Below are 68,367 nucleotides of genomic sequence, written 5' to 3' on the forward strand. Positions count from 1 at the left end.
GATAAAAAATGAATAAATATTTTTTATAAAAAATAAGTTTTCTGGGGATCTTGCCACAATAAATAACGGAAACGCATTCCAATACACAGTACCTCATGGGTGATGTGTAAATTTATGTATTCACTGACTGTCACTATATTTTCCTATTTAAAATTTGGAAAATTTACAATAAATATCAAATCGAAATTAAACAATTCGTTAATAAAGGAAGTACAAATTCACATCCAAATGGTTAAGGTGCCTAGCGAAGCGGGCGGGAATCAGTTAGTTATTTATTATTATGTTATTAAACATTGAAAGACATTTTTCATAAAAACACCCACCATTTTTAACAAGATTTTTTTTATATTTTAAATGATATTCCACATGGAAATAAAAATGAAATGCAATAATTTTAAATGAAAGAAAATAAGGATTAGAATAATTGATATAACTTTTAAATAAAAAATGTAACCAAATCCCACTGTGCGTTCATTCTACGTACGTATAAAATAACGAAAGTGTATAATACACCATAAGTAGTATTGCACCCTAGTCAATGTTGATGAAAACGTTCTAAGTATGTCACATACACTTAAGGATGTATGTTCTTTTAATGTGGCTTTTTTGAATACATATTTGAGGCACACTGAAAATATTAACGATGTTCCAGCATGGTATTTGCAGTTTCTATGTTAAAGCAATGGTACAATTTTTTTTTTCGACAGAATTTAACGAAAAATTAAATTTAAGAATTTAATAATGCTTACTATTAATTCCCAAAGTTTCAGAAATTTTGACCGTTTAAAATGGGAAATAATTATGCCAACGTCCCAATTTCGATCAATTTACGTCAAAATTAATATCTCGAAAGTGAAAATTAATTTCTAAATTTTTTTTTTAGAATTGTATTGTATAAACATTTTTTTCTACTTTTTCTTCAATATATAATAATATCATAAAAAATAGTTGGAGAGACCAGACATTTTACATGCTTTAAATGGGACATGACCCTCAAAATCGCGAACTTTGTCTTTAAATATCTCGCGATCTAAACGGTCAAAAATTATGAAATTTTAGGAATTCATAAATAAAGCTATTATAAACCCGAGAAAAAAAATTTGGCCAAATCTGTCGAAAAGTGATTTCATGCTGGTACTACCTTAAGCTAAAAACCGCTCTACCATAATCTCTCGACCAAGAGGAAAGTTTTTACGGGAGGTATCGTTTTCGCAGAAATGTGATATTTTTCAAAAATCTAAAAAATATTTATGAACCCGCCTAACTTAAAGAAACTAAAAGCAAATTTATAAACGACTATTTTCGCTCATTTTTTCAAGTTTTGTCGGTACCTACTTATTCAAATCGGACTTACCAGACGTCAATCTATAGGTTTTTTTGAAATCTAGAACTTTTATATTTATTTTGTTGGTATTTGTCGTCATCTATTTTTTAATCGCAAGAAAACTGATTTTTTTTTTTTTTGACTATTTCTTCGGTTAACTTGAGCCTCCGCAGATTAATTGGATTATCATCACTATTTGTAATTCCCACAACTAACGACAAAAATAATTTCATTTCATAGTACCATCGGAAAATACCATCAAATGTGAAAAAGTGGTGGAACAGCTCCGATTTCAAGAGTTTTTTGTGTACTTAGACCTTCAGGAACATTCAGCCGCACTATTCGCGGCATTACAAAGAAAACTGAGAAAATTAGGGCAGTTTTCCCATCCCAAAAGCACTCCAAATAGTAACAGTGAAAACAAATCAAAATTTCACATCGAAAATCGTCTTCGGAGGGTTTTCGAGGTCGCTGATAATGAATTCAAGGTTAAAAAGCATTACTTAATACGATTGCAACCCTATTAAAACTACACCTGGAAGTGACAGAGATAAAAAATTTATTAAATTCCAAATTTTACCTCAGAAATCGTCTCTTGAGGAGTTTTAAGGTTTACTGTTCACGAATCCAAAGTCAAAAAGCAACTGAGGATGGTTGCCACCCCATTAAAACTACCCCTAAAAGTGTCAATGATAAAAACAATTTAGAAAATTCTGAATTTCAACCGTATTCAGTTGCTTTTTAACCTTGAATTCATGATCAGCGACCTCGAGAACCCTCGGGAGACCATTTTCGAGGTGGAATTTTGATTTGTTTTACTATTTGGGGTGCCTTAGGGATGGGAAAACTGCCCTAATTTTCTAAGTTTTTTTGTAATTCCGAGGTTAGCCGCTTCTTTGTAATGTCGCGGCTGAATATTCTTTAAGGTCTAAGGAACAAGTACACAAAAAATTTTTGAAATCGGAAATGTACTATCAAGTACACACATTCAATAAAATTGTGATACAGGTACTTTTAGTCGTGTCATTTTAGCATTTCATAGAGAATTTTGTTGTACCTCAACCATCGAGTCAGTTTTTTTTTAAATGATCAGGAAGGTCCATATATCGGAATCTACATCTAACTTTTTGCCGCTAGAAAGTTTTGGTTTTTGCTATGGGTCCAATAGGCTTATCATTAGAATCCATTTATGAGGTGATTTTTGAAAATTTTAAAACCTTGAAAATATGGGCCAGAAACGTATAATCGGAGGTTTTCGGGGTCTCTGATCATTATTCCGAAATCAGAATTTCGATATAACCTCCCCCTCTTGGGGTAATTTACCTCGCTGGTCCAAAATTGCAATATTCTGTAAATATTCAACAAAATGGATCAAAAAAGTATACTCAGAGGTTTCTGGGGAGACTGAGTAAGATTTCGAAGTTACAATGAAGATGTACTTCTCTCTTCTGGGGTTATTCGATCCCGCTGGTCCAAAACAGCAGGATTCAGTAAATATTCGACAAAATAGGTCCAAAAAGTTTTTCGGGAGTTTTTTTCGGGAACATTTAAAAAAAAACTGACCCGATAGGTTGAGGTACATCAAAATTCTTCATTTTAACCTTTTTTTATCTAAAATGATTCGTCTATTTCTAAGTAAAAAAAAAAATGTACGCAAATTTTTCTTATATTAAATTTAGTATTAAAATATTTATGAAAATGGGCTGTAGTAAATGTACAATGTTTTTAAAATCCATTACGTAATATAATAGTAGGTACACAGGTTCTATATATTATATAACATAGTTCATAGCAATTTGAAAATCAAAAAAGGGTTTGATATTTATTTGATTTAAGGGTCGAAGTATGAAACATCTTGTTCATAACAACATATCATAATGTCTTGTTTTCTTGTTGTTGTTGTTGTTCTTGTTGTTGTTTAATTTTCATTATTAATGATTACTTGACATATACATAAATTTACCATTTTGAAAACCACCTAAATATGTGATTAAATTTTCATGTACTTTGTGTTGTTAAGACTTCATAATTCTATCGACTCATAAAATATACATACTTTGTGTTCAAAAAGTTCGAGACTCCTCCTAAATTTTATAAAATAATGACTGGAAAAGAAACTTGACCAAGGCTAAGTCGATTTTTTTAATTGATGGTCTTTAACGATGTATGATCACGGTAGTGGGGACACAAATTTCAAAAATATATTTTTTCAATTTTGATGGTGAATTATGTTATAACTTGACGATATAAGACGAAAAGTAAGAATACAATTTTTCGATATCTGATGAATTTTTCAAAATATCGAAAAATGCAAATTTTGTTTGACCATTCCGCCTCCAATAATTCGAAAACCAAGGCCGATATCCAAAAATTTTATTCTTCTTTTTCATCCACATTCGAAGTTGAAAATAGGACAAAAATAATTTCAGCCCTAAATCTATCCCGCTCTTACATCCCTTATATGGATGGAGAAACTTGGTTTTTTACTTTTCTGTGTCATTAAAAAAAGTTTTTTTTTAATTTGTCATTCCAAGTGAAAATCAAAAACTTTCAAAATATGTTGTTTTTTGAGATTTCTCCATAAGAGCCAATGTATTTTATATCGATTTTCAATGATATTTTTCTTAAAAATTTGCATGGTTACCTATGCTAAAATTTTAACCACATATGCTTTGAGAAAAAGTCTACCTATAAAAAAAAATTTTTTTAGCTATTAAATCAAACATTGTTGTCATACTCATACATCCTTAATGATTTAATGAAATAAATTCAATATAAAAGTTTAAAAAAAAAATTGCTTAATTGTGGGTTTTAGATTTTTTTAGGAGAACTATTGATTTTCGCTGGTAACATTAAATAGAAAAGATGCCACATATCTAAGCACAGCTCTCTGGAACTTCAATACAACTTTCATTATTTGGCTCCATCTTAAAACGAGCACTTTCTTTGATTTGGAACCTTTCACATTTGATTTAGAACCTTCAAATGAGGAGTCCATTAATTTTTAAAACTTATTTAATTATTGGTTTTGTATTCATATTTCTATTTATTTTGAAAGATCGTATGTTCCTATGCTAGTCACAAAACTCAGAACACGGTTTAACTTCATTAAATTTAACAAGCCACAAAAGTCATTCTTTCTGGAGACAAATGTGACCAGAAAAAAAAATCATGCTCATGTGCACTGACGCCACTGACACTACAATTTGACAGATACTTTGAACAGTATAAATAGTAGGTACGCGAAAACATCAATGTGCAGTCCGCCACCAAATTAGCAACGAATAACATACACAATAAGAGTAATTACGATAGAGCTAATTCATATTAATGATGACTACTTAATAGTCGAAATACATATTTATAAAATACAAAAAACTTATCTAGGAAATTGGGGCAACAATCGAAATTTACTACTGTTATGGTAGGTTCACACGATACCAATTTCACACAAACTTCTATAGAATGTTGTCTGCGCAACAAATCAGTGCAAACAAAAGTCGGTATGACGGTAAAGTCTTATATGAACATTTTTACTCAGACTTTCAGTCTGTTCAAGCAATAGTTTGTATCGTGTGGACCCACCATTAGTGTATTCCACTTCTCAAAGAGGTGTATCAATTGCAAGTTATGGATATTGCTCAAAGATGAAAACGTTCCAAGATACATGACTTACTCCTAATTGATATCGTGTATTGTAATTTGATCCTGTTGAATTTATTTGATTATAAAATAAATATTAATATACAAAAAAATAGTTTTAACTTCTGATAAACAAGTATGCAAATAATTAAACATTCAAACATTCTGATTTTTCAATTACTTTTATACATTCTGTTTTAGAAATGTTTTTAAAATACCATAAATTGTAATATTTATTGTATAACGACCAACATCTGAATTTTGTTGTACGAAATTTTATCTATAATGCATTGTGAATATGATATTAAATACAATGAATAATGAAGAATTAATGTGGAGAAAGCATATTTGGAACACCATTTCAATTCTAAGGAATAACTATAAATGGATACCGGCCAGGCTATGTTAATAAAAAATATATGAAATTACAGTAGAACGCCGATTATCCGAATTCATTGAGACCGGGATCGATTCGGATAATCAGACATAGACTGGCAATAAAGAAAAACGAACTGTCACGCATAGAATAAACTCTATTAAGTTTAACAAACACAGTTCTACAAAACATGTAGGGTCTTGCCTCTAGCTTTCAACCATAACAATTGAAATATATCTGGACTTCAACGAGTTCCAACTTGTTACAACAAAACAAAACAAAAATTACATACATATTTGGTTTCAATTTTTTAAATTACGGTAATTCGGATAATTGACGATTCGGTTAATCGGCGTTCGGACCATCGGTGTTCTACTATATTGGATAATTATCTAACTTTAATAATCTATACAATTAAATTGTTTGTTTCCCTATAGTATTGTAAACAAGTTTTGGTTTATTGCACGGTACATACATATAAACCAAATACATGCTTTTTAGTCAAATAATATGTTATTTTTAGTTTTACAATACCACGCAACTACAAAAATATATAATATATTGTGTGCAAGTGCTGCCTATAAATTTGGATATCTCTCTTCAATCACCAATACTCTAACTATAGTCGTCTCTGTTCATCGAATGATGGATCTTCGATGAACTCATAATTAAATTAAAATTTTGTTTTTATATCATCGACAACCTTATATTTTTATGGTATAATTATATACTACAAAATTGTCTAAATATTTTAGATAGTTTTCTATCACACTCTCTAGATTTTGTTCTATAGAAATATCCAATTGAAAAGGATAACCTATATGATTCATCATTTTTTCAGCCAACTTTGAACGGTAAAATAATAATAAAAAGCCCGATGACCTAGGAATTTTTTAAGATTTTTGGAAACTTTGTTAATCACAAAATGTATTTATCAAGTTTTATTGAAAACCCTAGTATTATTCAATCCTTGAATACTCCTTAAGTAATGCTATTTGCCTTTTTATACCATGTGTATATGAAATATCCGCCTATCCATCTATCTATCTGCCAACACGGTAAATCAAAAACGAAAAGAGATATCAAGCTGAAATTTTGTATAGCGTGCCAAAAAGAAATTAAGGTTCAGTTCGTAAACGAACAACATAGGTGAATAGGATCTTGGGTCCACAAGACCCATTTTGTAAACCGTTAGAGATAGAACAAAAGTTTAAATGTAAAAAATGTCCCTTACAAAGAAATAAGCAACTCTTGTTTGAAACATTTTTTCTTAGACCAAAAATATTGCTTAGTATTAAAAGTTTCAGAAATTTTGACCGCTTAAAACACGAGATAACTAATACCTTAACTCCCAATTTTGACAATTTACGTCAAAAAAACAAAGTGATGCTATTTTTTATTTTTTTAATTCTAAAAAAATTGCTTTCAGCTGCTTTTTTAAATTCTGTCCAGAGAATTTTTTAATAACGTAAAAAATATCTGGCTGGACAATGAGTTTTACATGCTTCGACCCTCGAAATCGTAAACTTTTCAGCTGATTATCTCCCGCCAAAAAATTATGCAACTTCGAGATCTCACAGCTAATCTTTTTCTGAAAAGTCTGAGAAAAAAATAGACCAAATCTGTCAACAAGTGCTTTTATGCTGAAAATACCTTAATGAGCTTGTATGCTGCAAATACCTTTATTTTTTTTTTATAAATGATATAAATTATATATTTATAATTTATATAAAAAAAAGCACAACTCCACTGGATATTTTAAAATATATTCATTCCCATAATTTAATGTCCATGTTTTCAGGTGTTTCTGTGATATTTCAACATCCTTACGCAAATAACACTTTCTGTGACAGAAACAGAAGATGAAAGGTCTTCTATAAATTTGAAAATAATAAAAACCTATTTACGATCAACCATGATCCAAAATTAGACGATATCATTAAAAAGTTTTCCAACTTAAAAGCAACAAAAATTGAATATTTTAGAGTAAATATTAAATTAAAAAAATGAAACATAGAAATTTAATTTAGTTTTTATTGACTAGGAGGCGTAAATTGATTTTCGGATCCTCGAAACTCAAAACGGTTAAGATGTCCCTGTCGGTAAATTACTACACACTTTAAATATTACTACGACATAGTAGGAACTTTGTAAGGATTCTGTATAAATTAGAAAAATATAAAAACTAATATTTTCAAAATAAATAATAAAATTTTCCAAGGAACTTTCATAGATTCAATTTTTGTTGGCTTCGAGTTGAGATTGAGTTATTCAAATAATAAAGTTTATATCATAATTCAAAATAATATTACATATACAAAATTTTTACTAACACGAGATAGATATAATAGTCCATTCATCTTGAGTTTTCATGCCTCATTTTTTACAAACAAGGGAAAAAAATTAAATTATTTGAAATAAAATTAAGATGTTTTGATACCAAAACGAAATTGTTACCAAAAAACTGAAATTTTCTATGTCAATTTAATGCGCCTATTGTATACATTTAAATTTTGGTTGACCAAAGTAAATGAACGCAATCACAGGGTCAACCAAAAAGCGAAAAAAACCGCTTTTGGCTACTGGTTATCGAATGATAATCAGTGAATGAATAAATGTATCATTTTTTGCCATACCCGTATCTCCCAAATTAGACCTTAGATCCAAATTTGGAAAGGAGTTTTCTTGTTGCTCTTGATGACCTTATTTTCGGAAGCTAGGTTTCTGCAGTCAATAACAGAACACGTTGTATACATATACAAAAAGTATAAATTGTGAGCAATGCCTTGTAAATAAATAATGATGTCATATTGCGATCATAATTTTCTACAGCAACTTTCAGGCATTTTTTACTTATTTTTGAAGAGCATTAAGCCATACATGAAGCGAAAATAAAATCTACACGAGATGATCAACAGCATTTCTATAGCAGCGTGTTGTAAACAACATTTATTTTTGTATAGAGTTGTATTAACCGAGTTCTTATGGTATGTAACCGTAAACAACATTCATTTTTGTATGGAGTTGTTTTGACACCAAGTCGTTTTTGTACCGAGTCGTTTTGGCCGGCGTTGTTTATGTACCGAGTTGTTTTACCCGGAATTGTTTTTACCGGAATTATTAAATACCAAGTTATTCATGGTTTGTTTTGCAAGATTTGTTATGACCGAGTTTTTTGATCAGAGTTATTAAATACCGAGTTATTCATGACTGTTCCCGGGTAAACTGTGTTCGTATTGGATAAGTTAGTAGTTTTAAGACATACCTTATCTCATGTAAGTAGTGCATTATTGAACTTTTCTTAACTCAAAAATATACCAAAGACTATTTCGTATATAAACTTCACTAAATCATGAGTTGTAAGGATAATTTAGCAACTAACATAGCAATCCTTTAGCTCACAATCATAATAATAACGGAAAATTGCAATTTCATTGACAAAGAAAATGTAATTAGTATGATAGTGAACTAGAGTATTGAATTTGCATAGGTATCACTCGCTCTATTGCATTATAAATATGTAATATAGCATATGCTATATGTAATAGAATATTTCTTGTGGACCTCTCACTAGAAGTATGCTGAAGATGTTCCAATAAGTACCAGTGTTTTATCTAATTAGCTACATGAATACTTGAGCTCACATAAAACGCCATACAATACACGTTCAAATGATTTGAACATAATTTTTGGAAGAGCCCTCCCGTTATCAGTTGTGCCCAGGCTGATAACATTTTGGAGGGCTCAGTAATTTAATAAAAAAATAATATTTATTAAATGTTTACAAAAATGATTTATACTTGTTTCAATAAAACAAGTACAAATCATCATAACAAAAATAAGTAAGACTCTTACTTAGCGTTAGCATTCGTCACATAATTATCGTACACATCACATAATTTAACACTTCGTACGATCAAACATAGAGGTGTCGTTATGTGACAAAATTGTACGATAATCCAACGTATGCAACATAATTTTGCGATAATTTTTTTCTGTTCAAATGTTCCCACCAAAATTGAAATTTCACTATGCTGTCCTCTCGTATTAACTTTCTGAGTTTCTAATCATCTACTTTCACTTGATATTTTGATACATGATAATAATAAAAGGTCAATGGATTTTGTGTATACTTTATACAAAGTACAGTTCCAATCTGACTAAAAATTATAATATTTTAGATACTCTTTAATGCTCAGTTCATGGTTATTGTCACTATTGTTAGAAAATTGAAGATTTTATTTCTTATTAATAATTAATATTAGTGACGATTGAAAGTAAATTATTATTGTTCTATAAAAAATTTCTTATCCATGGATCCATTGATGCATCAATCATTGTATTTATAAAAGTCCTATTTATATTATTTACAAATGACCAAAAATTACCTCGTCATATTAGATATAGGCTTTAAAAAAAATTTTCTGTTTATACGATAAATTGAAAAAAAAAAAAACGATAATTTTACGGCCCTAAACACATAATCCTGTCGGCCAACTATGCCAACACTGAGTAAGAGACATCAAAAATAGCCTCTATGCATAAATCATTTTGCCGCCGGTTAATTAAAATTCAAATAAATATTTTTTAATTGAATAATTTATTACCAAATCATTCGTCACGTTTTTAAAAACTAGAGTAACTATGGTTTCTTTTTATACCATATTTATGAAATATACCAAGGTATACTAAGTTTAGCCCCAAGTTTATAACGCTTAACAATATTGATGCAATGAACAAAATTTTGCTATACGTGTTCATAAAATCACCTAATTAGTCCATTTCCGGTTGTCTGTCTGTCTGTCATCACGATTGCTCAAAAACGAAAAGAGATATCAAGCTGAAATTTTTATAGAATGCTGAGATCGTAAAAAGTGAGGTCGAGTTCGTAAATGAGTAACATAGGTCAATTGGGCCTTGAGTCTGTAGAACCACCTTGTAAACCGTTAGATATAGAACAAAAGTTTAAATCTAAAAAATGTTTCTTATAAAAAAATAAACAACTTTTGTTTGAAACATTTTTTTGTAAACGTCACTGTTTACCCGTGAGAGCGCAAATTGTATCATGTGTGTTATATGGGAATATCAGTTTGTATGTGTGACATGTATGTATGTGTAATGTGACAGTATAATCAACTCTGTCTATACATGGTATTTCATCAATTAACTCAGTCAATTATTTGTTTTCACTTGTTTTTTTTTTTTTAATATTATGTTTAATAAAACAGAATAATGGACACAAAAACTCTTTATATTTATAATTTATATACTTTAAAAAAACTCAAGTACATGATAATTTTTTATCCTTTTATGCATAATAATACGGAAGTATTCATTTTATGTATCTCATATTTTTAATTGCGTGTAGTATACGTAACCAAAATAAACACTTATAAACGTATTTTGAGTATGTTTATCATTCTCGTATTATTGAAACATTTGTATGTGATGCCGGCTTTAGAGGTGTATGTACACGAGAATCATGTTAGATACATTGAAATCCATTATAAAAATAATGTTTTCGATAAACATCAGAAAAATACTTGTTAAAACGAGTACTTAGTTGTGTACGCCTGTTGCGTATATATATAGGATGCCTTAAAAAAAGATATAGAACATACAATGTATATTTTGAGTTTAACAAGTGAAAAAAAACAATTGACAGAGTTAATTGTTGAAATACTCTGTATAGAAAGTGTTGAATATCAGTGCTTGCATTATTTTTTATAAATTAGAGGAGTTTAAAAAACCCAACACAATTAAGGCCATTTATTTTGTTTTCGAAAATTTTCGAAAGTATTTTCTACAATTTTTATCTTTTTGCGAAAATGTTTGAAAATATCACTAGTTGAAGCTACTTGCAAATTTTCAACTCTCTATCTTTTATAGTTTTCGAGAAAATGGACACCAAAGTCTTGATCTAATTTGCGCTCTCGCGGGTAAACAGCGATGTTTACAAGAAATTATTTCAAACAAAAGTTAATTATTTTCTTATAAGGAACATTTTTTACTTTTATTCTATCTCTAACGGTTTTCAAGATGGGGCCTACGGACTCGGACGGATCCAATTGACCTATATTGCTTATTTACGAAGTTAACCTCACTTTTGTGTACGCAATAAAAATTTCAGCTTGATACCTCTTTTCATTTTTTAGTTATCGTGTTGACAGACACGTACAGATGGACAAACGGACAGACAACTAGAAATGGAATAATTAGGTAATTTTATAAACACCTATACCCAAAATTTGTTCATAGCATCAATATTTTTAAGCGTTACAAACTTCGGTATAAAAATTACGTCAAAAAGATGAAAATTTATTTGTATTTAGTTTATAGAATGTAAAATAATAATTTAGATGACCTTGTATCCAGACTCGGCGAGATAAGAGAAAAAGGGCTCAATTTTTTACTATAAAAAATCAGTGCTTTGACAAATTTTTCTCGTCTTCGTTGACTCAATTATTGCGGAAATTTCTAATCGATTTGATGCCATGAAGGGCTTAATTGGAACTTTCTGTTTTTTGCTGTCAAAAAACACAAATCAAGGGTTTCTGCAGATTTCAAAGGTGAAATTATCAATCTAAAACATATCTAAGAAGCCAATTTCGAAGAAGAACCTTCAACATATACTTAACTGCGATTATTTAATAGCAAAGATAATTATTTTAGCTTTGAATACGTACTTCTTAATTTTTTTTTTAATAATTTTTCCTAATATTTTTTTTTTTATAAATTAGATGCAACCTTCCCATGAATTAATTCGGATCTTATCCCCGTTAATCCCCCCCCCATTCGATGATATTCCTCAAAGAGAGTAAACAAAAATCATTTTTTATTTTTGAAATTAGCAACCATTTGCATTATTTCAATGGCGCAACCATTTGCTTGAAACTTCACTACATATTTTGAAAGTGCGTACAGAGCCCTTTAAATACGCCCCCGGGCCATTTTCAAAACTGATCAAAAAACTTGAATAAAACTTTTAACCTCTCAAAAACAAAAAATTGTCTATCAATTATTTGCGTAGCCAGGAAGTTTTCCTAGAGTGAAATTTCCTTCTGTAACTCCCAACCCATAGCTTCCTGGATAATATTATTTTACAAAAATGCTCAAAGGCAACTTTTAGAAATACTAAAGAAAAAACTATCAAAACCTTCATTTTATATTTTTGGCCTTTCTTTACATGGGCGAAGAATCACTGCAAGAAGGCAATAACTTAATTCATAGTAGAAATCATTAATAATTTATTTATTTCAACGAATATTTATATATAGTACAATCTAGAATGATATAATTTTATTCTTTTTAAATATTCATAATAGTTCGACTAAGTATAAAGATTGTGTATTTTTTTAAGAAAAAATATTTCAAAAGAACGTTGTTATGTGTCTGTAAAGGAAATAAAATTTGTATTTAACAATTCCAGATAAAGTGCACAATGTTCCAAAAAAAGACAACCCACAATAAGTATTTAACTTTACGATTGTGCGAATAATAGTTAAACAGATCTGTAGATGAATTTCTTCGATTTGGTAAACCTTTCAAATATTTTATTTTATGTAGCACAGAATAATTATATGATTCGATAAATAGCTTAATAATTCATTGAATAAAACCCATGAAATGACTAAATATATTTTCATGGAAGTTTCATCAAAATCTATTAAATTTATTTTAACTTAAATTCAGTTAGAGTTTTATATATTATAATAGTAGAATAAATAAAGCTCTGAGGCTAGTACTTACCATTTCATCAATATGCATTTACACCATTTCTAAATAGAATTTATTAGAACCAGTTTTCGAGGGGAAATTATGTGGTTATTAGCTTCCGGTAATACGCTGCAGATATGCTAGATGGCATTACAAACTTATTTGGTTAATTGTCCGGTAATTTACCAGCAGTTTATGGGTATATTAATTAAAATATATATTTTACTAGTAAAATCGCATTCCTGATTAGGGCCAAAATTATTTTTTCTTAATGAAATGCCGTGTAAATTAATATTAATATTACCAATTTCGAGTAAACCACGAAAGTAATCGAATCTTACTGAAACTTCATTTTTTTTACTTAAGTCATATCATGCATGATAATTTTGAGTTGGCTAAAAAGTACATCAAAATTTGAAACAAATGTACGTTTGGTTTCATCAATTTAAAAAACCTACTGTTTTTTTTCAGAAAGATATTGATGTGGTCCTGAAATGGTAAATCCACTACTGATTATTTTTATTTTTATTATCATGGATTGCAAAATTGTTAAATTTTTGATTTTCTTTTGAATATTTTTCAAACAGAATATTTAAGATACAGTTGTAGCTAATACTTTAAAATCTACCCATATAATATATATATATATATATATATATATATAGTAGTGGATTTACCATTTCAGGACCACATCAATATCTTTCTGAAAAAAAACAGTAGGTTTTTTAAATTTATGAAACCAAACGTACATTTGTTTCAAATTTTGATTTACTTTTTAACCAACTAGGTAGTCGAAAGACGTATTTATAAAGTCATCATGCCATACTGATGATGACTACTGGGTAATCGAAATATGTATTTATAAAATACAAAAAACTGATCTAGGAAACTGGGGCAAAAATCGAAATTTTTTTATTTTTGCAATCTTGTAAGCAGTCTATCTTACAAATATCGAGCATCCCACGATTTTTAACATAAAATTTGAAATTACAACAAAAATTGCATTTATGACTTACATTGAAAATTTAATATTATTGTCTCACAAATTTAAATAAATAATTATGATAATTTACATTTGAAAAATAATATTTGTGCAATTTGATTTCTTATTTTCACAATTTTTAATGCATTAAGTTTACTTAATTCGTGTTTTTCAGTAATTTTAATTTGACATTATCTATAACATTAGCATGTAAAGAACTGCAAATTAGTCATAACAGCCTCCTTTATCGCCAAAATTTTTCACTGGAAGCGCTAGCATCGATTTTATTGTCCCTACCATGACTACACACACATCGATACAGTTTTAATCACGTTTTTCGGTGCGAATACAATAACTTTCTATCCGGAAGTGAACTTGTACATACAGTGTTTCCCAAACAATTTACTCAAAAAAAGTTTAATGATTATTTGTATCCATTAAAATGATTAAGGTAAAACATAAAAATTTTTTAATAAATAAATTATTTATATATTTAAACAAAATGTGAACTTTTTAATTAAAAGTATAAATTATTTTCTTAAAGATTTTATTTTTTGGGTTAAAGTTCTCAAAAATTTTTCGTAAATGATCATCAAAGTAAGATTAAAATATTTTCTTTTCTTGATTATATTTCTTTTAAAAAAAATACAAAAAAATAAGTTTTAAACTGAAATATTTGTTTTTGTATCAAAAAATTATATATAAATGTACCTATATAAAAGATGTCGTTTCGATTACCTAATATTTGTTTATTAAATGGCATTTCCTTTTTAGTTGCTATAACAGAAATTAATCTTTTTAATAAAGGGATACCTCAGGTAAATGTAAAAGAATTATACTTACACTCAAAGCTAAAGGGATGTTTATATAACAAAAAAAAAGTTTTTTGTCCAATTTCTTTCATGGAATCAGTGTTACCAGAATATGTTTCTGGAGAGCACTAGTGTCCTCTATAAAGAGTGTTGCCAACTCAGCGGTTTTACCACTAAAACTTAATGTTTTAAAATAATTTAATGTTTTAAGGTAGTACCAGCATGAAATCACTTTTCGACAGATTTGGCCGAATTTTTTTTCTCGGGTTTATAATAGCTTTATTTATGAATTCCTAAAATTTCATAATTTTTGACCGTTTAGATCGCGAGATATTTAAAGACAAAGTTCGCGATTTTGAGGGTCATGTCCCATTTAAAGCATGTAAAATGTCCGGTCTCTCCAACTATTTTTTATGATATTATTATATATTGAAGAAAAAGTAGAAAAAAATGTTTATACAATACAATTCAAAAAAAAAATTTAGAAATTAATTTTCACTTTCGAGATATTAATTTTGACGTAAATTGATCGAAATTGGGACGTTGGCATAATTATTTCCCATTTTAAACGGTCAAAATTTCTGAAACTTTGGGAATTAATAGTAAGCATTATTAAATTCTTAAATTTAATTTTTCGTTAAATTCTGTCGAAAAAAAAATTGTACCATTGCTTTAACATAGAAACTGCAAATACCATGCTGGAACATCGTTAATATCATTTCTGCTAATTATTGAAAGTTTCGACCTATGGGGGTGTATACTTCAGATAGTTTCAAACACATTTTTTTTCTTCAAACGCTTATATATCGAAAACGATGAGATAAGGTACCAAATATCAAGTCAAAAAGTATTTAGAATTGTTCATAACAAAAAGTCATATTTTCCACATCAAATTTTTAACCAGAACCACAAAATAATCTTTATTTTCGTCAATAACGAAATTTCGACAAAAATGTGTACTTTATTTATTTTTTTTTAAATGCTTATATATCGAAAACAGTGAGGTTTCATGAAAATTATATAGAACCGTCCAAATAAAGTATGTACCTAATTGCTTTCAAATTAAATTTTTGACCGGAACCACAAAATAATCTTTATTTTCCACAGTAACGAGTTTTTGTGGAAAATAACGGCGAAAATCCGCATTTTATTTTTTCAAATGCTTATATTTCGAAAACGGTGGGGTTAGATAAAAAATGTTGGGAATTGTTCATAATATAAAATACGATAGTTTTTTTAAATATAAAGTAAAAAGAGTGAGGTATCCGGAAGTAGGGTACTTCCGTCCCACACTATTACGGCATTACGGCACCCACTGGCATTACGGCATTGTAAGAATATGGCGTTCATAAAATACAAAAGTACCCAATGTTTGAAATTAAATATACATAAACCGCAGCTTAACTGCAAATTATTGTGCCAAAAAATACATGTCAAGAAAATTACGTAGCATAACTTCACTGAAACCCTCCCCTGACTAGCTCATCGTAACATTTGACCTAATCCCCTCCCCTCTTAACTGAACCATGTGGTTTATGGATGCTCCCTTATTGGACGAGACAAGTACCTATTTCATCAAACTTAATTTATATTTAACCAGTAAAAGCTGTGGTAATGAACATAGCGACTCTATAAATTTACCCGCCTTTGTCCACTAGCCATAGAATAAAAAATATAAACTCAGGCTGTTGTAATTTCCCTTCCATTTCATTGTATGTGAATTTCACTATACTCGTAATAATAAATTATTTTAAGACCAAGTTCTGCCATCTGTTAATCATAAATATAAACTAACTTTCATAGCAGTTATACTTTTTTAACAGATTATATACTGCCTATCGGATAAAAACGATACCAGTTCACTACCTACTAACACACTTCATAAAATCTACTGAAATTAGTATTTTTTTAGAATGGAAATTCAAATCGATAATACCTGCCAATTATATCGCTTTATTCTATTTAGATTTTTGCACAAAATCCAAATATTATCTTTATAAGCTGGCCTTTAAGTGAATTTTCACTTAAAGGGATGGAGCTATTGTTTATTTATGCAAAAAATTACTTTTAAAATCTTATTGTCAACTAAGTAAAAATTGGAAAAATTTTGAAATCGAAAAATTTTCCATGAGAAAATCATTATGCTCAACGACGGATTTTGCCGGGTCTGGCTATTTGACACCTAAAAACTCATTCCACCAGGTTTAAGCGAAAAGCGAACCGATAATTTCATTTTCCATAAGTAGCCGATTTTTGTAACCACTTTTACTGTACTATGCAGTGAATGCGCGATCAAAAAAACATTAGAGATGTTTATGCGCGCATTTTGAAGTGAAGTGCAGAATTTTTCGAGGACTTTTATTGGATTTTTTTCAAAATAATTTAAAAAATTTGTGTTCGCGAACAAAATTTATAAAAAATTAAAGGTTCAATTTGGCACAAGCTACCGGCCCCAAACAGCAACAGGTATCCGGGAGTTCTGTTTGCGAACTGCAAGCTTCTCCTGCACTTGTGTTACTGCAAGACAGATATGGTCTGAGTATAATCGTAGGCGTTCCGAATATTTTATATCGCTTCAAAGCCCTTCTATTCATTGTGCGCGTAGTCATGGTAGGGACAATAAAATCGATGCCAGCGGTTCCAGTGAAAAAATTTGGCGTTAAAGGGGGCTGTTATTACTAATTTGCAGTTCTTTACATGTTAATGTTATAGAAATGTCAAATTAAAATTATTGTAAAACACGAATTAAGTAAACTTAATGCATTAAAAATTGTGAAAATAAGAAATCAAATTGCACAAATATTTTTCAAATGTAACTTATCATAATTATTTATTTAAATTTGTGAGACAATAATATTAAATTTTCAATGTAAGTCTTAAATGCAATCCATACAATTATATATGCATCCATACAATTCTATAATTAAAGTAGTGTATCGTTACCATGGAAACGAAATTCACGCAGGGAGCGATTAAGCAAAATTGTTGCGGGTCTTACAGGACACTGGCTAGGCTCGCTAAACCTGGGCAAGAACGTGTATCACCAATATTGCAAGAGCTGTCACATTGAGGAACAGAAAGAAACAATGTCTCATCTTCTCTGTCACTGTCCAGTTCTTGCCATGAGGAGATTTACTCACTTGAGCCAGCCTTTCTTTGGCGATTTGTCCGACCTTAAGTTCACGTCAAAGGACTCCTGCTGCTCTTAAACAGCTCCAGATTGTTCACGAGGTAATGGCGAGCGATGGGCTAGTTCTTTTTTGGTATCATAACGGATGATTTTGTCTAAGTGAAACCTACTCCAGGACAGCCACTCTTATCTGTAAGGGATAAATTTTTCACCCTTTAAGAGATGATTCAAATTTTTGAGCCATGGATTCAAAAACTAGAGATTACAAGATTTCCAATGTGATATTAGAGTTTCAGATTTAAAATTTGGTGTGTTTAAAATTGTTTAATTTTAAACAATTTGCTGAATAAAAAAATAAAATTATGGTAGGAATGAAATTAAAACAAAAATTTTTAAGAGATATAATTTATTTTGACAACAATACTTATATAATAACATTTCTAATCACACTGATCAAGTGTCAACAATTAAAATAAATATCATCTTCGTTGAATTTTTATCTGGTTTGATTTTAGGAACGCAATAATGTCTTTTTTAAGCTACTACATCATAAACGCAATTAAATTTGAGCAAACTTTTTCTTTACTAAATTCAACAAAAACAAAAATTAATGCGAATTTGTGCGCGCAACAACTTTACTATTTTATAAGCAATAAAATGGTTTAAAATAAATTTGAGCAAAAAATTTTTTTGTCTTTCTTATAAACTGAACGCTCACAAACGAAAATTAAAGCAAAGAAAATTACGTAGCAAATAAAGTCCTGTGGCAGATTTAAGAAGAAGACAAACACTGTGGCAGATTTAAGAAGATGGCAATTTCTACAGGGCATTCAGTTTTCAGGGTAATAATTGACTTGGAAAAATTCGACAAACATTCGAATTTTTTAAATGAAAAAATAACTTAAATTACAGTCAAAACCGGTTTTGATTGAAGGGATCGTAGCAGAAGAAAAATAAAAGTCCGGGCGTGAAAAATAAGCTAAAACGCCAAAGGGTTGGATTGAGACGCCCCAATCCGATCTTTTGGCGTTTTAGCTTATCTTTTGGCGACTGGGCTTCCATTTTCCTTCTGGGTAAGATGATTTTAGCAACAAAATCACCAAATTATCTGCTAGTATTATAATAATTACTGGTAGCTAATTTGTACTACTATTGCTCTTTTACCAATCACTTAAATCGGCCACTGTTTGAAACGTCATGGATTTTTCTTCATACAAATTTTCTTGTCCATATTAGTTGCCATAATTTGTTAGTAATTAGTAAATAGCATTAAAATTTGTCCAGCTTATATGAAATAAATAGTTTCTTTTATAATATTCTAAAAATATGTTTTTTTTTTTTTAATATTTATGGAAATTGAAAATTATATTGAAGATAATACGCATTTGTTTTTCCATAAATTATGAAAATATTATTGACTAGAAAAATAGTTTTATACATTTTAAGCTCGTAAATTTCTATCGAAAAGCTTCAAAAATATTTCTTTTATATTATATAAGAAAAATCTTTTCATTAACCTTTATAGTATTTCGAAGTTTTTAAAAATTAAATAATCGATTTAAAGACAATTGATCGAGAAAATTATTCGAGGTACCAAACACGTCGTCCTATTAGCTCAGTTGGTTAAGGCGTAACCAATTCCATCCGCGGTATACTTAGGGTAGCGGGTTCGATTCCGGCGTCGCAACAAAATTAATTTAATTAATAGTTGAGATGGGCTGAAGTAGTGCATGGTATATGCATGAAGGAGGTGTACTTAGCCTCTGAAATTGAGGAGCTGATAATTGAAATTATCAGCGGAAAGGTGGTAAAACACATGTATGGTATCACAATGGGCTCTATAGCCTAAGTGTGTCCTTCGTGGGTGGACAGCCAATATAACCTAACCTACCAAACACGGATTCTCTCGTTTTTACGAAACTTCGAAGCACCAATTTCAAAATCATCTTTCTATTCCTATAACTTCCTTTTGTATACTCCTGACTCTATATATATGTGAAATATATCAAAATATATTAACTTGTATCCTAAGTTTGTAACGCTGAAAAATATTGATGCTGCAAACAAAATTTTGGAACGGGATGTTCCTAAAATCACCGAATAAGAACACTTCCAGCTGTCAGCACATCCAATAGGTCAAAAATGATAAGATATCGCGCTGATATTTTGATGGTGTATTCAGGACGTAAAAATTTACTCGTTAACGACATAGGTAAAATGGGACATGGATGCGTAGAACCCATGTTTTAAATAGTAAAAAATAAAAGAAAATTTTAAATACAAAAATTTTTCTTATTAAAAATAAAAACTTTTGTTTGAAACATTTCGAACATTCGTATAACATGGTTTACCCATAAAGGCGGAAATTAAGACAAAATTTTAGTTTCCATTTTCTCCAAAACCGTAAAAGATAGTGTTGAAAATTTGTAGGTAGCTTTAAATAGTGATTCAATTTCATACCTAACCAATCGGATAATATTAAGAGGGTCACGAAAGGGTCAATTTTGGAGTTTAAATTTTTAGTTTAAAAATTACCATAAGCTAATTAGCACCAAATATGAATATTTAAAAAAAAATTATACCTAGTGTTCAGTTTATATCTACTACATCTAAGTATAGGCCTACTACGAATATGACAGGATACATGCGTTAAGCAATGCATCTAAGAAAGAGGTGTTATAGACATGTGTTGAAGCTTCGAGGCGCATTGAGTTAATTGTAAAACTAAGGAGTTGGAGTTGTAAGACATACTTTTGCAATTTCATATAACATCCATAATACCTCTTACTTAGATGCATTGCTTAACGTATGTACTCTGTCATACTCGTGGTAGACGTCTATGCCTAGATGTAAACTAAACAATTAGTATACCAAAAAATTGCTCCAGTTAAATAATCAATAGTTAATTAGGTATTAATTAATCCCCACTAACGCCATCTTGATTTTTTTTAAATATTTACGATTGAAGTATGTATATGTAAATGTAAATTACAATCGGGAATTAAAAATTATTAATTATGAATAACTAATTAACTATGAATTATTTATGTGGAGCAATTGTATATTCTGAAGAAGCATTTCAGGAGCAATTTTTTGATATATAATTTTTTTTTAATATTAATATTTGGCACTAACTAGTTTATGGTTTAAAAATTTGTTGAAAATCATGTGGATTCCAAAAACAAACATTTCTAAAAAAATTTTCAAAATTTTTCTATCTAGTTTAATTTAAAGAAACAAGCATTCTTAAAAACATTTACTAAAATTTTATGTTTTCGCGAGAAAACTCGTAAAATCAAAAAATTACATGTAATGCAAGTAATTCTAACAAGACGTATTTCTTAATATTTATTAGTTATTTTCGATACTTAAAGAATAGAGATTAGTTGTCCAATTAGCGCAGGTTCAAGTGTAGATTAAAGTAATAGTTATTATTAGATAATGAGCATCACTTGTTCGATAGAAAATATTTGATATAATTTATAAAATAATTATTTCATACTTAGAGTATAGACGAATTATTTTAGACGAGAAAAGTGTAAAATGAAGAATTTTTATGTACCTCAACCAATCGGGACAATTTTTTTTTAAATGGTCAGGAAGGTCCATGTATAAAAATCTACATCTAACTTGCCGCTAGAAAGTTTGGCCTTTGCTATGGGACAAATAGGCCAAATATTAGAATCCATTTCTGAGGTGATTTTTAAAAATTTTTAAATCTTTAAAATTTTGAACAAAATGGACCAAAAAAGTATACTCGGGGGTTTTTGAGGTCATTGATCACGATTGCGAATTTAGAATGGGGATATACACCACAGTCCTGGGGTTATTCGCCCCTCGCTGACCCAACACAGAAATATTCTGTAAATATTCCAGGAGGAGTATATCGAAATACTAATACAGAATATGCCATTTTAGGCCATTTGGTCCAAATGTTGCCATTTTGGACCAGCGCATTGCCCCAGGAGGGGGATATCGGAATTCTGATTTCAGAATCGTCTTCAGCGACCCCAAAAACCCCTGAGTATACTTTTTTATCCATTTCGTTGAATATTTAAAAAATATTGCTGTTTTGAACCAACAAGGGGCGAATAACCCCAGGCGGGGGTAGTTTATCCACATTCAATCTTCAGAATCGTGATCAGTGGAGCGAGACCAGCGGAGCGAATTACCTCAAGAAAGGGGAGTATATCGAAATTCTGACTTCGGAATAGTGATCAGCGCCGCCAAAATTTCTATGTATACGTTTCTGGCCCATTTTATATTTTCAAGGCTTTAAAATTTTCAAAAATCACCTTAGAAAGGGATTCTATTGATTGGCCTATTTAGCCTATTGCAATGACCAAACTTTCTAGCGGCAAAAATTTAAATGTAGATTTTGCTGGATCTTTCTGAACATTTCAAAAATAACTTTCCCGATAGGTTGAGGTACAAAAAAATTCTCTTTGAAATGCTTAAATGACACGACTAGTAGTAGTTGATCTGTTTCAGTCAAGTTTATAAAACCATGCTGATATACGTGCATAGTGTATACACGTGGCGTAATTGTATAGAATATATACACAGTGGCGTAATTGTATAGAATATATTAATCCTTTTCGTCAAAAATCGAATGCTCTTATGAAATAATTGTGTATATTATTTGCGTTCCTGCCACTTAAATTGTTACAATATGAAGGATTAAGTATCAAGAGCCCATTTATGCTCACTTCATGCATCTCATGAAGGGTTATGAAAATAGTTTTACCTTCTATTCCCATTTTTGCAAAAAATGATAAATAGAAGTTATTGTAATCGAGTCAGAAAACAAAAATTGTAAACGCACCCCCTCAAATTTTGAGATTTTAAGTTTCAGAATACGCATTTTTACGAATCCGTAAAAATGTAAGTTTCTGTAGCTTTTATCTGGAGCTATAAGAAATGGAAAGTTAGAAATTGATACGTAGCTTCCGTTTGTTGATCTATATTGAATAATTTCATACCAACCCTTTCGATAATATTAAGAGGGTAAAAAGGGGTGATTTTTCAAGTTTAAAAAAAAAACTTTTAATTTTTAGGGGGTGAAAAAAGGGGGTAACAATTTTTTTGACAACAAAAACTTATTATTAATTGTAATTAATTTTTTTCAAAAATCCTAGAGTTTCCATTTATTATCTTTGAAAATACTTATGACAAAAATTTTGTTTTCATTTGTTTAGGAACCCTTACAATAAAATAAAAAAGTAAAATTGATATGCTTTTTGAAATGTGCATACTTTGAAACGAACTTTGAAAAATACCTATTTTAGTCAAAATCGAAATTTTAGTTGAGAAGACTCCGCAAAAATTATTCGAAATCTTAATGCAAAACGGGAATAGAAGTTTTTGTGAAATCATTTGCAATGTTTTTTTTTTTTTTGAAATTTGATTGGAACAAGTCAAAACAAACAATTGACTGAGTTAATTTTTGAAATACCCCGTAAAGAAAGTGTTGAATGTCAAAGCCTACATTATTTTTCACAAATTAGAGTTTTAAAAAACCAACATAAAATTGATTTAATTGTCGAAAATTTTTGAAAGTATTTTCTAGAATTCATTTCGTTTTTCGATAATCTTTCACAAGACCACTAGTTGAAGCTACTTTCAAATTTTCAACTCCCTTATCTTTTATTGTTTTGGAGAAAATGGACACCAAAGTATTTTTGTCCGAATTTGCACCCTTAAGGGTTAACAATTTTTTTTATTCGTCGTGAATCTACCGTTGCCCTTAAGTCGTTTATTGTCGCTTATTGACAAAAACTTATCTACAACATCATTCACCTGTTTTTAGTCAACGAGTATTTTGCTGCTATTTTTTAATCCACCGTCTATCCTTTTATCGAGTATGAACGCCCTCATTAAAAACTTTTTATGAGTAAAGGCGTCAGCGCCCATTACGGGGGCCTCCTACGACACTACTTCGGTGTTGATAACGAGAAAATATCATATTTCAAAAAGTTACGTAAAATGTGAGAAATATGACCTTCTGACAACACTTAAAACTCAATTCTGCTTGATTTTAGTGGCCACGGATAGGCAATTATACGTTAAAGTAGACGTAATTCCACACAAGTACAATTGTTGTATTCCTCGGTCTTTATCACACAAGTGTTTTCTTCTTTAGTATTGTCTTTCACAGCATTTGAAATTTTCTTTTATTTAAAAGTTAATGAAATGATTTTTTCTAAGTTTTTCCGCTATACATTAATAAATTATGAACAAAGAGACATTTTTTTCTTCCATATTAATACTGGTTATATTTAAATATAGTAAAAATTTTTTTTTATGTAACCTCACCAAATTTTGATATACTTTCTTTAATATTTCAGTCTCATTAACGTATCCAACTTTGTATGATATGGTAATTTTTTTAATATAATATGGCACCCAGAGTTATCGTGGCCGATTGACATCTACGAGGACGAATAAGCGTTTTCGATGTATTTCGACGTTTTTTCGAAAAAAACAGCGAGGAATGTGTTTAAGCATATTTACTGAACCAGTTGATAACTAGACTTACCAGAAATATGACCGATCAAGAATTTTAAAAAAGTATTAATTTAAGCCTTAAATATTACAAATTTAGTATGAAAAGTTGAAAAATATTGGTTTTCCTGAAAATTTTTCACTTAATAAATTAACTTTTTATTAAGATAGGGAAGTCTACAATCTTCAGGTTTCGGAAAAATTTTACGATTTTACGATCTCCGAAAAATCGGGTTTCAGATTCGGATTCTGCGAGCAAAAACACATCGAAAACGCTTACTCGTTCTCGTGGAAGTCAATCGGTCACAAAAATCCCCTTCTCTTCCGTAATAACAGTACGATTATAATTTTTATAAAATAATATGGTCGAAATTGATGACATTTTGGATACAATTGTAAGTTAGAAGTTTTTAACCATCGATTTTTAATGCGTTCAGAACGAATTTTTGGCACAAAACTACCTTAGATTGCAACGCCTGTCCGCAGAGGACACACTTCGGTCAATTTAACTCTGAGAATCATCAAAGAATTGCTGACATAAATATGACAATTTTTTCCTACCTTTTCGGGACGAGTAAGGAGTAAATTCTATATTTAAAAAATAAACCAAATAATATTAATCGTAATAGACATAACATCGGATTTTTTTTTTTAAATTACATGGCAATTATTTTAAAATTCAGCATCTTTTTCTATTCATTTTCGTACATTGAATTGTTAGAATTAAATCCGAAATTTCAATACCAGCATGAATTTTTTGTTTTTAATTTGCATGGCGGCCATTTTGAATTTAACATCTTGGGTTTTATAATTTGTTTTTGTAACGGCAATATTAATAAACCTTCTGTTAAAATGGGTGGACAGCGGAGTCTTAGTAATAAGGGCTGTGTTCCGATATACACTGTGAGCACTGCTCAGTGCTCTTACTAGAATGAAAATCGTTCCGATATAGCCTACCAGTGCACTGCCGCAGTACTCTAAGGAAATTGATGACGTCATGAAACGTCATGAATCACCGTCATTGTGGGTCGTGAACGGGATATATTTTAACAAAATGAAAGCTTAATAATGGTAAAATTTAAGGTAAACTCAAAAAATTAACAAAAAAGGCAACATTTCAAGAATTAAAAATTTTGTTTAGCAAATTATTTAACTTCTAAGTAAAAATGCAAACCGCTTTTGAATCGAAATGATTTGTATCTAAGAAAGCTTTGTACCAAAAATCGGTTTTAGACCTGAATTTGGCAGTCAAACATCGTTATTCATTAATTGAATGGTCGTGGTCAAATGAAATAAAGGAGTAACTTTTGACGCATTCAATTCAATGTAACGTTGGCTTTAGAATAGTTAAATGTAATTATTCCTCAAAATAAGAACGAATCTTTTTTGTTTAAATAGCCAAAACTTCATAGTTTCGGTAAGAGATTTTAATAATATGTTAGAGAACTTTTTCGTGTTATACAACGAAAAGCTCTCTTTTTTATCACCAAAAATGTTTATCTATACACAAAAATGAATACCTGAAGCCAGTGTTTTGAGAAAAAATTATGCAAAAAGTTTAAGACAACAAAAGTTCATTGCCATCATCCCCTGATGTAGCTCAGCGTAGCTTTTGAACTAATCCCAGCCCCCTCTTGACCGGGTTATATAATTTTTGGATGCTTCCTAATCCAGCTTTAAATTTTGTATTCATATAAAGAGAAATTAGTAATTTTTATGTAAAAACAACAAATGTTATAAACACTGGCTTCACTTTTTAGGAAATGGTATTTTTTTGAAAATCAGTATTACCAAATATATGGTTAAGTTTTTGTATTTTTTGGTCAAGCTAATTTGATATCAAGCTGGTCACACTGATTTGAATTTTAGCTAGTAAATTGTGAGTAAATAATGAAAAATTTCAGGTTGAATCCAAAATAAATTTAATAAGTAGTTGAAAACAGTTGTATCCAAACTTTTGGCAATAAATGCAAAACTTAAAGGTTAATGCCACTTTAGTGAGTAAAATAAATGTGTACCTCTTTATCTTGAATACATTTTAAAGAATAGTATATTACACATCTAGGGAGCAGAAGCAAAGCATGTCTCAGATCTCATGTAAATTGTCACCCGAGACGAAGTCGAAGATGACAAACATGCAATCTGAGACATTCTTTACTTGCCCCCGTGGTTGTGTATACTATTTTCTACCCGACAAAGGCGTTTAGCGGCCACTTTGTTTAGCACAGCAGTCATCTAGGGAGCAAAAATAAAGAATGTCTCAGATCTCATGTTCATTGTCGCCCGAGGCGTAACCTAGGGTGACAAACATCAGATCTGAGACATTCTTTACTCGCTCCCGTGGTGTGTATACTATTTTTCTCCCCGACAGAAGCAGACAGCGACAACTTCGTTTTGTACAGTGGGCAGGAAGTTGACACTTTCTGCACGCAGGTGAGAAAAATTATTTCGTGGCATTCATGCGAAGTTTCACACTTTCTTTGAAATAAGATATTTTTTTCAGCACCAAAAAAAGGTGGACATTCTGAAGTTTATTTCAAACAAAAGATATGTCAAAACAAAAGAGATGTCGATAGCTTATAAAAGATAGAACAATTTAATTTTTAGTCTATATTTACATAATAATCTGTTGTGAAACTAAATTATTGATATCGAAAAATTGTTTTAACAAAAAGTTTGCTTTTTTACAATACGAAGTATAAAAAGGTCTCCCTTTGAATCTTATAGCTTTTTCCTGCAAACTTTTACTACAAAAAACCAATTACTTGAGTTATTTTCTTATATCAAATTTTAGGCATGTAATTAAAGCATTATAATAATTTCTACGAACTTTAAATTGTAAATAAAACGACCATTTTTTGGTAAATTACTGAGTGGCATTATCCCTTAAGATTCAAAAATTTATTAATCAATGATCTGTAAATGATGTTAGCAATTTCAAAAATGAAAAAAAAAAGTAAGCAAACTCAAAATGAAAATATTATTGTCTCGAATCAAACTCCCCACCAACCTATCAATTTGAAACACTCTTTTTTGTGTGAAAATGATCAGATAATTCCATCATTCCGTGAATAGTGTGATATTTGATTGATTTATGTATGAACAAAATTAGTATCCACAGTGTTCCTCACTCATCATGATGTTATAATTGACCTGAGACAAATATTAGAAAAAAAATAAAAGATAAAAATGAAAATTAAATAGATAAAAAATTAATCAAAATAAAAACGGTTACACAAAATATGATATATACTCATGGGGCATAACACCTCGACGTGGATAAAATGTATGATTTACTGAATAATTCAATAGATTTGTAATGTTGGACGTATATATATCGGCAAATCGGAATAATCTTCGTGAAAAATATGTTGGATTATGGTATGTACGAAATACGCTGCCAAATTGTTCGTTAAATACTTTTTTTATTTCATTTCTGAAACAAAACAAACAAATTATTAAAATTTTGATAAATACACTCCGAAAAAATTAAAACGCGATTATTTTTGTTTCGTTAAAAATACACAATTTTTATAGGTAGGTAACTTTGTTATTCTTGATTTTTTGAGCTCTATCAGGGTTCCTTTTAAGAACAAAAAGTGAACTTGAAGATGCGTCACCAATTTAATCCAACACTCGCAGTGTTGTCATTGCGTTCGGAAATTCAAGACCATTTTTAAAAGGCAAAAAGTTTTAATTGCTGTCCTCGCGGCACGTTCCATTTATGAAAACTATTATGATCGATAGTGATTCCAATTATCAGGGCCAAAACTACAATAAGACAACCGAAACAGTGCTTCGGAGCCCCCAAGTTAAGGGCCCCTTTTCAAAATAATTATAAAACATTTTTTTTTAGGTACACAAATTTAAATTCTTTTGATAAAAGTGACAACTGGTGGTCATAAACTTCTCATTTTATTTTGAGGTCAACAGATGGCGCCAAAACATTAAACGTAAAACACATTATATAGAAAACTCAGTAGGTAATATACCAAGTATTATACGTATAGTATTTTACGTAGTCATCCCTGAACCTCATGGATCGACCTTGGCAGAATTAAATGGAAATCGCCCATCCCTAGTGCAAATATAACATTAACATAACCTCGATTGATAACTAAGTTATCGCCGTATAGAAGTTTTAAATTCAATTCAAGTATTTAAGTACGGCATTTATGTAATTCGCTGCGAATACTCATGCAGAGTTAGTATCCAGCAACGCCGTATATTTGTTGGTGCAGGGGTGAGACACCAAGGGATGTGACATTGATATTCTCACCTGTACCATCCAAAACTGACATCATGGTGCTTAAACTTACTTTTACATATAGGAGCATTTTTTTCAACACGATTCTATAGCAGTCTACTTGTAATCTTTACGTTTTGATGTCATATTCTATAATATTGAAATATTTGCTTGTTAAAATAAAGTAATAACTTACCGTAATACATCTCTCTCTTGCATCCACTTGGCAAGAATTGCTTGAGCCTCAGCATCATCAAAATCTTGATGATCCTCAATTAATTGGGTTAACATTTGTAACCAATTTGCATTTTGCTTAAATCTCGGTTTATTTAATGTTTCGATTTCATGCTGAAACGAAATAATTTAAATTCAGTATACAACCAATCTATTATTTGGAAAATTTACATACATAAGCTTAGGGTTCCGTTGTCTGTACTTAGTAACGAACGATCGATAATTTACTTTCGGCAGAATTGTAAAAAGAAATTCTCTTTAGCGGAAATTTTTGTTTATTAAAAATAGCGCCATATATTGTTGCAGTGGTGGATCCACCCATATGGGCATGATAGACATGCCCATCAACTAAATAGACTTATGATTTAATAAAATATATCTAATATTTAATAATATTAGATATCAGAACAAGATTATACCTATTTATCTTAATTATGTAGGGTAGGCAGTGTCTTTCTGTCTGTATGCCATGCACGCCACTGTTTTAAGGTTTTAGAAACAGAGACAGACTGGACGAAATTATAAAGATATTTTTGCTATTTGGTAATGGAATCCTAAAAAAAATTTCATTTACAAAAAGCATACCGTTAATTCATTAATAATGGCACCAGTTCTCCATCCATGTTCTAACGTCACATCCGCTAAATCACTATACGGATGATCTCCAAAATAAAGTACTTGATGACCTCGCCAGCCAGTCATATCTTGTAACTGTTTAACAGTCCCCTACAAAATTCAATATTAAAATGACTACAGAAATAATTTGATGTGTTTGACGACAAGATAGCTTCTTAATAGAGCAGACAATCGTAATAAAATATAAAGAATACATACTTCGTAATAAATTGTGCCTTTTTCTAATCGAGTAACTCTATCCCATACATGCATTTCTCTATGTTCATCAAATAATCGTATTGGTCGAGATTCGTCAGTGAAAAATCGTGGTTTTCTTGCTTGCACAATAATTACATCAAATATCATTTTCCAATCTTTACCAACTAATAGTTCCATGCCTTTATTTCTAAAATATTATCAATTTATAAAAAATTTTAGAAAAATCAATCGATTTAAAACATATAAGATCATGGAAAAGTTCATGGCAATTTTTCACCATTTTTCAAAGTCAAAACAATGAAGAAAACAAAGATTTGAACAGTTTACAAATGATTGAATAAAAAAAAGCTCGGTTGTATGAAATAAATTAACAGTGAAAATTTCAATGGGGAGAATTCGGTGATTATAATTAGACTCACGAAAAAAATTCTAGGGGTACTCATGTCGTGATTTTTAATTGTGTTATAACTTGCAATTAGAGGGTGCACGAACGAATGATAGGGGTGAGCAAATAATGGACAAACGAATCCAATCAGCATTTTATGAAAATACGCATTTGGGGACGATTTTGGTAGATATTATTTGAATTTTATGCCAAATTTTGAATATTTTCGAAGATATTTGCAAAAAAGCGATTTTGAGGCAGAAAAAAATTTTCACGCCCTTCTGAAAGCACTAAATATGCCATTATGGTTTTAGCTGAAAAATAGCAACTTGTATTTGGATCTTTCACCATTAATACAAAAAATTCCAGGAACTTTCCTTCATCCTATATTTTTATAGCAGGGAAAAATATTTTTCCCAAAAATTTCTCTATTTAGTACTATTTACATAATTCTAAACCTATGTTCACATTTATATACATTGTTGAACACTTATCTAGAAACATATAAAGCAGAGCATTGTACAATGATGGGTGTCGCAAAACTACTGCAAAGCGATATAAAGGATAAAATTTTGCGGAGAAAGTGCGTTCGTTTATTAACTTCTATTCCCAATTGCAAAAAATAATAAATAGAAATTATTGTAATCGAGATAGAAAAAATATTTTTAACATCCCATTTATTTAATTATAAGAAATTAATTTTATATTTAAACTTTTGTTCTATCCCTAAAAATGGGTGGCCATGTTTAAGTGATTTGGGATCAAGTTAAAGATGAAGTTTCTTCTTGGAATTTCGTCCTCCATTTCGCTTCCCTGATAAAAAAAGTCCGATTCAAATTTCCAATTCATTTCGATTTAAAATTTTAATTGGTTTTAATGAGAATGAATCGGAATGAATTGGAAATTTTTTCCCAATTGATTGCTATTAATTACGATAGGTTGAAATGGTAATTTTCGATTCACTAATCAGATTTTTTTTATCAGGGTTTGCTCTTCTAGTATTGAGACACCACATATAAACAATACAAAGAGATTATTGCATGTTTACATTTAAATGTGTTAAGATACAAAATCGTTCAACTCTGTCTACTAGTTACAGCCGCAACTCACCCTTATTTTTTGCACTTTATTAGCAACGTCTAGGTAACTCTTTGAGTTTGGTTGTAATTGAACGTATTTAGTATGAGTAGTATTTTAGCCATAGACTAAAACTACTTAAAATGGCAGAACATATAAAAATGGTAGACTGAAAATGCATAAAATTTTAATTCAATGCATAATAATTTCGTTGACAATTATTGTATACAGAATTTTCTTGTCAACTATTCGAAATTGCTACGTGAGGACATAGATTAAATTTCCTAAATTGTTTCTATACCTAGTTTTCAGTTTACATCTAGACATAGGCCTACCACGAGTAAGACAGAATACATACGTGAAGCAATTCATCGAAGAAAGAAATGTTATAGACATGTGTTGGAGATTCGATATGTGTTGAGTTTGTTGTAAGACGCTTGGAATTATAAGATATAATTTTGCAATTTCATATAACATCTATAATACCTCTTACTTAGATGCTTAGATGCATTGCTTAACGCATGTACTCTGTCATACTCGTGGTAGACGTCTATGCCTAGATGTAAACTGAACGATTAGTATACTACTTACACAAAATGATACGGACTATTTGTTACTAAAAATAATTTCTTTCCAGCAGTTTGCAATCGATCGAAAAATCTTCGTAAATCTTTATTATGTTCGATATATTCGGCTACGTTTTGTGTTACAATTCCATGCATAATTGGATGACTACTTTGAACTGAATTCTAAAATCAATTAAAAAAATATACCATAAATTTATTTTACAGTGTGATGCATTTGCCGCCGAACCATTTTAAATTTAAATAACTTTTATAGTCTAGGCAACAAGTTGGTGAAAAATAGAAATACTGGTCCTAAAAATACGTGTGATAGCTTGTTAGATTTGTAATGATGTCTAGAAAAAATTTGCCGGAAGCGTTTATATATCAACGATCTCGGAAATGGCTCCAACGATTTTCATGAAAATGATTATGCAGGGTTTTTTAGGGCGAAAAGTCGATCTAGCTAGGTATTATTTTAAAAAACGTCGTTTTATCCGCGTTTTCAAGAAAAACTGGAACATACACTGCAAAATATGACTCTTCCTGATATCTATTGGTGTATATCGTAGTTAACGAAATAAAGTACATTACCGGGACTTTCAAATTGAGATTTACATGGAGACATTTAAAACGGTTTTTATTAGTGATAAATTTGTGTCTTTTTAACCGAGCAAAGCAAAGCTCGGTTATCCAGGCACTTCTCTTTTAAGTACAAAAATACACATTTTCAAGGATGCGAAAAAAAAATCAAGCACATTTCCAGGTTTTCAAGGATTGCAAGGTCTTTGTAAAAGCGCAACCCTGGGAGTTATTTGATACTAAATTCGTTTATTAAGTGTTGAAAATTATGTAGTTAAATTTATGAAAAAATTGCTAACTAACTAAAAAAAAATCCTAAATTTACACTTTAACACAGTTAAAAACAATATTCGTGCCGAGATTCTTCGGAAAATTTTGGATAACGTAGTGCGTAGATTAATTCTTTATGAGACTGCGAATAGTGACCATTTGAAGGACATAACTTTCAATATCTAATCTAAAATTTCAATAAATAGATAAAATAATATATTAATCTACGCTCGCGTACGAACCAAATAGGATACAAAAATATGCCAGTTTTAAGAATCTGAAGTCAAAATATTAAAATTCACAAATTTTAAATGGTTATTCCAATTTAAAATGCTTGTGTGACTTATGCGCCACTCTGTGTATTTGGCTCGTCAGTGAGATAAAATAACTTAATTCAGAATGTTTCTAGAAAAGAAGAAAATATTTTGAAGAGATGTTTGTGTGAAATATTTTGGCATCAATTTTTTAAAAGAATCGTATTTTCAACAAAAAGTTTCATAATTATGTTTATAAAAATTTCAATTTTTTATCGATCGTAAAAATCGTATGTACCTCTATAAAAAATCTCCCCTCTTTGGATGATTCCTGCGCATGGGCCTATCTATATAGAAACTTAAGTTAAATTTCAAGTTGATGCAATAAAAGTAAAAACATTTCTGATTTCCGGGAAGTATTTCTAAAGTCGATTATCCATCATGAAATATTCATACTTACTTTCACATCTCGAAATAATATTTCTGGATGATAATCAATATGATTCCGTTCAAAATAGTCAGCTACATTACATAATAAACACATTTCAGGTACTGAAAATAAATCAGCTAATTGGACCATTTTTGGGTGTGAATCCGGCTGAAAAAATTAGAAAACATTTACATTATGCAATTTAAAATCAATGTAAGAATGAATTTGCTTTCAAAATGATATTATTTTCAAATAATAGACACTTCCAATCACTCTTTTTTTTCTGGGTATATGAAATTTGTACTATACAGGTGAAAAGTTAAAAAATTAGCATTGCTGTACCCAAAACATCAGTAAATTTCACCTAATTTGATGGGAGTATAAGGAAAGATATAACGGACTTGTTTAGCAGAAATATGCGATTTAATGCGGCCTGCGTATTTAACCGCCTATTTCTGCTGAGCAAGCTCCATATAAGCACATACGAGTTTTTTTCCATAGAAGTAAAAACATAGAAACGTAAAACAGCCATCCAAACGGTTGATCGTTATAGAGAGACCTAAAAAAAGTACGCGTATAGTTGTCTTCGTCTCTAGACCAGTATATACAAATATGTGTTGTCAATGATGAGTCAATTTATTTTGGCTTTGTGATATTTAAGGTTAGGTATATTAATATTTTTAAAATTTTCTTGTTCAGAAAAACAAACACATTCAAAAAACATTATTCCAATTAATTGCTTCAGATTTCAATGGAAATCATATACAGTAAATTGATTTTTGTATTTACGTGATTATAAAATAAATCAAAATATTGGCGCGTTGCCAGGCTGCGAAACAAAGAGGGTAGAAGATTTCTTTATAGTTACGCGTACCGGACAGTTTCCTACGTATTGTACGTAAGTTACGTAAAATACCTTATTTACTTCGATTTTAGTGCCCCCTAGAGGTTGTGACTTGAAATTGCAAAATTTTAAATTCAACCGCTTTACAAGTGAAGTGACAGATCGAAGTATATGATTTTGTCACAAAATGAGTTTTTTTAAAAAACAATTTATCTATCATTTTTGAAGGATCATGATTTTGAAGTATTAATTATTATTTGTTTACAATCTAAACAAGAACCTCATTCTTTTTAAAACCTCCTTCTTCCTTATAGTTGTGCTTTAGACGACCGCCTCGTTGACCTCGTTCCATTTTATTTATTTTACTTTATTTAACTATTATTAATTTAATTTTCTTTACAAATGAAAGTTAATTATTAATGACTGACAGTAACAGGTGGTTGGCAAAAACTTGCTATTTTATTTTTACGTCAACAGATGGCGCCAAAACACTAAACGTATAATACGTTATATATTATACACGTATGGTACCCATCTCTGACGGTCAATAATTCACTTATTACGTTTCCTATGCTTTTACGCCTCTATGTTATATTACCTCTATGGTTTTTTCTGAAAAGTAGGAACTACAGATTTTTTAAGCTTAAAGATTCAAATCAAGGATTGTCCAAGAATTCTTGGAAAACTGATCTACCTAGCATTGAAGAACACAGTACAGACACATATAATAGAAGGTAAATAAATAACTTAACATAAATATCTTACTTGCCCTTGTCGATTCGATTCAACATATGCAATCGGTATTATTCGATTTTTATATAAACCTAATACTTCTTCATTTGATAACGCTTTCAGACCACGATAAACTGTACCAAATTGAATTTGTAAAAATGAATCTAATTTGAGTAAAACACCTTTCTCGATATCATAATGGAGTCCACGTACGGCAAATCCTGGTTTATATTCTAAATTACCAATTTCTTTTGGATACTAGAACACAGAACTTAGTATTAAAATTATGCAAAATATCAAATATACCGACCCATTGGCCGTGCGATTTAAATCGTGTTTAGAACGTTAGGCTACTGACTAGGAGATTATTGGTTCAAATACAGGCAGCGGCAGTGGGAGCAATTATAATTATAAGCACTGTCGTCACTTGGATAAGAACGAAGTAACCGACTCCATCCACATCATAAAAGTTTAATTGTATATTATGAATGTAGTTTAAAATAAAAATAAATAAATATTAAAAATAATGATGTGGATGGCCTCTGTTATAGATAGATATTTGAAAAACGGAGGTTAAACTTCATTATTATATTATAATATCAAAATATAAGGGTGTCTCAAGAAAAGAGCTTATAGAGGAAAAGAGAATGTAATTCTAAGATAAAATGCTTTTGGCGTTTTTCGATTAATTATAATATATATTTAATTTTAAGGTATTCCTGTCGGAGTGAATGAGAACGCAATATTTTAAAAATATTTATCCAAATAGTAATTATATTAGTGCAGTAAATCTGTCAACGCTATAACAAGCAGCACTTGATCACCGCACAAAAGAAAATTGTGCAACGCTGTCGATTATACAATTAACTTTTGGATAATACTAAATATTCATAAAAAGTAACCTTTGTTTATTGTTTTTTCGTAAACTTAACGGTCAATTACATCATATTTAGGCTCAAAGCATCCCTAATTTGTTTATTTACATTTGTATAGTTTTATTTGCAAAGTTACCGTTTATAGCAAAAACGCAAACTGAAATATTTTCTAAATAGTATGGATTCCTATTTATCCGATAAATCCCGTTGAAAAACCAGGCGGGATAATTATTTTAAAATCTGATGTATTTTCTCACATATTTACTGCCCTAAAACCAATTTAGTACATTTTTTTTTTCAAAAGGGTAATTTGATAATCTTCGGGAGTAATAGCACACAGTTCCAAAAGTGTAAAATCAGGACCGAATAGCGCCTAAAGAAAACAACATTCTGTTAAATTTAAATCGACATATTTTGAACCCTTATGTATCCGGTTGTCGCCCTATTAGCTCCGTTGGTTGAGGCGTAACCAATTCCGTCCGCGGTATGCTAGGGTAGCGGGTTCGATTCCCACCGTCGCAATATAATTAATTTAATTAATAATTGTGACGGGCTGGTGTAGTGCATGGTATATGCATGAAGGAGATGCACTCAGCCTCTGAAATTGAGGAGCCGATAAATGAAATTATCAGCGGAAAGGTGGTAAAACACATATCTGGTATCACAATGGGCTCTATAGCCTAAGTGTGTTCTTCGTGGACAGCCAATATAACGTAACCTATGTATCCGGTAAAATATTTAAAGGCCTTTCAAATAGTTTATGGAATTTAAAATCAATTTTTTTTTTGTCTATTCCGTTACTACTTGGACAAAATCTAAATTTTTATAAGAAAAATATTTTAAATAAAATCTCTGGTTAATAGAGAGCTCTGGCAAATATTTATCACCTTTTTACAGAATTTTCACTCTAAACTATTTTTTTAAGTAGTTGTAATAGAAAATAGATCATTTACACTATTCCAAAACATAACCTTCATTGCGAATCAATCATTTGAAATGTCTTCAACCTTAAAACCTACTTTAACATAATAGTTATTTAGAAAAATTTTCATACTTTATATTTCCTAAGCAAAATATCCCTTCCAAGATTGTACAATAAAAAATCCATGGATGGTTTATAACATGCCAATGTATAATCATAATCGAATCCATAAACTTTCACCTCTTTCAAATCCAATTCGTTACAAGCAAAAACAGCTTTAACATTCACATCTCTAGGTAATTTTTTTGCTAAAAAACCAAAAATAAATCATGTAAACCTTGGCCTACAAAAAGAATTTCAAAACATAACCGCAAAAAAATCAAACTTACAATTACACTTCTCTTTTGTTTTATTATATGCCGAATTAAATAATTCAACAATTGATGTTGCCTGTACATCATATGTTTTCGTGGATAAATTTCGTTCATTTGTTGCCGTAGTTTGTCGTAACACTGGTGGTAAAATTTGTTTTAAGTTTAATTGAATTTGTTTTAACATTTCATTCGACTTAATCAATCAAATTTTGTTCAACTTATTTGTTTATTTTTGTGCTTTCAAAGTTCCAATTATTTATTTATTTTTTTGAACACTAAAACCAGCGTTACACTAATTTTTTTTTAATTAAGTGATCATATTACTAAATTATTTTGCATACAAATGTAGCCGTGATTGTACTTAATTCGAACATTATATCATACAATGTCATATAATTCTATTCAATTGTCAATATGGTTTTATTTATATACAAAATGTGAAAAGTTTACCATATACACTTTATCACTCAGTATGCGCTTGCATTTCTATTATAAACTAATCATTAGAAGATTTTCATATTAAATGGGTCAAAGACACACGTGATAATGTGCATATACTCATTAGTCTGATAAACGAACACTTTTATTTAGTAGTAACTTTTTTTAAATAGTTGTTATCCTTTAAAAAAACTCATTCAAAACTAAAAATTTTGAAATCACGCCAAAAACAATTTGACGTCATCATTATAGAATATAACTATCATTGTACACACTAGAGGTGCTGATAGTTCAGAGCATGAAGGTTATAAGAAGGAGAACGATCGCTATAGAAAATATTGTCCCCGAAATATGGATAAAATAAGTGTAGCGCTGCGACCGCTAAGTAGTATCAATAAAAGCGGGCTGTTGTGCGCTAATTTGAAATGATATATCAACTTCATCTACTTGTAGCTAACTTCGCAGATACTACTTCTTGATGACAGCACGGCTGGTGGCTGAAAAATGAACTATAAATTCTACAAATTTTCTGGGACAGGCGCGCTAATGCTTTAACACGTAGCGATCGTTCTCCTTCTTTATAACCTTCATGGTTCAGAGCATGGAGGTTATAAAGAAGGAGATCGATCGCTATAGAAAATATTGTCCCCAAAATATGGACAAAATAAGTAAGGCGCTGGAATCGCTAAGTTGTCTCATTAAAAGTGGGCTGTTGTGCACTAATTTCAAATGATCTATCAACGTTTAATATACGTGTATATAATATCATTCAAAGGAAAAAAAGCAAATAATGAAATTATTATTAATTATTATTATTATTTACTAATGAATAAATTATAAATTATCTATTCTACTTTATAAATTTGAATGGTACTAACTTCATCTACTTGTACTCATAAACAGCTAACTTCGCAGATACTACTTACCGACTGGTACATGGACTGGTGGCTGAAAAACGAACTATAAATTCTACTAATTTTCAGGGACAGCCGGGCTAATCCTTTAGCACGTAGCGATCGGTCTCCTTCTTTATAACCACCATGGTTCAGAGACGATTTGAAGGGTGTTTTCCAAAATATACCCCAGTATACAGACCAGACATTATACAGGTTGTTTTTGTACCATTTAGTGATACCAATATCACTAGTATGACAGAATGTATGCGTTAAGCAATGCATCTAAGTGAGAGGTATTATATACATGTGTTGAGCATGTAGTTGTAAGACTGCAGATACGTTACGACAGATCTTCTGTTGTATGCATGCAGAGAGTGGGAGTTTTGTTGAATACAAATATTATTAATTGATATACACATGTATATAATACCTCTTACTTACAATTAGATGCATTGCTTAACGCATGTATTCTGTCATACTCGTGATATTGGTATCCCTAGATGGTAAAAAAGACGGATTGTATACATCAGTACACTGGTGTATATTTCGGAATACACTCGAAATATTCTCGGATAAATACTTGACAGAGAAAATTAAAATGTAACCTCACGATGACGCTTGACACTGACTTTTAGCGTCAAATTAGAGTTCCGCCTAGCAGAAAGAAGTAGAGTTATGTCCAGCGACATATTGCAAAAATGAGCGACAAAAAAGTTTTTTAATATCGAAAGTCGATATCTCGAGATATGCATACTAAACGTAATTCTCTAACTTCATTTTTAATAAAACACATGGTAATGATAAATCAAAAGCTATATCTATAATGGCTGGTGAATATGATTATCATATCTTTAGTACCGGGTTTATTCGGAGCTAGTTCCATTGATTTTAATTAAAATTGTTTGCTATATTTTAAATTGGTATATCTATTCGATAGTTGAATATAAACAAAATCGATCCTGAGAATAAAAAACTAAACTATGTAATGTTTAGCATTTTACGATGTGACGCTGCTAAGTTTTTTTCCAGATAGCAGCACAGTCTAAACAGATTGAAATACTGTATTAAGAACAGAAAAAACATTTGCATTTCAGACTCTAAATCTTGATGTTATTTGGTTCTTACAGCTAACCTTTTCATAATTTTAAAACATTCTACGCAACCGGTTTTCGATAACTCTTCGCACATTGTAAAATATTTTTTGTGTAACAAAAATTAGTGTTATTAATTCGTTAATAAAACGAACGTGCTTTTGTTTTTATGTTTTGCTAAATACAAAATATTTTTGTGTGGCCGTATAATTCTGTTAAACAAATCCATTATCTCACAGCTTACATTGCGAGATTTCGGTTACCGTATTTGACTAAGAAAATGATTTTTCTGTCAATTGCATGAATTCGGACCGCACACCTGAAACATTTCAGAAGAAACAGTCTAGTATGCATCAGCAGTGCGCGTCAGCCGCAGCATTGGATATAGCCAAGTATTGACTCAGAGTTTTCCACAAAAAATTCTTTAAATTTTTATTATTTCGAAAAAAAATTTGAGTCAATCCAAACATTTACATGTTTACATTACAAAATCCAATACATATGGATAATTACTTTTTGAGTAACGGTTTCGAAAAAATTATAAAAGTTTTCCTCAAAGGGCTTTTCATTTTAAAATCACGATTCACTTTTGTTTCGGACTGAAAGATATATAACCAATGTAATAAAATGAATAAGAATTATCTTCTATCTTAGTCCAACTTATTGCATTCAGTCCAAAAAAATTAAAAGGCCTAATTTGAATAAAATTTTATAGTATTCAAAAAAAAAGGGTTAACAAATTGGTTCTTAATATGGCAAATCTTCATTAAAAAAATTTTTAAAACCGGAAATTTAAAAAAACTTCGGGCTGAAAAATCTCAATATCAAAAACTTTTTTTTTTGTTAAAGTTGGTATAACAGTTTTTAAAAAATATATATATATGTTAAAATGATAAACATTGGTATTTTGAATATAACCGCCTACAATAATATACTAACAGTCGGCGAAATCAAAAGTCGGCGAAATAAAATAATAATTCGGAGAACACAAAAAACATGTCAAGTTTACCAACAATTTTTACGTCAATGAAACAGAAAATGAAATATGTAAAGTAAAAATTTGGAGATTTAATGCTGATTTATTAAATTATAATAACAGTGATTTTGAAACGTTAAAAAATCAAATAGTTTTTATATCAGAAACTTGAACAAATTTCACCTGATTAATTCGTTCCAAAAGGCGATAAAAAGTGATAACGTAGTAATGGAGAACAACAAGTTTGTCAAATGGACTAATCAGTTCGTTAGTTCAAAACTAGCACGATGTCTTTTATGCAAATCATCTTTTATTGAAAATTTAAGTGATCATATAGATGGGGAACAACATCAGAAAAATTTAAAGAATCCATTTCAACTAAAAGTTTTGAAAAGTTTTCATGATGGATGGTGCAATGTTTCAATTGGATTACGATTAATTAATCAAGTGTATTTTTTACCTTATTCGGAAACCCAAATTGAATGTTGTATTTGTGAGGAATATGTTAATTGTCAAGAACTTATGGCGCATTTGGAAACTCATAAGGAATTATCTTATCCAAGATTGATACATTGGTGTGATTTTTGTAAAATTCCCTACTCAGACGATGAATTAACAAGTCATTTGACTGATCGAAAACATGAATTGAATGTATATGAATATAACCTGAAACAATTAAGACCTCCTGAATATCTCTGTGATATCTGCGATATTGTGCTCCATAAAAATGAATATAAAAAGCATCTTAAACAAGATTATCATGCAACTAATTTGGAATATTACGGTATTAAATCGCTAAGAAATAACAGTGAAGATGATTCTCCGGAACAAAGCTTGAATGAGAATCTTGTCCATTGTGATATGTGCAAAATTGTTCTTTTCCGCATTGAATTTCAAGAACATATGAGATCATCTTATCATAGAATTAGTTGGAAAAATCACGATAAGCTATCGAAAACAACTAAAATTGAAGACAATCAAATTCAATGTGCTGTTTGCAGAGTTATAGTTTTAAGAGAAGAATTTCAAGCACACGTAGTTGGATTCTGCCATCAAGCGCATTCTGCCATCAAGCGCAAAGAAGAAAAAATCGAGAATAAACAAGGTAATTATGCAGAAGTATTTTTAATAGATATTACAAATTGTGGGTAGGCCGTAGGGCATCCAAAAATACTCGTAATCCAGTCATTACGTCGAAAAAAACGGGGTAGATATACCGAAATTTCCTTGTGGGTTTTCCGCCATCTTGAAAAAAGGGTTAAATTCAGTTTTTTCAAAATAACTCGGATCTCCGTTGAGATACGAAAATTTTTATACGATACTTTTTTCTTGCTTTTCTCACGATCTACAATTAAGGTCCTTTACATTTTTGACCGATCGTCCATCGTTATTGAGATATCGATCGAATAAACTTCAAATTCGTTTTGTTATTTTTATACCATGTATATATGAAATATACATAGTATATTAAGTTTAGTCCCAAGTTTGTAACGCTTAAAAATATTGATGTTACCAACAAAATTTTGGTATAGGTGTTCATAGAATCACCTAATTAGTCAATTTCCGGTTGTCTGTCCGTCTGTCTGTCAACATGATAACTCAAAAACGAAAAGAGATATCAAGCTGAAATTTTTGTAGCGTACTCAGGACGTAAAAAGTGAGGTCGAATTCGTAAATGAGCAATGTAGGTCAATTGGGTCTTAGATCCATAGGACTCATCTTGTAAACCGTTAGAGATAGAACAAAAGTTTAAATGTAATAAATGTTTCTTATAAAAAAATAAACAACTTTTGTTTGAATTATTTTTTTGTAAACATCACTGTTTACCCATCAGGGCGCTAATTAGGCGCAAATTTTATTTAAAAGTGGATATCTTTATCCTTCTTATTTACATGACATCAAAAAACAAAGGATTGCGTCATCAGCACTGTCTATACATGGTATTTCAACAATTGAGTCAGTCAATTGTTTGTTTTCACTTGTTTTTGCTATCTCGAGTCTTTTTAAGCAAGCGTCCGTGTTTGAAAATCTAATGAAAGCTTCGCGAATTTCTCGAGACAATTGAAAAATTGAACATTCAATTGGGCAATTGAAAAGGGAGCGAGTTCGTATGCCAGATAATGTTTCAGGCCAGTCTCAGAATTTTTCGCTATACACATTCTTTGGTAAAGCCAAAGAATGTGTGCCAATAAAGAGAGCATTTTATCCTTCCGTTTGAATGACAATGACCCGAAATCCGCTCCTATGATTCTAGTCGTCATTTCGCGACGAATTTCGTATGCGCGGTGACAATTAATGTATCAATCAATGAATCAATCAATTCTTTATTCTGATGAAAAGGATTACAACCTGCGAGCCACATGTCCAATTTCTCAATGTCGCAATTGTCTCGAGAAATCCGCGAGGGTCTCATCAAATTTTCAAACACGTACGCTCGCTTAAAAAGACTCGAGACAACTGAAAAAATAAAAAAACAAATTTGAAATTTTTTCGATCGATATCTCAATAACGATGGACGATAGGTAAAAAATGTTAAGGACCTTAATTGTAGATCGTGAGAAAAGCAAGAAAAAAGTATTGTATAAAAATTTTCGTATCTCAACGGAGATCCAAGTTATTATGAAAAAACTGAATTTAATCCTTTTTTTAAGATGGTGGAAAATCCACAAGGAAATTTCGTTCGACAATTCGAAGTTAAGCTCTTCTAGGCCTCCTCCACGTAATATCAAAAAATTCGGCTAGTTATTTTCATATGCATATTTACATGTATATAATGACTGGACTATCGTATCAGGTGCGGATTTAGGAATTTTTTTGTAAAGGATAATATGAGCTTGGTGTTCTTCAACAACTCCAAATGTTTTTAGCGTAGGAAATGAAGCATTTAAGGTTGCAATTCAAAATGTTCGTATGAGTGTGGAGCAAAGATTGACTCACCGTTTTTGAGAAACAAGGGATTAAAAAAAACCAAAATCTAATTTTGATGCAAATTTGATATTTTGGAAATTATAATTAAATAATGTCGTTTAACCTTCGTTTTTATGACGTACGCCTTATCACAGAGGCCACCCACATCATTATTTGTTAATCTTTATTTATTAAATTACATTAATTTTTACAATTACATTTATGATGTGGGTGTAATCGGTTGCTTCGTTCTTATCCAAACGACGACAATGTGATCAATTCCACAGACCCCATTAATTATAATTGTTCACACTGCCGCTGCCTTGATTCGAACCCGCAACCTAAGTCTGAGAAGTGGATTTTGAAAATTAAGGATTATTGTGTGGTCTCTATCAAGTATTGAATTGAAACTGTTTGGATATCATATTTTTAACTATTTTAAACAATTTTTGTCACCTGACTTTTTTCCGTTAACCTCAACGTTTTTGAGATATTAGCGTTATAAAAAAAAATTCACATTTTTAACCGAAAATTTTTTTATCTGTAAAATTGATGATTGTGATCAAATATTTCTTTTAAAACCGATTGAAATTTATATTTTGAACTATTCTAAGCACTTTTTGTGTCTTATCCTTTTTCACTTTGTTTTCGAGATACACACGGTAAAGGGCTTAAATCTCGAAAATGTTGATTTTGGTCGAAAAATGGAAAGACACAAAAAGTGCTAATAGTAGCCCAAAATATAAATTTCAATCGTTTTTAAATAAAATATTTGATCATAATCATACGATAATCGTAAATTTTGTTGATAACAAAATTCTAGCTGAAAAATATGAATCTTATCCCTTATTGCTCATAAGATATTTAAACAGCACACCTTACCCGGAGACGTCTCGTCTTCGAGTGACAGGTTGTTCTTAAAGAATGAATATAGGATCCCTTGCTCTAGGTGGTAGGAACCCATTTACGGTACCCCTCTTATGTATTATTATTATTATTATGGTTTAAATTTGATATTAACGAATTCATGCCTGCCAAGGAGGGAGAGAGGATACAGGATTTACACCCCAGAGCCTCCCATCTCCTTGAGAGACATAAATCTTCACAAGGCAGCTACGTCTTTTGAAGAAAGTTCACTGACTTGTGGCCGTGTAGTCTGTACGTCCGTCAGTCAACGCGACGTTCGTTTGTCCGTCTGTTCCGAGTCGGTGGTACGTAAGTCTGTCTAATGTCCTGGTCAAACAGCCTCCGTCCCTGCACCGCAACGATGTGGAACCTACTAAAAGAAAGAAAAAAATAAAAAAAGAAACTTCAAGGGCTGTTACTTGAAGACATTCTGATGCGATCTCAATGTACGAAAGGTGACTATAATGACAGCCTTCTGCATAGAAGAGATAAAGTGACGAAGATGAGACCTGCAGACCGGAATTTGAGATAGATTCGTCTCGAGAGTGGGACGAATTCCGCCTAGGCAACCGATAATGAGGACAACCATTTTGACTGAGTAGCCAGGGTGTAGTTGTCGTAGTTCTTGTAAAAAATCATTATTATTATTATTGTTATTATTCCTAACTGTCTGTATGTTTTACAAAAGGGTATTCTAAATGTAAATTTAAAACCTTTTTTAAACTGTCAAAAACGCAGGCATCCAATTTGATGATGTAATATCGGTATCATTATACGAAATAACACAAATAAGTTTGACAGATATATTCATAGACATCTGATAATTTATATTAATATTTTAAAAGAAAAATGTGCTTTTATGACTCGAAATCAGAATATTTAAGTATATTTTTACATAAATTTTAACTTTTTTCAAATTTCATAATTTATTTTTGACTAACGATAATACCCTAATACAGAATCTAAAAAGCATTAACAAAAAGCTAATTTTTCGTTATTTTATTTTAAAAATTAGATGAAGCTGCTGGTCTGCCTCAATTTGTAAGCAATGTTTACAAATTTCCACTTATTCCATCGACCGGGCTAAAAGAAAGAGATGGTTCAAAAGTAGCAGAAATGGCAATGAAGAAGAGATTTCTGTGCCATGTCTGCAATATTCCATTTATTACAAATGATTTAGAACAACATATTATGACGAAAGGACATAAAATAGTACTGAAACAATTGAATAATCTGATAAAAAAAGATTCAAAAATGGCTGAACAACCCCTAGACAATTGGAACTGTATTTTTCGCAAGAAAACTGTGATATTTGATAAATTTCAAGAACATATTTATATATATAAAAAAGATTCAAAATCAGCAAATGAAAATACAAGTGATAAAGAACAAGAACATCTTCAAATGATTTTGAACAAATTGATTGAAAATTCCGATCAGAATGAAATTGTACCAAATGAGGCAGATAAAAAACCCAACCATAATCGAATTAAATGTCATATTTGCAAGATTCAGTTTAGGCGTGATAGGCTACAGGAACATGTTAATGAAAAAGACCATCTAACAATTTTGACACAATTGATTTCGAAGAATAAAATTGAGTGTGGAATTTGCAAGATTTTATTTAATAGTTCTAGATTGAAAGATCATATTGAGGGATTTCTTCATCGAAAGAACATGAAACTACTAATGTCGTAGATGAAAAACACGATCATAATTAAATTGATTAAAAATAGTGCAGGGATTAGACATTTTGCTCAAAAATTTTACTGATTGCTTGAAAATTTGGTTATAGGTAGTTGTAGGGATGTAAAATAATATAGCTACTATCATGTGTAGCTTTTGTAAAATTGAGAAAAAAAATTGTAAACACTTTGTAAAAAAAAAGTCGACCTCTGAGGTGCATAACTAAACCTCTTTTTGGAGGATAGTTGGGAGGTTTTAATCAGTTTTTTACAAATTACAAATTAACTATGCATCAACTGAAAACAAGGTCAATTAAAAGTTCTAGCTGGAGTATTTGTGAACATTTTCGTTTATTTTTCAACTTTCTAGCTTCAAAATTGACCAAAATTGCTCATTCAATCAAATGAAAAAGTATCCATCTTGTAAACCGTTAGAGATAGAACAAAAGTTTAAATAGAAAAGTTATTCCTTATAAAAAAATTAACAATTTTTATTTGAAGCATTTTTTCGTAAACATCAACTTTGGTGTCCATTTTCCCAAAAACGACAAAAAAAAAGCTTTATTTTTTTCAGGTTAATTTCAACTAGTGGTTTTGTGAAACATTTTGTTCTTTTTTCCAGACCACTAGTTCAAGCTACCTGAAATTTTCAACTCCCTATCGTTAATAGTTTTGGAGAAAGTAGACACAAAAAATTTTGTGGTGCTAATTCGCGCCTTCATGGGAAAACAGTGATTTTTACGAAAAAATGTTTCAAACAAAAGTTGTTTATTTTTTTTAGAAGGAAAATTTTTTTTTGCTTAAATTTTTGTTTTATCTCCAACGGTTTACAGGATGAAATTTTGCTAAAAATCGAATACTGTTAATGTTTTCCCTAATTTGGGGCTTGAACTATCAGCAGCATGTTATTTTACATCCCTTCAACTACCTTTAACCACATTTTCAGCAAAAAAAAAAAAAAAAATTCCCTAAAATCTTTGAACGCATTATTATTATTTTTTTATTGCTTGTACTAATAATTACATTACATACTTTTATATGACTATACAGGCTGTTCTGTTATTGATAACAGAACATTATACCAGTAACTTAAACTGCTATCAATAACAGAACACTTTGTATAATTGTTGATAATTAATACAGAATAATTACAATTTGTTTATAAATTACAGTACAATCTGCAAAATCATAATTTATTTCAAGCAAATTAACAATTATTTATTAGTGTATTTGCTTTAAATTCTAAAACGAGTATGTTGTTGGTTTTGAAATTTTGCGAATAATCGTTTAATGTTAATGTTTCTAATAATTGGGAGCTTGAACTATCAGCAACATGTTATTTTACATCCGTTCAACTATCTTTAACTAAATATTCAGGGAAAATAAATGAAATTCCCTAAAACCTTTGAACGAATTATTATTATTTTTTATTGTTTGTGATAATTACATACTTATGTATTACTATACAGGGTGTTCTGTTATTGAAAGCAGAAAAGTATATCAGTAAATTATATCAATAACAGAACACTTTGTATAATTGTTGATAATTAATACAAAATAATTACAATTTGTTTATAAATTACAGTACAATCTGCAAAATCATAATTTATTTCAAGCAAATTAACAATTATTTAGTAGTGTATTTGCTTTAAATTCTAAAACGAGTATGTTGTTGGTTTTGAAATTTTGCGAATAATCGTTTAATGTTAATGTTTCTAATAATTGGGAGCTTGAACTATCAGCAACATGTTATTTTACATCCGTTCAACTATCTTTAACTAAATATTCAGGGAAAATAAATGAAATTCCCTAAAATCTTTGAACGAATTATTATTATTTTTTATTGTTTGTGATAATTACATACTTATGTATTACTATACAGGGTGTTCTGTTATTGAAAGCAGAAAATTATATCAGTAAATTATATCAATAACAGAACACCTTGTATAATTGTTGATAATAAATACAGAATATTTATTGTTTGTTTATAAATTACAGTACAATCTGTAAAATCATAATTTATTTCAAGCAAATTAGCAATTATTTTTCTAAAACGAGTATGTTGTTGCTTTTTACTTTAAAGGATTTTCAGGATCCGTTTATACAGTGTGTTGTATTTAAGATGAAGACACCTTGATATTTATACTTAATGGAAATCTGAACTTTAAACTCAGCCTGCTACAAATTGACAAATGGGACTGTTTTTTAATGTTTTGTCTAGCGTCTAGAGATGGTTAGATATATCGAAGAAATTATTAGAAAAAGTTGATAGTCCAAAAAAGAAAAGACGAAAAAATGAAAAAGTTCAAAATGCGAATTTTGTCATGAAAATCGATTTATGGATATAAAAAATATTTTAAGCAACTTTTTCTAATAATTTTTTTCAATATCTCTAATCATCTCCTGATGTTAGGCAAAATATTAAGAATCGCTTCTATTTGTCAGTTTGTAGTATCTTAAAAAATGTGACCCATCAAATGCGACACACTGTATATAAATATATTTTAACCACAAAATGACGGTAAAACCCTCCAAAAGGGTTTGTAAAAATTTGTGCAACTTTTAATATATTTTTAAAAAAATTTGATGTGTTTACAAAATATGTAGGCTTTGTTGAGAGTTGAGGGTCTCGAAAATCCAAAAAATTAAATACCTACAATTTTATCTTGAGAAACTACACGGTTCAGCATTTAATTAACCAAATTTTTAATTTGCTTGGACTAAATAATAAATACAGAATAATAAGTTTGTTTATATAGTAATATACTATGCAGTACCTGATAAATAGAGAATAAATAAATTTATTTTTTAATGATTTTAAATATTCAATATTATTCATGATCGTCTTTGGCCCTGATAGAAAAGTCGCATTCATGAATCGTAAATTTCGGATTCAAAATAAATAAACATATTCTTCTTTAAAAAATAATTCGGTGATTCACTTCTTAGTCAACTTAATAAGCCGGGAAATGTGGAAAAGTGGTGGAACAGCTTAGACCTGTAAGAACATTCAGCCGCACTAACCTTGGCATTACAAAAAAAAAACTGAGAAAATTAGGGTAGTTTTCCCATCCCCAAAACACTCCAAATAGTAAAAGTGAAAATAAATAAATATTTCACCTCGAAAATCGTCTCCCGAGTATCTTTGAGATCGCTGATCATGAATTCAAGGTTAAAAAGCAACAGAATACGGTTGCAACTCCATTAAAACTACCCCTGGAAGTGATAGACAAATAAACTTTATTCAATTCAAAATTTTGCAGAAATCGTTTCTTGTGGAGCTTTAAGGTTCGCTTTTCACAAATTCAAAGTCAAAAAGCAATTGAGGTTATCCATTAAAACTACCCCTAGAAGTTTCAATGATAAAAAATTTTGAAAATTCTGAATTTCACCTCAGAAATTGTCTCTCTGCGGTTTTTGAAGTCGTTGATAATGAATTTGAGGGCGAGCAGCAACTGGATGTAGTTCCAAGCCACCCAACCTTGAATTCATGATCAGCGACCTCAAAAACACTCGGAAGACAATTTTCGAGGTGAAATATTGATTTATTTTCAATTTTACTATTTGGAGTGCTTTGGGGATGGAAAAACTACCGTAATTTTCTCATTTTTTTTTTAATGCCAAGGTTAGTGCGGCTGAATGTTCTTAAAGGTCTAAGGAACACGTATACACAAAAAATTTTTGAAATCGGAGCTGTTCCACCACTTTTCCACATTTAATGGTATTTTCCGGCTTATTTATTGCACTAAAATGCTTCTAAATAAAAAGAAACTGTTTTTTCAAAATTTTATAGAAATTGTCAACTTTTAACAGATAAAATTTACGATTCATGAATTCCACTTTTTGATCAAGGGCAGTGCCTTCCTCTAAACTACATTTCTAAACTGAGTTTATTCACCAATTTTTAGTTCCTCCACTTTCCCTCGAAACTAGTGGCTTGTGAAGAAGTATTTTGTTCACTATGCCGTTGGGTGTGATCCATTCTAATTGTATGACCTGCCCATGTTCATTCTGTTTTTTATATTACTCTAAGAAATAAAGCCGGGAAAAGTTCAAAAGGTTGCAATTCTATGGAACAATATGCTTTTTTATTGCACCCGGCTCAAAGTGTGCGTATACGTGTGTAGAGCAAAGTCATATTGATTAGAAAGTGTGCTATATTGTAAGCAATTTTGTCTCATGACCTCATGAACCAAATTTCATATTGTCGAAATTAAAGATTTTTGTTTGGTTTTGATCAAATATTTAACTTCAAACTTGTTGTATCTCATATTTTGGATGTTTTTAAACAATTATTGTCTCTTGGCTATTTTTATCTCTCCTCATAGTTTTTAAAATATAGGCGTTATACAAAAAATTCACATTTTGACGCTAAAATTTTGTCATAAACAAAATTGACGAAAAAATATCGAAAAAAACGCGGAAACGGTTAGGTTAATAAATTGATGAGGCACAAAAAGTTCTAAGAATAATCCAAAATATAAATTTCAATCGTTTTTAAATCAAATAGTTGATCACAATCATACGATGATCGACAATTTTGTTGATGACAAAATTTTGGCTTAAAAATGCAATTTTTTTTTATAACGCTTATATTTTTAAAACAGCGAGGAGCGGGGAAAAGAGCCAAGAGACAAAAATTTATAAAAATCATCCAAAATATGAGATACAACAAGTTTCGAGTCAAATATTTGATCGAAACCACACAATAATCGTTAATTTCGACAATATCAAATTTTCATCAAAATTAGGTTTTATTTTATTTCAATCACTTGTATCTCAAAAACGATGAGTTTTAGAAAAAAATGTCATGAGACAAAAAATGTTTAGAATACCCCAAAATATTATGTCCAATGACTTTTTCTCAAATTTCATGATTTTTCATCAGAATTAGCTCGGGCGAACTTCTAAGCCCGTGCGTATAGTAATAGCACACTTTCTAATCAATATGATTTTGTTTAACACGCTCATACGAACATTTTGAGCCGGGTCAAATAAAGTCAGTCATATTGTTCTATAAAATTACAACCTTAGGTGCTTCATTTCCTACATATTTATTATTAATATAACTAATATAACTCCCTAATTAATTAATATAACTCCCTACAAACTTTATTATATAGCTTATTGTACCTTTTTCTTCAGATTTTTTTTTATTCCATGAATTTTTTTTGTTTTCATTTATACTTTGATTTATTTAAAAAACGAAAAGTGAGAGTGATAAATTTTTGCAAAACAGTATGCCAGAGTTTAAAAAAAGTCAGTTTAAAAGTTTTTTCGAATGATATGAGAAAAAATTTCAGTGCGATGATTATTTCAAAAGATACAGGATTTTAAATCCAGAATAGTCAATTTTGCTTGGAAAGCGAATATCCTGATCCAACAAGCGTACGGGAATTTTTTCCAGCTTATTTTCAAGAAAAATAATAATAAGGAAGCTTTCGAGTGGACCAATTTGTTGTAAAATAATTTTTTAAATTTTTTAACTTTATATAAAATGCATAGACTACAAGCCCATGCTAAAATTTTTCAGGGTGAAATGAGTCATCGGAAATCAAGTTGAAAAAGATGCTCCTATATGTAAAAGTAAGTTTAGGCACCATGGCAGTGGCAGCATTCAGTTTAGGGCAGTATAGGTGAGAAAATGAATGTCACACTCCTTGGTGTCTCACCTCTACACCAACAAACATGAACGGCGTTGCTGGATACTAACTTAGCATGAATATTCGAAGCTACCCTCTAATTGAATTTATAACACAATTAAACATTTTTACATCAGCACCCCAAGATTGTAATTTTCATAAAATGCAGATGTCATTCGTTTGAAAATTATATGCCCAATCAAAATTTTTGTCTGTCTATTTTTCAATTTTAAGTTATGAGGATATTAAAATTTTCTTCAACACCCCCAAATGCGAATTTCCATAAAGTGAAAATGCCATTCGTTAGGTAACGGTTTGTCCACGTTATTCACACCCAAAATTTGTTTGCTTACCCTTCAATCTTAAGTTTTGAGTAAATTAAAATTTGACATCAGCACCCCCAAATGCGAATTTTAAAAAAATACATGTTATTCGTTCGACAACGGTTTGTCCACCCCAAATTTTTGTTTGCCAGCCCGTAAAAATAAGGTTATGACAAAAAAATTAAATTTTACTCTACTTATAAAATATTCACAATTCCATCACAATTTATAAAAAATATGAATGGAAAGTTTTTTTATAAGTGGAGTAAAATTTGATTTTTGTCATAACTTTATTTTGATGGGTTGGCAAACAAAAATTCGCTTTTAAGGACACTAAAGAAAATTTTAATTTCCTCATAACTTAAAATTGAATGGTGGAAAATTATAAATTTTGGGTGGACAAATAATTTTCAAACGAATGACATCTGTATCTTATGAAAATTTGTATCTGGGGGTGATAGTTTCACGGGGCTACGGTTATTCAATTGAATTAGCTTTCGTTAAAAACCTTCCTACCTGAAAGAATTAGCCTTCGGCTCTTGGGCTAACACCTGGAAATCGAAAAGGACAAAAACTTATACAATGCGGATATTTTTATTATACATATATATTTTTTTAGAATTATATAAAATCTTTATAAAATTATAAATTTGTACTTATATAATAAAAAACGAGGTCGAGGTACTTTGTTCAACTCATGGCTCGATTCCGTTAGTAGTTGAAACAACATCCGGTAACAAACTTATTCTTTCCTCGCTGATCATCATATTATCACCGGTTGCCCGGCTCGCCCCGCTGGATCGGACCGTGCAACAATGTGGGGGCGGCAAATTCTGAAAATATGATATACAGTAATCTCGATAAACGGGACTCAATAAGACCAGAACTATTCCGAAAACAAGGATTATTTGGAAAAATTAGTTATAATTTATAAATAAAATAGAACTCTGAAAAACACCATTGGAATCTATGAACACTCGAATTGAAGAAAAATTCTTAGCAATATGTGATTGGTCGGAAAAGGACTCCGTAATATTAGATAGGAAAATGGCTTTCTGTGAAACTTTTTCTAACCCACTTTTAAAATGTGCTCTCACGACCAAAAAAATTTTTATCGAGTAGTTTTCGAGCTACGGGTGATCAAAGCTGCATATATATTATGATCATAATACCTACATAACTAGGAAAATGGGTTTCTGCGAAACTTTTTTAAACCGCCTCTAAAATGTTCTTCGGATCGTTCTGATCAAAATATCTCACGGCCACGAACTTTTTTTTACTGTTTAGTTTTTGAACTACGGGCGATCAAAGCTACACATAAATTATAGTTATAATACGGTCTATATCGAAAACTACTCGTTAAAAAAGTTTGTGGCCGTGAGAGCTTTTAATAAGAATGATCCAAAGAACATTTTAAGGGTGAGTTAGAAAAAGTTGCACAGAAAGCCATTTTCCTATTTTTTAATATTAAGGCTATTTTCCTATCACATACTGTTTAGAATTTTTTTTCAATTCGAGTTTTCAAAATCGGTTTAGCCTTGGACTATTAGTTCTCCGGGTTGCATTAATAGTCAATTTAGATCCTAAAAGGTAAGAGATAGAATAACACTTTCAATTAGAAAGTTGATCTTAACCCTCAACTAACATTTTTTATTTAAAACATTTTTTCGAAAATCGTTAGCTTCTATAATGAATGCTTTTACAATTCTGATGAAAACATTGTTTTCTTACCTTTTTAATTTTTTTTTATCTGTAGAAGGTGTCTCTTTCATCGTAATTTTCTTTCTTAGAATACAATTTTTTTTTTTATTAATCAATTCCGATACTATGTATTTGAAAATGTTAATACTAGTTTTGCAAAAATATTAAAAAAATTAGGGATGAAGCTTGTATAAGATTGACTGGATAACAATAAATTACTCGTTTTAATTACCTCGCCATATGATAAACAGACGTTGAACACGAGGTCGAGGTACTTTGTTCAACACATGGCTCGATTCCGTTAGTAGTTGAAACAACATCCGGTAACAAACTTATTCCATCATTATCTTCCATTCTTTCTTCGCTGATCATATTATCACCGGTTTGCACGGCCCGATCCAGCGGGGCGAGCCAGGCAACAATGTGGGGCGGCAAATCCTGAAAATATGATATACAGTAATCTCGATAAACGGGACTCAATAAGACCAGAACTATTTGGAATTTTTTTATTTCTATTTTTTTAATAATAATTTCTACAAGAAATGTCCTAAAAATTGTTTAAATGTCTGCTAATTTGATAATCATTCTCGCGGTGTATTAATATATCATATTATATGTATATTAGTGGGATAGCTAGGGAAATCTACCGGATTTTGATAATCAATTCAGAAAATTGGCTTAGTTTTTTTAAATAGGTTTCTTTCGTTGTTAAAAACAGGGAAAAGAAGCTGTTAGGTTCCGGAATGTTCCGCACGACCTTCTACATCCGATTTTGGGACAATTTATCTCTACATTGTTTTCTTTGTTGACGTTTTCTGAGATATCCTGACTTCTATTAATCGCAATGCGACGAATAAAAAAAAATGCTCGTTATGAATTTTTGCATCGATCTTGCCTGCTATCGAACCCTGAACATAGCAAAATAACCTCAAAATCTCAAGAAAACCGCAGTAAGTTCATATTTTTAACTTTCTCTGATAACTTTTCGAAAAATGAGAGAATTATGACTTGAAATTTTGGAAAAATATCTAACTCGTGATCATAACAAAATGTGATTTTTTAACAATTTGTTTACTTGACATTTAAATTTTATTTTTGTATTCAATTATACGAGGCGATCTACAATACGAGCTAGATACAGAAGATATATCCAAATTATTCTGATTTTGTATCCAATTATTCCATATGGCAGCCATTTTATTCATATATGTTATAGGTTAATTTTCATATTTTCATATGTTATAGATTAATTTTCAGATTTAATTATTTTAAACATAGAAACTTACCTTTATTATATTTTCGTTTTGCGAAATATTGCATTTTTTTCATTTTTTCTGTTTTCAAAACTTGTATTTTGCATTTTTTCGGATATATTTTTTCCAGGGCTAATTTTTCCGATTACCGTCTACTGACTTATAAGGATCGTGCTTATTAGCCAAATATATTTTTTCCAGGGCTAATTTTTCCGATTACCGTCTACTGACTTATAAGGATCGTGCTTATTAGCCAAATAATAATCACCTGATCGAAGCTCATTGGCTCAGGCTGATGTCATAATACAACAGACCAGGCCACCAGTGTGCAGCCCGTCACCAAATTAGAAACGAGTAACGAGTAACATATACTATAAGAGTAATTACGATTATCTAATTCACACTTTAATTCCAATTATCTTACATTTCTTATTTATTATCTTTGATAAAATTTATACATTTTTTCCTGTTTCTTTCAACTTGGAGATTACCGACTTATCTAGTCTATTGTATTATATGTCTGTTCTTTTCGAATCAGTCTATATTAAATTAAGTCTGTAAATAAGTGTCAATAATTTATGTTAAATTTTTGAATTTTAAAATTTAATCGTTAATGTTTTGATAAATATAATTTCTTATTTAAATGTGAAAAATAAATTGGTGATATGTCGAGTTGCAAGATCATTTTTTAACTATCCACTTTTGGTGTCATTCCTGAAAATATTAAAAGTATGAAATCAAAGTTTTTATTTTTTTTAAATCATATAGGTTATAGAATTTTTCAATGCAATAATTAAAGCTTTATATAAAATAAATCGTGATTTATTACGTATCCTGCTGAGTGAATTTGAACAAAAAAAAACGCATGCACTGAAATTTTTTTGGTTTGAATATCGTGGTTTTTCTTTTGAGATCCCGATAGAAAAGAGGTTCACTTACTTCCTCCAATTTTTGGAGGAGTGCAAGAACATCATTCGTCTAAACGGTTTCTAAATTTTCACATGTTATCTCTTTTGTTTCAAGTCAATTCCGTGAGGCGAAAATTGAGCCTTCTTTGGCGAAATCCTACATCAAACTATATTTTGCTTACAAAGCCGAATCAGAATAAACTTTGAAATGAGAGGTTCATCTCTACGCAACCTGCGGGTCGCATACAGGTTAATTAAATTGTCAATTTATTTAAATTTTGCGCCAATTCAAGGAAAGACTAGATCAATTAATTTACGTTACGACCCAGGAAGCATTAGTGAGACGTCTTTTACTCCTTATAATAATCTAGTATTACCGACTTAAACCTGTATTTACACAGGGATGTTTTTTTAAGTTGACATTTGCTTGAAACTCGATAAATAAATTTAATCGAGGAAAATGTTTTAAACGAAAAATGTTAGTTTCAAAGGCACACATAACTTCAATTAAAATCTCAATCTGATTCTTAACTGACGAACATCAGATGAACGCTTTAATTTAGAAAGTTGTTCTTTATAAATACGTAAACATTTTTTTGAATAGTTTAGACATTAATTGCTAGCAGAAGCTCTAGCTCTTTGTGCATTTGTTCATTCAATTTGAACAAAAATGATCTCTATAGAAAAACAAACCACTTTATTGGATTTGTGGGAACATTTTTTCCAAAGAGTACCTAGATTTCGCAGAAACAATAAGAAATAACAATTACGATACAAAAAACAATTTTGGGTAAAACTTCTATCCGTTAATGAATAAAATGTGCGGTTTTTGGAAAAATGTTTCTAACAAAAAATGTTGCTTTATTAATCGATAACAACTTTCTAATTTAAAGTGTTCGTCTATTGACTACCAGTTATGGATTAGGGCGAGCTTTTCATTGAGCCTTGAATGCCTGCGTAAGATGTGCCTCTACACACCCAACATTTTTCGCTTATATTTTTCGCGTTTCAAGCATTACTTAAAAAAGCATCCTGTTTATAAAGACTGTGTTAAAATAAAAAATATTTAACTCACAGCTGCGAATCTACGAGATTCATATTTTTGAACATTTAATAGTCTTATCTCTTATATTTTAATTTAAACCTTTGAATCAACAATTTTTTCGACAATAATAGTTTGAGAAAAGTGAATGAGACATTTTGAAGTACATGATAATTTAATTTTTTCAAAAATAAAATAACGTTCAGAAATAAAATTTTCACACATAAATTTTTACTAATGTCATAACTTTATTTTTAAGGCAAATATTAATATGATGCCAATAATCAATCGAATATTTTATCAATAATCGATTTAGAAGTCAATGAAATGGAGAACGAAATGCCAAAATTAAATAATCAATCAAATATTTTACCAATAATCGATTTAGAAGTCACTGAATTGGAGAAAGAAATATGTAAAGTAAAAAATTGGAGTGATGAAGACATTATAGATTTAATGAACGCACTTTCAGTCGATCAAATTGATACAATTTTAAAAAATGAAATTCAACGAATTGATGATTGGTTTTCAAAAACATATTTTCGTTTAAAGTCATACTTATTAAAAGGTAATTATGTAAAATGGGATAAGCATGATTTTGAAAATCTAAAAAATAAAATGGATATAATATTGGGCTTTTTAAATGAAGATTCAAAATTTCAACTCAATACAATCTATTCACACGAAATTATTGATATTATTAAAAAATTGGAAAGTAATAAGTATGATAAGTGTACTGTTCAGATTATTGACGAATATTCGGCACGATGTCTTTTATGCAAGAGAAAAGTGGATGGAAACAACTTAGATGAACACATTCTGGGAAAAAAACATCAAAAAAATTTAGATGATATATTGAAAATTACTGCGTTGGATAGTTTTCATGCTGGATGGTCCAATATTCCAATCTCGTTGCGACTAACTAATGAAATTCATTTTTTACCTCATTCAGAAAACGAAATCGAATGTTGTATTTGTAATAAAAATATTAATTATCGAGAACTTATAGCTCATGTAGAAACACATCAGGGAATGTCTGGTGAATTTATACTGTCAGAAATGGTTTCAAACAACCTGGCAGATGAAGGATTGTTAAATAGTAGATCTGGACTGATTAATCAAGGTAAGTTTTACACATACTGTACAAAATGAAGCATTTAAGGTTGCAATTCCTTTGGAATAATATGACTTTTTATAGGACTCTGCTCAAAACGTTTGTATGAGTGTGTAGAACAAAGTCATATTGATTAGAAAGTGTGCATTTACTATGCGCACGCGCGTGCACGTGCTTAGAAGTTCGAACTCTGCTGAAAAATCGTGAAATTCGAGAAAACAGCCATTATGTTTTGGAATTCGAAGTCCGCGCCAGTAGATTTTCATATGAAAAATCATATTCATGCGAACTTGTGCATTTTTGACTTAAAGTGGGACGGAAGTAACCTACTTTCTAACCTTCTCTTCAGAACTACAAAATAATTTTTATTTTCCTTACTTTTCAAACGCTTATTTTTTCGGGAAAACCTCATACTTATTTTTTTTCAAACGCTTATTTATCGAAAATGGTGAGATTTGGTGAAAATTATCAAGAATTAAAAAAGGTATTGAATTGTCCAAAATATAATATCTTATGGCTTTCAAATTTAATTTTTTCCCGGAACCAGAAGATAATCTTTATTTTCGTCAATAATGAGTTTTCGGCCAAAATTCGCATTTTTTTTTTGTAAATGCTTATGTCTCGGTGAGGCTAGGTAAAAAGCGTCATGGATAAAAAATGCTTTGAATCGTTAAAAAAATATTTTTTTTCATGTTAAATTACTATTGTTTAATTATGTGGTGTCCGAAAGTAGGGTACTTCCGTTACATGTTATGGGCGTAAATCGAAAATGCTAAGGTTCACATGAATATGATTTTGTTGCGTACACTCAGACAAACTTTTTTCATCGGCTCGCATGAAAATCTACTGACGCGGAGTTTTTCTTGGGTGAGACTTTTTTCCGTTTTATTTCCTCAATTAATAAACAAGATAAAAAAATATTAATTTTTTTTCTATGTCTAGAAATAGAAGAAGCCGCCCACTTGAATCAGTTTGAATGCGATGTTTGCAAAATTTTTATCACTTGTTCATCCGACGAATTTCGAAAACATTTCACTGAAAAAGATCACTTACAAAATGTATACAAATTATACCAAAACCAAGCAAAATCTGTGAAAGGAAAAGCAACTGACAATCAAATAGAGTGTGCTGTTTGTAAAATATACGTTTTGGAGGCCAAATTTCAAGCACATATTAAAGGAAAAAATCATCAAAGCAAATTGAAACGAGTCGAAAAAATAAAACTTAATCAAGTAAAACATCCATTAAAAAAAGATTCAGAATTGTTATTTGAAAAAGTGAAAACAAATCAAACTAAATGTGAAATCTGCAAGATTATAATTCGTAATGACCTATTACTGAGTCATATTCACGGAAAAAAACATAAAAACAACTTGATAGAATGGAATTTAAATTTACCGCCGGATGAAAAATCTGATCAGAATCAAATGGACGATGATATTAGCGAAATTCCATGCAAGCGTCGCAGATTACAGGAAGATATTAATGAAGAACACTATCAAAGAACGAAACCAGTAAAAAATAGATTACAGGAACAATTACATTCACAATCGATAGAAGAATCAAATGATAATCAAAATCAGTGTAAAGAGACCGAAAACGATCCACATGATCATATAAACAGTCATGAATCAAATCTGTTTCAGGAATATTTAAAACCATTCGAACAAATATGTGACAATCAAATTCAGTGTAACATTTGTCAAGTTATTATTCCACGAAACTTGAACTATGAAGCACACCAAAATGCAACAGCTCATCAAGCAAATGCATATCAACTTAGTAATCTAAAAGTTAAGCAAAAAACACGCATTCAAAATCAAGTTTATTGTGTTATTTGCAAGCAACCCCCAAAAGATTCAAATCGTCTAAAAGATCATGTTCATGGGACGAACCATCGAAATAAATTAATAGATATAAATGTTTTTCTATTACAATATGTAAAACAAACAATTGACATCCCAGTGCAATTGGAGGAGGATTTAATTTCTAATAATATGAACGTAAGTCCAATAAACCCTAGGGTTTATTTAACAGATGCCTATACCTTGTACTTAACTAAAGATGATATTCCACGACCGTTGACTATACAAAAAATTTCGCCGGAATATTTTAAATGTTTAGTATGTAAAATATTATTTTTGGAAAATAGCTTATTAAATGATCATGTTGTAAGCGATACACATCAACGTAATTATAATGATAAATATAAACAATTAGCTCTCATTAGTTTTCATACAATATGGCGATCAGTTCCTCCGATTATTCAAGGTCAACAGATTTTTTTTTATCCACATGATAGAAAAAATATTTATTGTATATTATGTTCGTTAACTCTTGATTGTGTGTTTATTAAATCACATTGTAAAAATAAAGTACATGTACAAGGTGTTAAAGATGGTGGCCATTTATGGAGCGAAATCGATGAAAGCTTATACCACAAAATATCTGCTCAATATAAATAATTATATTTGTTTTAAGTCTGTTCTATACACATTTTTTATTAGCGTGAAATCATTCTTTGATTGGCGTGAAACTTGTTGTAAATTTATTTTTGTAAAGTGTAAATTATACATTGAACTGTCAAATTTGACAGATCGCGTACTTATACGTCATCAACAGAGAGCGCCAAAAAAAATAATTCAAAATTATAATGTATTTTAAATATTTTTTTGCACTTAAATACAATACATTTTTAAGCAGTATTTATATTTTTTACTTTGATATACCGGTGTAAACAATGAATTAAAAATATAAAAAAAATACATGGATATTCCTTATTGATTTAAAGGCTCAAAATTTTTGTATAGGTAGACTTTTACTCAAAGAAATATGTGATGTGATTAAAATTTCAGCTTAGGTATCCATGCAAATTTTTAAGAAAAATATCATTGATAATCGATATAAAATCGGTGAGATATCTGAAAAAACGACATATTTTGAAAGTTTTTGATAATTTTTACTTGGAACGAATAAAAACAAATTTGAAAATAAACTTTTAATAGAAAGTAAACATATTAGCAATGACATAGAAAAGCAAAAAACCAAGTGTCTCCATAGGGATGTACGAGCAAGTTAGATTTAGGGATGAAATTATTTTTATCTTATTTTCAACTTTGATGATGAATTTTAATATATCTTTATGAATGTAGACGAAAAATAAGAATAACATTTTTCGACACCTGCTTTGGTTTACCAAATATCGAAAAGTGAATAATTAAACAAAATTTTCAATTGTCGATATTTTGAAAAATATGCCAGATATCGAAAAATTGTACTTTATTTATTGAACTTTTCGTCTTACATCGTCAAGTTATAACATAATTCACAATCAAAATTGAAAATATCAATTTCTTAAATTTGTGCCCCCACTACCGTGCTCATACATCCTTAAGAATTCTCTTAAAAATTCATTCGTGGAAAAAGTGTTATAAAGAAAAGCGGTTTTCCATATAAGAATGGTTAAGGTTACAATTGAATTTCAAGCACTGCGCACACTCTTATTCTATCTGCCCTGGGTTCTTTTATTTTTCGAAAATTCTGTTAATTTTTCCAATTTTCACTGTTCACTTCCAGGTATAGTTTAAGAAAAAGTACCTGAGTGTGAATAGTGAAAATTAGGCAGGTAGAATAAGAATACCTTTAAAACAAATTTCAAATCGATAGAGTAAGAGTATAATCGCAGTGTTTGAAATTCAATTGTAAATTTAAACCATTCTTATTTGGAAAACCGTTTTTCTTTACAAAATTTTTTTCCGTCAATTAACATTTAAGAGGATTTTAAAAAAAATTATAATATAATGGTTTCACGCCAATGAAAACTGTGTATAGAACCGCCTTAAATTATAGGATCTTTCAATAAGAATGAACATGTAATCTCACGAGTCAAAATAGGGTACCTGCAAAAATTGAGGTATATCCAGCGCCAAATTGTAAAAAAGAGCGACAAAAAAGTTTATTAATATCCAGTTAAGGTAGTACGAGCACTAAGGCAATTTTAGATTTAGGATTGAAATTCTTTGTACCTTATATTCAACTTTGATGATGAATTTTGTTATAACTTCATGAATGTAGTCGAAAATTAAGAATATAATTTTTTGGTATCTGCCTTGGTTTTCGAAATATCCAAAAGCTAAATAATTAAACCAAATTCCCAATTTTCGATATTTTGAAAATTACTCCAGATATCGAAAAATTGTATTCTTACTTTTCGTCTTATATTGTCAAGTTATAACATAATTCACCATCAAAATTGCAAAAAAATATTTTTTTTTTTAATTTGTGTCTCCACTACCGTGCCCATACATCCTTAATTAATATTGCATAACGGTTTTTTTGCTTTCAATAATTTATTAATGCTTTAACTTTAATTAAGGTTTTTTTAAATTTTTGAAAGCATATCATCCATTTACCGTTTTCCCATTAAACCAATGTTAAGTATGCCTACTTTTGAAGTTATTTATTTATTTAAAAAATCGGGAAATCTCCTCTTAAATTTTCAGAATTGATTTAGACTTAATCCAACTTCCAATTGAAAATTGCCTTGGTGCTCGTACATCCTTAAACTTTATAAATTCATAAGTTTTCGAGTCAAAATAAAATTAATAATAAAAAAAAACAAAATCCTATTAGAATCAAAAAACTTTTCGAATTGTATAAATTATTAGTAAATTAAATTATCAGTGTTATGTAAAATGGCTGTGAAAAATTTAAATAAACAGATTTAAATTTATTGTTTAATTAAAAGAATTATTATGTGCTTGGAAAAGTTTCCTAATTATTTCGCAATTGTAATTATTTAGAATGCAGTTTGTTTTATAAATTAAAAAAATAAATTAATTAATTAACATATGAAATTTAAAAAAATTTTCTTTTTTAATTATAACTAATTTACCTATTTAATGAATTTAAGAAACCCGACATTTATTCATCGATTTTTGCTAACTGGGCTTTTTTAGCGAAATTCCTAAGGAAATGGAGTTATTGCTTTTGTACTGAGGATGGAATTTAAAAAAAATTTCTTCAAATGTTCATTGACCCTACCTAATAGATATCAAAAATGACTATCGTTAAAATTTATATATATGTATGTATGCATGTATGTATATGATATGTATCTATGTTTTCATGTATCTGTACCCTCTCTAGCGGTCGCAATTTAAGTCCGATTTGAATAAAATTTGATACAGGCATTAAAAGTTAAAAAAGTGTCGAAATTTTTTTGGAGAAAATCGCGATTTTTTCCATTAACTTTAAACTGTTAAGACTACTTAATTTTTCTTTCATCCTGAAAAATCGAAGTTTTTCGATTGCTTTAATCAGTAATAATACGCCGTAAAACTATTCAAGATAAAGTTTAAGAATTGAAGTTTAGCGCGAACCTTGAAGTACTTAGTTGGCTTTTTGATTTTTTTTTTTGAGGATTTTCTCTTTAAAGAAATGGGGCTATAGCTTCTGTACCTATAACGCAATTTTCATCGATATAGCCTTAAAGATGTCAAAAATGACCATTGTTAAAATTTATATAAATGTAATGATTATTTTTCGAGAACAAAACAGAAAAAAATCGAATTTAGGTTTATTAAGTATGTAAGGTAAGTATGTAACCGCATTTCCTCTTTGGGGACTGTAGACATTGAAGTATTTCACACAAATATCTTCAAATAATATACTTCGCTATTTTTTTTCAAATATAATTTTAAATGACGACGTTTAAAGTACAAGAGGAAAATAATAATAAAAGGAAATAATATTAAGATGAAATTCGCTTAGATTACGCAGCCCCTGGTTTAAGGATTTTTTCATTGGATAATAAGGATTGCAATTTAGTTATTATAATAAAAAAATTTTAAAATTTTAAAGGTACATTTCGTAATTATTATTTTATTTTTTATTTTTAAATAATACATAAAAAATTTTTGTAACAAAAATCTAAAAAATATATTATACAACGGGGTACAGGACTAGTGAAAATTTTGTTTTATTAAGATTTTTTTTATACAATTACAATAATATATAATATGCTATCATAATAAATATTAATTATTAATAAAAAAATAAATATATATTAATATATAGTCCAGTTTTGCTTTATATCATCTTTTTACAAAAGAAAATAGAGCGAAAAATTTACTTCTGCCGTCACTCATTAATTTTTCTATAATTTTCTATAACCTCTTTTTATTTGTATAAAAGTTACGGTCCTGATACAAGTTATAAAATATACCACCAAAAATAAGTGAAAACAAACAATTGGCTGAGTTCATTGTTGAAATACTATGTATACCCATACCAAAGTTTTGTTCGTAGCATCAATATTTTTGTTACAAACTTGAGACTAAACTTATTATTCCTTGATATATATAATATATACATGACTTTTTTTAGAATGAACCCCAGGGTTGAATTACGCGACTCGCTTCGTTTGTTAGACTACTACCAAAAGCCTAATCAAGTAATTTTACACATTTACTTTAAAATATTCCTCCTTTCCTTTTCCTTTAAAAAAGTTACTCCTTCCTTTCTTTTTCCTTTAAATTATTGAACATAAATACTCATTAGAGCCCATGTAATTTTGCCTAGTTTTAATTAATTATTTCTTTTTAACGATGTAGTAACAATATCTGAATTTTTTCTTAATTAATGGAACTATGTTCTTTTGAATAAATTTAAAGTAAGTAGTTAACTATGAACCTCTTCAATGGTATACTGACTGATAAAAAAGTCTGATTAATGAATCGGAAATTTCCAATTCAACCAATTGTAATGAATAAGATTCAATTGGAAAAAATTGCCAATTTATTTCGATTCATTCTCATGGGAACCAATTATAATTTTGAATCGAAATTTAAATGAAATGAATCGGATTTAATTGGGAATAAAATCTTCAATTCCTTCCGATTGAATTCTCATTCAATCCAATAGAACTAGTCGGAAATTTCCAATTGGTTTCAATACATGAATCGGAATTCAATCAGAATGGACCTTAAGCTTTTATTTGATAAAATATTCGTTTGAGAAAAAAAGTTACTGAGAGACTTATTTTTTTAGTCTTATCCATAAATATACTCAAAATTGCCCAGCGTACTTTTAAATTTTCGAAGTGCCCCATAAGAATTCCGTACCTTTTATTGAAAATATTCGTGTAGAGATATAAAACGAGACTGAACTGTACATAAATATATTTATATTCCCTTCGAAAAACTTTAAATATATGTATAAAAACTAAATCTAAATTAAAGCGTTCGATTGAGCCTACCTAAATATTAAATAATTAATACATCCACCTCCCAAAAAATATTAAATATTTATTATGTATAAGAATTAAAATATTTAATTTTAACAATTTTTAATGTTTATTTTACATGATTATACAAGATGTATCAGAACAAATGGTCAATAAACAAAGAAGATCATAGGGTATACCGAAACAAGTATTTTGGGGTAAGAAACATATGTCTGTTATTACTCCCTTTTCGAAGCTACAGGCTTTAGAAATTTTACATTCTGTGTTGAATTTTTGATGAATCCGAAAGTATTGCATTATGAATGTCAAATTTAATTATCAGCTGTTGTTTAAAATCATAAACAAAACCTCATAATTACCCTTTTTTACAATGGATCAACGTAATTTTAATCTATATTTTATTTTGATTACGAATAATATATAATTTATGTCATATTATATTTACATTTATTGGTCGTTTATATATATAGGATACCATTCATAAATGCGTTATATATAATCTAAGGAATTTTTTACATTTCAAATTCGTGCGCACAACGCTTCTTAATATTGACAACAGAGACAGAAATTAAATTTTGATAATAAAAATTGAATTAAATCAAAACTATCATTTAGAATCTCTCTCCTTGTCTCTCTCTAATGGTTTTTTGTATCCTTCAGAAACTGTTAAAGATACAAACATTTTTTTCATAAAAATACCAACTTTTCGGCAGAAATTCGGTATGGTATGAAAAGTTTTTAACGCCTGTTAATTTTATGGCATGCGTTTCGGAGCACATATTTCTTATACCAAAATACTTATTTTATTGTAAGTACCCAATCGCCCCTGGATTATCGACTATTTATTCTGATACGTTCTGTAGATAATAATTGAAACTAAGATTATGTATGGTCTTTTTGTATAATAGTGTTTATACTATTCATACTAAGTGACAAAAAAACAGATAAATTTAAGTTTTTAAAACTCGCTCGCTTTTAACTATATTAACTACTGGGCTGCAAATTTTTCCATCAGGTAGAGTAGTGTTTTCAGAATTTTTTGCAGTTATAATATCTAGTGATGGTTGTACGAATGATTCTTTTTTGTAAAATAAACATTATTTCTAGCTACTCTAGTTTTATACAGGGTGTTCCATTAATAGATATTTTATTTAAACAAGTACACAGTGAATATTTCTAGAATTTTTAAAATATTCTATTGATTAGGAAAATGTGATGACATTAATGAGCCGAAATTTCTAGTACCAGGCCTTTCCAAACATTGAGTTTATTTTCTGATAACTTGTATCTTTTTGTACAGACAAATTTTAAAAACGAAACCATATAATAGCTATGATAACATTTCTGAAAAAAGCCTCATTTTTTCCTTTGTTAAAACACTTATTATACTTGATCCTTTTGGACTCTACCAGGGTAGATTTTAAATGTAAAGAAGTGATCTTGAATATGTGATAATGTACACTAACGCTCAAATGGTTAGCATGCAATCGGAAACTGAAAACCATTTGTAACACGAAAAAATTTCACTGTTTGTCCTGACGTACTGTGTGTGCTAAGTACGCCCTTGTATTCCCTCTTCACAAAATTTTTTTGTACACCTGATTTTGACTTTTACATACAGACCGTTACCAAATTAGCAACAAGTAACTATTAAATTGCGTTCCGTTCACAGTCATGTATACATACACAAGTCTGTTAACTCTATATAAAAATATATTAGGAACATATGTTGCCTTATTGATGTACACATTAGTTCCCAAAACTGCTACATAGCATCGCCACCAGTATCAATTCAAAACCACTGTCATATTATTATTATTAATTTATTTATTAATAATTAATTTTTATTTCAACAAATATAATTATTAATTATAATTATTCATTAATTTAAAAATTAAAACTTGTTTATTTATTTAAAATTTTCTACTAATACTGCTGTTTAGATTTGAAATATGTGGCGCTTTTTAGTGTTTAATATTGTAACGAAAACATTTTCATTAAGAGACCCACGATTTTTTCAGAAGTACATGACTGTTGTTGCGTCTGGGCAAACATTGATCTCGTTTACCTTTAACAAATAGTCCAGATTTTTCGATTGCCATGATAATAAGTTTTAGGGGATATTGAGGCGCATTTCTAAGTAAATTTCTATACCTTTGAAATGAGTCCTGGTCAAAAGTGTGATGTTTTTTCCGAAATGCATGTTTGATGCTTTTACAGTTTTAATAAAAAGATAATTTAAAAAAAATGTAAACACTTTATTAAAACTAAGTGTAGAAGAGAGATCTAAAGACACCTCTTTCGTGATATCATCACTTTCCTAATCTATCATGGAACATGTTGTGCATTCAAAATTTTTCTTTTAATTTGTACAAATGCAAATTTCATTTGAAATATTTAATTTTAAAAAATAATCTACTTTTTGTTTTGTTATTTTTACGTATTTAACGGTATTCAATTCAAAAATAATAAAATCATTTTGTTTAACAAAAAAAATTTGTGTCCTATGTGTTGGACTAGTTTCAATTTAAAAAAAAAAAAAAACAACGTAAGCAAACATCTAACGGCGATATTGTATTTATCGTTTACAAAATGTCTATAATATTTTACCACTGAAACGGTGGCTTCAATCGGCCCATAATTTGGGATGGCAAAAGATAACTTCAATATTGATATATCGAAATCGATATATTAAATTTTTTTTAAACAAAGGAATTTTTTCATTATATTGGACCTTGCATCAAATTAGGTATTTTTGTTTTTTGGATATGTTGTTTTCAATGTAGAGGCAATGTTAAATCTAAGTTTTCGACCTAGGGAAACGACCGTATCATGCCGAAAAATATAAAAAACTTCGAAAATTTTGACCTTATTTCAGTTTTTTCTGATTTTGTCCTGGAAGGACTGGTTTTTCATCAAAACCTGTAGTATTTAATTTGAAAGAAGGTTAAATTTGCAAGAATTTGAAATCAAGCCGATTTTTATAGAACCGATAGTTTTGAAGATACAGCTTTTCAAAGTTTGTCTATCGTTTCAAGTTAAAGGATTTTTCGCAAAATTTAATCCTGTAAATCGTTAGAGGTAGAACAAACGTTAAATGTAAAAATGTTCTTTATAAAAAAATAAACAAC

The 68,367-nt window shown here is 29.8% G+C and overlaps 2 protein-coding genes across 3 annotated transcripts; one reads left to right on the top strand and one right to left on the bottom strand.

The window, feature by feature from the left end:
• Positions 1-26,721: 26,721 nt before the first annotated feature.
• On the bottom strand, positions 26,722-37,301 carry LOC123302207 (5'-nucleotidase domain-containing protein 3). Of its 2 annotated transcripts, XM_044885048.1 has the most exons (10): positions 37,124-37,301; positions 36,867-37,042; positions 34,971-35,195; positions 33,392-33,529; positions 31,854-32,011; positions 29,801-29,987; positions 29,552-29,692; positions 28,929-29,080; positions 27,740-27,922; positions 26,722-27,639 (listed from the first exon to the last, which is right to left on the bottom strand). In XM_044885048.1, exons 1-10 carry the CDS (start codon positions 37,290-37,292, stop codon positions 27,621-27,623), a joined length of 1,548 nt encoding a protein of 515 aa, XP_044740983.1. In that variant the 5' UTR covers positions 37,293-37,301; the 3' UTR covers positions 26,722-27,620. The 2 variants fall into 2 exon arrangements, with proteins under 2 accessions (XP_044740983.1, XP_044740982.1); XM_044885047.1 differs by lacking the exon at positions 26,722-27,639 and having other exon boundaries at positions 27,718-27,922.
• A 20,341-nt stretch (positions 37,302-57,642) lies between these two features.
• LOC123302206 lies at positions 57,643-60,518 on the top strand. The gene is made up of 2 exons (XM_044885045.1): positions 57,643-57,999; positions 58,933-60,518. The coding sequence occupies exons 1-2, from the start codon at positions 57,909-57,911 to the stop codon at positions 60,453-60,455; spliced, it is 1,614 nt and encodes a 537-aa protein (XP_044740980.1). The 5' UTR covers positions 57,643-57,908; the 3' UTR covers positions 60,456-60,518.
• The last annotated feature ends 7,849 nt before the right edge of the window (positions 60,519-68,367 follow it).

Source organism: Chrysoperla carnea, chromosome X, assembly GCF_905475395.1.
Source record: "Chrysoperla carnea chromosome X, inChrCarn1.1, whole genome shotgun sequence".
Taxonomy (NCBI): domain Eukaryota; kingdom Metazoa; phylum Arthropoda; class Insecta; order Neuroptera; family Chrysopidae; genus Chrysoperla; species Chrysoperla carnea.

Excerpts from the sequence above, each read along its gene's own strand:
- LOC123302207 (XM_044885047.1), bottom strand. The coding sequence starts at position 37,292 with ATGTTAAAACAAATTCAATTAAACTTAAAACAAATTTTACCACCAGTG. Across the intron at positions 37,043-37,123 it reads AACAAAAGAGAAGTGTAATT|CAAAAAAATTACCTAGAGAT; the intron begins GTAAGTTTGATT and ends TTGGTTTTTTAG. Across the intron at positions 29,988-31,853 it reads AATAGTCCGTATCATTTTGT|AAATAAAGGCATGGAACTAT; the intron begins GTAAGTAGTATA and ends ATAATATTTTAG.
- LOC123302206 (XM_044885045.1), top strand. The coding sequence starts at position 57,909 with ATGTCTGGTGAATTTATACTGTCAGAAATGGTTTCAAACAACCTGGCA. Across the intron at positions 58,000-58,932 it reads ATCTGGACTGATTAATCAAG|AAATAGAAGAAGCCGCCCAC; the intron begins GTAAGTTTTACA and ends TTCTATGTCTAG.